General features: G+C 36.3%; 2 protein-coding genes and 2 long non-coding RNA genes across 4 annotated transcripts in view; all 4 read right to left on the reverse strand.

Moving 5' to 3' along the window:
• Window positions 1-9994: 9994 nt before the first annotated feature.
• LOC307146854 lies at window positions 9995-10466 on the reverse strand. The gene is made up of 3 exons (XR_013819173.1): window positions 10408-10466; window positions 10107-10167; window positions 9995-10021 (listed from the first exon to the last, which is right to left on the reverse strand). It is a non-coding gene; the product is annotated as an uncharacterized lncRNA (long non-coding RNA).
• A 4980-nt stretch (window positions 10467-15446) lies between these two features.
• Window positions 15447-42358, reverse strand: LOC307146697 (uncharacterized protein; the record flags this gene model as incomplete). The annotated part of the gene is made up of 18 exons (XM_079850907.1): window positions 15447-15515; window positions 15592-15694; window positions 18589-18694; window positions 26456-26531; window positions 27731-27893; window positions 28087-28332; window positions 28501-28661; window positions 29055-29239; window positions 29339-29458; window positions 33014-33394; window positions 34223-34312; window positions 34403-34804; window positions 34931-35323; window positions 35578-35649; window positions 35731-36120; window positions 37394-37801; window positions 41907-41984; window positions 42061-42358. 18 exons carry the CDS (start codon window positions 42356-42358, stop codon window positions 15447-15449), a joined length of 3741 nt encoding a protein of 1246 aa, XP_079707033.1.
• A 2111-nt stretch (window positions 42359-44469) lies between these two features.
• LOC307146853 lies at window positions 44470-45137 on the reverse strand. Its single transcript, XR_013819172.1, has 3 exons — window positions 45049-45137; window positions 44893-44964; window positions 44470-44632 (listed from the first exon to the last, which is right to left on the reverse strand). It is a non-coding gene; the product is annotated as an uncharacterized lncRNA (long non-coding RNA).
• A 21172-nt stretch (window positions 45138-66309) lies between these two features.
• LOC307146698 (pancreatic secretory granule membrane major glycoprotein GP2-like) overlaps window positions 66310-72089 on the reverse strand; it is a gene marked incomplete at its 5' end in the record, with an annotated part of 11531 nt that continues 5751 nt past the window's right edge. The window contains 7 exons of the mRNA XM_079850908.1: window positions 66310-66697; window positions 66832-66934; window positions 67124-67286; window positions 67897-68142; window positions 68506-68666; window positions 69058-69242; window positions 69336-69488. Of these exons, the coding sequence (XP_079707034.1) occupies window positions 66588-66697; window positions 66832-66934; window positions 67124-67286; window positions 67897-68142; window positions 68506-68666; window positions 69058-69242; window positions 69336-69488 (1121 nt within the window). The 3' untranslated portion in view covers window positions 66310-66587. The remainder of the gene's footprint in view (window positions 66698-66831; window positions 66935-67123; window positions 67287-67896; window positions 68143-68505; window positions 68667-69057; window positions 69243-69335; window positions 69489-72089) is intronic.

The raw sequence follows: 72089 nt of genomic DNA on the forward strand, positions 1-72089 counted from the left end.
CCTTCATGTATGGCCCCTTAACGGGTACCTGGGTGTCTCCCGGATAGGGTGCAAAAAAAACATCACTGAAGGAAGAGGTTATTTCACTAGCAGATCTTCCCTCACCAAGGGATGAAAGACACGCAAATTACTCTGTCCCGTCAAGGGCTCTCACAGTTTATCTGGAGTGTTCTGCCTCATTCAGACAGTCAGAACAGCTTTTCGTATGCTTTGGCAACCGCACCAAGCTCGCCATCTCAAAGCAGAGATTATCGCGTTGGATAGTTGATGCTATCACGCTGGCTTATGAGTCTAAGGGCCTTTGTTGCCCCTTAGGCATCAGAGCTCATTCCATGAGAGGCATGGCCTCGTCTTGGGCTTGGTCAAGTAGAATACCCATTGAAGATATCTGTGCGGTGGCTGGCTGGGCCTCGCTGTCCACATTTATGAGGTTGTATAACCTGGAAGTTCCCGCTTTGAAAGTGAGGGTTCTTTCAATACAAAATGTTTAAGCACAAACCCCCTAAACTTTGGGCCCGATACATATCCGGTCCTGGTTAACTCGGAACTACGGTTCTCACATATTATGTATACATTATAACAGTTTGGCCCTCATTAGGCCCATTCCTTGTTTTTCCCTATATGAAGCATGTCACTGACCGGCTTTCTTGGTTCATACTTTACTCTTTTACAACCTCGGGCATTTTGCCTCGGGCTACTGTATGGAGCGAAGTTAAGCACGCACGGCGTTTTGAAGGGGGTTCCCATAGCGTAAGCTAGCCTTACGCAATATGAGAGACCTCTCGAAAGGGAACGTCTTGGTTACTAACGTAACCTCGGTTCCCTGAGATGAGGGAACGAGTATTGCGTAAACCGCTGTGCTCTGTGCTTTGATCAGGGGATAACTTCAGTCGATTAAACCTGAGGTCCTTGGCGGTCCTTATAGCCTTTGGCCACGCCCATTCTGGCGGGCTCTGACGTGCTAGGGCTCGAAGTGTCCTGATTGGTTTGCGCGTCTGAGCTGCCTCGCCATAGGTTCGTGCAGTTGCCGCAGCACAGCCAATGACCGTACTCACCGTTCATCTGTGTAAGCTGTGCAGCTGCACTGCGTTTTAAAGATTTGGCTTCTATATTCTCGAGAAAAGGAGTTTTCCCATAGTGCAAGCCAACCTTACGCAATACTCGTTCCCTCTTCTCAGGGACGACTTTTTTTCAGGAAAAAAGACGTTTTTCTCCCTATATCCTCACGTCTTTTTCATGTTTGTTTTGCACATGATGCTTTAAAATGTAATTGTCTCCCTTTTTCACTTCTAATTCCTATTAGCTGTATTTACTGGAATGTTTCTAAAGCAGGTTAATACATACAATATATATTGTCTTTCAAAATGATGTAAATCACTCATACAGTATATACACACAAATATTATCACTTAATGTTCCAGTTAATGAACATTTTTGATCAAGGCAACATATGTTACATAATCCAGACATATATCACTACAGTGATATTTAACAGATCTGTAATATTGCTGCAGAAATAATCGAGCTTTTGAGGTTATTTATGGTCTGTTAGTCATTTGTTAATGCTTTTACAATTTTAAATGTCCTTTTTAATGTAGAATAGTGTCATCTCATAGTACCCAGTTTTGGAAATGCCTTTTATTGCGTTTATACAGCAAACTTCCTGTTTTCTTCAGTAATTATCAGCCAGAGGAGCATTTCCAGAACAATGACGTAACTCGTGAATAGTATCAACACAGTATCTGAGGAATATGGCAGGCCATCGGGGTCAAAAGTCTTTAAAAGAAACGCGTGATTTTTGACCGCGTCAACACGCACCTTTTGTCCGTGTTAACGCGACAACACGCACAGCAGCCAATGAAATTGCTGTATTTGAGACTATATTTGCATATGTGACGCGATGATACGATGTATACAAACATCAGATGTCATGTTTATTCATGAAGGATGTCGTAATGGTATACGTATGCAAACATCAGACGTTATATTTGTTCATGTGGGATGATGCATTGGTACGTTGTGAGTGATGTCAGTCTTATGTCATGATTTGTCATGCCCTTTTAAGTTGTTCGTTTAACGTTCTTTCTCAAGGTAGAAAAGTCAACAGCTTAAACGATGGCTCTTAGAATGGCTCTTTTATTTTAGCAAACTGTCAAAAAAACTTTTCAGACTGTGTGCAGCTGAACTAAGAAAATCTTAAGATTGCACAGCGCTGATAAGCATGAATGGCAGAAGAAAAGGACTGCAATTAAAAAACAAAACAAGAGAAAATTATTTGAATGTAAGCAATAAAAAACTGCACACATCAGCTGTGGAATAAAAGAAAAGAAATGCACGTTTAACTAGATTAAGGCATACCCGTCTTAATTTAAACCCCGTCCACCACCCCCAAAGGTTTCACAAAGTTATTCTTGCCACTGTAACTTATGGCTTCCTAAAGACAGGTTTATGGGTAAATAAATGAATAATAATAAATATATATATATACCAGGGCTCAACATTAAGCCTTTTCATTTGTCCTTCGGTCGGTCATTCACTTGTCCGAGTAAAAACATTTGTTTGAACAGGAAAAAAATGAGATTTTTTTTGTGTGTGTTGTAAATATAATTATGTAATATAATATTAAGAATCAGTATTCTCATCACTGTTCAGTCAGCTTTAACATATATAAATCAGCATATTTATGATATTTTAATCTTTATAAAGGGCATTTTCCCTAATCGTTTTAAATATAGGCCTATGCTTCATCTTTCATTAGAATAATAAGATGCTAAAGGGCTGTTACCAATCAAATTAAACTGCATTAAATAATGTAATGAGATTATTTAAAATATTTTTTGAATATACAAATAAGAAATATTATTTGTACATAGAAATAATATTTATAAACCGCCAGTCTCCATTCATATTTTGTTTCCATTTATGTTGATTTATGAAAAGTGAACAGCATGAGTAAGATAGGATGCGCAATATATCGAGAGACATGGAGTGGTTGATACATGATTTTGACCACTTCTTGTTTTGTAGAAAGCCTTTCTTTAAAGTGAATTTCGTTTTGTATAAACTGTATCTTAATTTTAATCATTTTTTCATCAACCAATTGCCTGGATTTAAGGAAGCAAATATTATATAACAGACAATATAATCATGGAGGCACCCGCGCGGTCACTTGCATTGCACTTGAACTGCAGCGCATCTCATCCTAACTTAACGAAACTCAGCGTATGCCTCACACAGACATGAGAAATACATCAAATACACAAAGCTTGAAATGTCTTTAAACGAAATAATTCAAAACGAACAGAAAAAGGCTAGGCTACTCTCTGATTATGTAATCCATTATGTGCATTTCTCTCTAGGCGCGTTCACTACGAATGGAGATCGTCAACTTCATCTTTGCAGTCGACACTGACAGAAAACACTAGTTTATTAATAAAAATCAATACACGCGTCACCGGATTTACAAATGCACATCTTGCTTGTTGCACCACGCCCCTATGGCAAACCGTTTTAACATTTAATCCTTAAAACCTACTAGTAGGCCTATCTATTTTCATGCTACTAGTACTTATTTTTTAGATACTAGTATCTTTTCCATTAAGTACTATTACTTATTCATTAGCTACTAGTGCTTATTCTTTAGGTACTAGTGCCTGTTTGTTAGATACTAGTGCTTATTCTTTTGGCACTAGTACCTTTTTAAAGATACTAGTACTTATTCATTAGATACTAGTTCTTATTTATTAGATACTAGTACTTATTCCAATAGTGACTAGTTATTATTTATTAGATAGTACTTATTCATTAGTTACTAGTTCTTATTTATTAGATACTACTACTTATTCATTAGTTACTAGTACTTATTATTAGATACTAGTGCTTATTCATTAGATACTAGTACTTATTTCGAGAGTGACTAGTAACTATTATTTAGTTACTAGTAACAAATTAAAAAAAATTTGCCATTGACTTCTATGGGGATCTGTCATTCAGATATCAACTGTTCAGTTCTGACTAGTATGTATTCCAATTGTGACTAGTACGTATTTATTAGATACTAGTAGTTATTCATTAGGCACTATTACTTATTTCTTAGATACTAGTACATATTACTAGATACTAGTATTTATTCAATAGATACTAGTACTAAGTCATTAGATACTAGTACCTATTAAATAGATACTAGTACTTATTCATTAGCTACTAGTACTTATTCAATAGATACTAGTACTTATTAATTAGCTACTAGTACTTATTCATTAGATACTAGTACTTATTCATTAGATACTAGTACCTATTAATTAGATACTAGTACTTATTAATTAGCTACTAGTACTTATTCAAAAGATACTAGTACTTATTCATTAGATACTAGTATCTTTTGTAATTGTTACTAGTAACTATTCTTATGTTACTAGTCACAACTGCTTTTTGACTAGTCAGAACGGCAACTGGAGAGTTCAATTAAAAATCTTACTAGTAAAATAAAAAATCTTACTAGTAACATTTGGAATAAATACTAGTATCTAATAAATAGGTGCTAGTATCTATTGAATAAGTACTAGTAGCTAATTAATAAGTACTAGTATCTAATTAATAGGTACTAGTATCTAATGAATAAGTACTAGTATCTAATGAATAAGTACTAGTAGCTAATTAATAAGTACTAGTATCTAATTAATAGGTACTAGTATCTAATGAATAAGTACTAGTAGCTAATGAATAAGTACTAGTATCTAATGAATAAGTACTAGTATCTAATAAATAAGAACTAGTACCTAATGAATAAGTACTAGTATCTAATAAATAAGAACTAGTACCTAATGAATAAGTACTAGTATCTAATTAATAAGTACTAGTATCTAATTAATAGGTACTAGTATCTAATGAATAAGTACTAGTATCTAATGAATAAGTACTAGTATCTATTGAATAAGTACTAGTATCTATTGAATAAGTACTAGTATGATATCTTTAAAAAGGTACTAGTACCTAAAGAATAAGCACTAGTATCTAAAGAATAGGCACTAGTACTTAAAGAATAAGAACTAGTAGCTAATGAATAAGTACTAGTACTTAATGGAATAGATACTAGTGTCTAAAAAATAAGTACTAGTAGCATGAAAATAGATACTAGTCGGTTGAAATGATATATATATATATATATAGCTCCCCTGTCAATGATCTCAGCACATGCGTTAAAAATTCTCTGGCGCCGCCCCTGTCTCAATTTTTATAGACTTATAGACTTTAGACGATTTATAGACTTTAAAAACATTTATCACCACTTGTGATTCACAAAGTGAAAATTAATTTTAAGAAGTTTGTTTCTATCCAGTTGGTTATTGGCTTTTATCGATAAAACAGACACTTTAGACTACTCTTGTTCTGAGGACATAGTTTAACCTACTGTCTTATTTGATTTTTATTTTAATTTGTTTACACAACAGCTCTGAAAAAAATATGATAATAAAAGGTTTTGCCAAATTACAAAAACATTATTATGTTAAAGTGAATAAAGTTTTCTCTCTCTCTCTGTGTGTTCAGTTATAAATATAGCCTATGCTGTGTAAGTTATATACTTTTGAAAATGATAAGCCAATAACTTAAACATTTAATAAGCCATATAAATAAATTATATTGTATAATATGGAATATATAGCATTTACTTAATTTACAATGTTACATTAATTAATTTACTCTAGCAGTTAAGATATCAGTAAAAAAAAAAAAAAAAAAAAAAAGGCCACAATAAAATAAATGATTAAAATGTGGGTAAATCTAAAAGTAAGTCTGCTTTAAAAACATATTACAAGTTCGAACATGGCTATAATGTGCGCGTTGAGAAACACGTTCAAACTGGTCATCTTAACGTGGTAAAAATGTGCGTCTTTACACGTACTAAAGTAACGCGACCATAACTGTTGCCTTAACACGACCAGAATGGGCGTGTCTACACGTACAAAAGAAACACGTAAAAATTTGCCGCGATAACGCGGACAAACAGTGCGTGTTGACGCGGTCAAAAATCACGCGTTTCGTTTAAAGACTTTGGCCCCATTCGCCTTCCATAGAGGAATACCTGTTATTTTGCTTAATTATTTCTAGATGTTTGACTCAATCATGGGATCTCTCTTACGTTATACTCTGGGGTTCCCCGGGTTACTAGAGCACATGATCACTCTTCAAACATGGCGCTTTCATTCTCTTGGTAATATTTTGGTACCAACAATAAAGAAAAAAGAGAGAGAGAGAGAGAGAGAGAGAGAGAGAGAGAGAGAGAGGGAGAGAGAGAGAGAGAGAGAGAGAGAGAAACTGCAACAAATGCTAGCCATGGAACTTGATTTAGGAAGACCGCAAAGAATACATAAAATTAGGCTATCAGACAAATGTTGGTCCTTCCCTAAAGCAAGAAAATGTTGCATATGTTGCATATGTCATACATGTAGGTCTATATGTTTTATATATTGCTTACATTGACAATACCGTTCATAAGACATGCAACTCTGAAGAGTTTAAGGAAGTGAACATTATATTCACGAGTTTACTGTTACACTCTTCAGAATTGTTCCAAATTCCTCACCTGCACATTGCACAAGAAGCTCATTATCATTCAAAGAAGCCTATGTGACGCACTTTAATGTGTCCTGATAAGCGGATATATGTTCATGTGTATATGTGTGTACATAAATAAGCATTAATATTTAAACTAGATGTCTCACTATGCAATTTGTATTATTTTTTATTATTATTAAAAAAAAAAAATTCCCCCAGGAATGGCTTCCCCTCGGCTGCAAACTACTGTACCTTCAGTATATTCCTACATTACATTAATAAGAGCAAATCATGTAAGGAATAATTGACGACAGGCCGTTGAATTATAAGAAAAATAATGCACACCCGAGGTGGTAATGCGGTCACGACGCGAAGCGGAGTGGCCGTTCACCTCGGGTGTGCATTATTTTTCTAATAATTCAACGGCCTGAAGTCAATTATTCCGCTTATACTACAGTTACCACACCTCGAAACATTGTTCAGATTATGTATTTCAAGACGTTTTTGTCATTAAAACGCTCTTGTATGTAGGACTAATTTCTTACGCATCTAAACCAATGCCTCCGTTGCTAATTCCAAAACGTCATTTTAGAGTTGGTAACGGAGGTTTGAGCCACTGATAGCAGACTAATGCTGGGACACACGACTAGCTGACACATTCTCTGACTGTTTTCAAAGACAGATTTTAAACACCGACTTTGAACACAGACTGAACGCGCTGAACGCGCGTTTGGGCATTATCAGTCATAAGTATCAAATTACATTCATAACCGGCCTTAAAGTGTGTCCCCGGCTTTATGCAGTTATTAATGCAGTTATTAGAGAGATGTTGCAATAATGAGACAGAAAAGCATGTGCGTCAGTATTATTAGCCTATTTATTTATTAATTTAATTCGTTTTAATTAATTCGTTCATTCTTTTTTTTTTTTTTTTTTTTTTCATTGACAGATGACAGTAGACTATAGCCAAATAAATGAAACACAAAGCCCTTTTAACAAGTGGGCCTATAAATAATTATTTATTTATTATTATCTGCAATAAAAATCCGTACTGCAGGACTATCCATTTATTTAGCCTATATTCAGTTTAATTTTCTATTGATTATAATATAGACAGGACTATATACTTTATTTATTAAAATTAAACTGCATGTTTCTATTGATTGTGAAGCTAGACATTGAAAACTGCAGATCAAGCGCATGGGGCTAAATGCTTTTTCTTGTTATGAATTGTATCCTATTTTCCGTTATTACCGTTAACTACGCGAAGTGATATGGAACTGTAATGCGGTCAAGACCTGCCTGGAACTACTTTAGCCGTGCGTTTCCCTGAAAATAATGCACACCTTAGAACGTTCGTCAACCAATCAGATTCAAGCATTCAACGGCCCTGTAGTATAAATATATTTATACTCTCTTCTACTGATTGGTTGACGAACGTTCTAAGGTGTGCATTATTTTCAGGGAAACGCACGGCTAAAGTAGTTCCAGGCAGGTCTTGACCGCATTACAGTTCCATATCACTTCGCGTAGTCAACAGTAATAACGGAAAATAGGATACAATTCATAACAAGAAAAAGCATTTAGCCCCATGCGCTCGATCTGCAATTTTCAATATCTAGCTTCACAATCAATGGAAACATGCAGTTTAATTTGAATAAATAAAGTATATAGTCCTATCTATAATCAATAGAAAATTAAACTGAATATAGGCTAAATAAATGGATAGTCCTGCAGTACGGATTTTTATTGCAGATAATATAACAAATAAATAATCATTGATAGGCCCACTTGTTAAAAGGGCTTTGTGTTTCATTTATTTGGCTATAGTCTACTGTCATCTGTCAATGAAAAAAAAAAAAAAAAAAGAATTAATTAAAACGAATTAAATTAATAAATAAATAATAATATTGACGCACATGCTTTTCTGTCTCATTATTGCAACATCTCTCTCTAATAACTGCATTAATAACTGCATAACGCCGGGGACACACTTTAAGGCCGGTTATGAATGTAATTTGATACTTATGACTGATCATGTCCAAACGCATGTTCAGCGCGTTCAGTCTGTGTTCAGAGTCGGTGTTTAAAATCTGCTGTGATGAAAACAGTCAGAGAATGTGTCAGCTAGTCGTGTGTCCCAGCATTAGTCTGCTATCAGCGGCTCAAACCTCCATTACTAACTCTAAAATGACGTTTTGGAATTAGCAACGGAGGCAAGGGATTAGATGCGTAAGAAATTAGTCCTACATACAAGAGCGTTTTAATGACAAAAACTTTACAAACGTCTTGAAATACATAATCTGAACAATGTTTCGAGGTGTGGTAACTGTAGTATAAGCGGAATAATTGACTTCAGGCCGTTGAATTATTAGAAAAATAATGCACACCGAGGTGTAACGGCCACTCCGCTTCGCGCCGTGACCGCATTACCACCTCGCGTGTGCATTATTTTTCTAATAATTCAACGGCCTGTCGTCAATTATTCCTTACATATATATATATATATATATATAAAGGAGAATGTGTGTGTGTGAGAGAGTAGAAATGTATGTGAAAGGAGAATGTATGTGTGTGAGAGTAGAAGAATGGATTTTGGCTTGTACGGCCCCTCATATATATATATATCAAAATGTAGTATTGGAATATGTTACAAATGCAAAATAAAATGCAACTGTAACACATGGCATTTCGTATTTAATTTCCTACCATAGGTATTATATCACATATTAAGCCTGTTAAATAAATACATAATCTTCCAGACTAATATAGCACATTTTATTACCAGTCGTAATGTCCGTGGTTGTAGTTGCTGTGGTTTCGATTGTGGCGGTCTCTGGTATAACAGTAGTACTATCAACTAAAAAAAACAGAATAGAATATTACATATACAGATGACACATGTAAATATATTTACCTGCACAGTGGGTGAGATAATACATATTAAACACAATTGTGAGATATAAAGATTGTCAGATGTTTTTGTTTTTTTTTTATTTAATGCATTTGGATGGAAATGACATGAGTGTGTTGCGAGGGCCTTGTTTCGCTATAATGACTGAACGCAAAACAAGCAAGTGTTTGAGGTTTGTGCAGTTCATAAATGTCACAAATTCCAAACACAATGTGCCTAGCTTGGGGATTTTGTCTCAAAACTTGTATGTGTTACAATAGAACTGTATAAAATATAAATTTAAATATAAATTTAAAATTAAATATAAATTTATATTTAAAAAAAAAAGAGTAATAATCTCCTGTGACTCCAAATAAACTTTTTTACTTCCTGTGAAAATCAATGTGTAAGAAAGTTATAAAACATGAAAAGGTTTTATATCAATGGGAAAACTCTTATCATATGAATTATTTCTACATTTATTTCATTTTTAATGAAAAACAAAGGATGAATTGAAGATTGGATGAAGTGAAATAATTATTGTACCTGTTGTTTGTCCATTGGTTATTTCACCTGTTGAATACACAATATAAGAATAATTATATATTATTGAGAAAATAATTCAGTAATTTTATATGACAGATTATAAAACACTCACCATTAATCAGCAGCAGTGACACACACAGTGAGATCAGAAACCTCATTGTGAAGAACAGCACCTGCACACACACACACACACACACACACACACACACATACATACAAGATACACACATGAAATATGGTTCTTACATGTTGTATTTTATTCTTTCTTTGTTGTGTACATTTGTAAAAGAACTATAACATTATCTTTAATATTGAAATAACACACTAATTTTACATATATAATTATATTTTACAAATATAAGAAACAGCCAAACTCATTAGAGCCTAAAGGGATGAAACAGAAGTAACTTTACCTGAGGTCAGATGCTGCTGCAGAGCAAACTCAGATTGATGTCTATGAGATTCTCTCTTCAGTAGTTCAACACAGTGATGCTGAACTGCAGCGCTCACAGTCTTATCAATGACTTTATTAATAACTGTGGGTGGACCTTTACTGGAACTAGATAACAACAGCTTAAACCAGTTTTAAATTTTTCATTTGACATCAAGAGATTTGTTATTTTAACTGATTGTTTCCTTGTGTACACTGTAAAAAAAATCCCATTGTTTTTACGGAAAAAAACTGGCAGCTGTGGTTACCAGAACAATACTGTAAAAAACACATCAAACCGTAAATATACTTACGGAGTTACATGTAAATTTAACATTTTAAACATGTATATTTAACATTGGATTTCAGTAATATGATATAATGTTATACGACCTATTGAAGTATTAATATCTGTTTTGTACCATAGTATTACACTTACAAACCAACAATCTCAGCAGTAATGAGAGTTACATGATTAATCAAAGCTCATCACAAGTAGTACTTCCACAAGAAAGTTAATATTAATATACAGAAGGTGCACAGTGTCATTCACACAAACATTAAACACCATAATGGTAACACACATGAAATTTTAAAAATACAATAAACATTAATTTTAATTTAAACATTATAAAAAAACTAAGAAAACTATGATGAAATATAGTTATTTCAACAAAAATACTTCAAATGTGAAGTGTCACGCAGGGAATTGTGGGAATGTCAATTTACGATTTTTCACTGTCAATTATACAATGACTTGTTCGTTTTTACTTCCAAAAACTGTAAATTTAACGGTATTTTACAGTAAAATGACATTAAATGTACCATTAGATCCATCACAGTTATTTACCGTATATAGTACAGAAACTTTCTGTTAACCAATTAACAGTTTTTCACTGTAGCATTTTTACAGTCTTTTATCATTTTTTACAGTGTACACCTGCATTCAGAAAGACATCCTTTCACTCTTTGTTCACATAGATGTGAATCTAGATGGAATAACGATGGGTCAGTTTGATTAGTTCAGTACTTTAGTAAATGTACAAAAATAGTACCTTAAAACACACAGTGAGTGATACAAGTGTCACAGAAAAAAAAAAAAAATCATTAATTATTTTAATAATGATGATTAATTATTAGTTTAAATAATTAATTATCACATTAAAAGCTTTAGAGTTCATCCCTGAGACATATTGGATGCAGGCAGTGGTCAAGTAAGGCAAGGTGTGTAAGAAGTACAAACTAGCAAGATCATAACAGGAATGCAGAAATACATATCAAATGTGTTTTGAATGCAACTCACACCTCAAACCTAAACCTTAAAGTAAACTGTAATGCCTTTTAAAATGGCTGGGAAACGGCATGTTTGCAAATCAATTAGGCAAATCGATATCTAATATTTGGGTATTGACGATGAAGAGAAAAACAATGAGAAACAGCAACAAATCCTAATCTAATTTACAAAGACCGCAGATAATACATAAAATAAGGCCAAATGCTGCCCTTCCCTAAATGAGAACGTCATATACGTAGGTCTATATGTTTTATATATTTTTTTTGCATTGACAACACCCTTCATAAGACGTGCAACTCTGGCCTTTGTTCATAAAGAATTTATAGAAGTTAACATTATGTTCACCGTTTACCAGAGGAGCAACAATTACACTCTTCAGAATTGTTCTAAATTCCTCACATGCACAAACACTTCATCATCATTCAAAGAAGCCTGTGACACACTTTAATGTGTCCTGACAGTGTATCCCCTCTGAAAATGTACATATGTACAAACATGTGTATTTGTATACACACACATATACATTTACACATATAGTTAAATAAGCAGTAATATTTAAACTAGATGTCTCACCATGTTGATTTGGCTCTCTGTTCTTACCAGTTATCAAATGTGCAATGCTTTGTATAAGAGTTTTTGGTAAAGAATTGAATAGTAAGGTTTGATTAATTAGTCATGACATTACTATGTAATTTGCATACTCCCTTGTCAAAATGGGGATCATGAGATGCTTGAGAGCATGATAATTTAACAAGCTGAATAAATGAAGATTAGTTGATGTATTGTGAGTTTAAATTCACACAGTAAATCTGGCACTAATATAAAGAACATTTAATCTTCTGAACTATACAGTAAAGTATGAGAATCTCATGAGAAGTACTGTGTATGTCCTTACCTGATATTCAGGTTTACTCTCATTTTTACACATTTCAGAGCTTTTAGGCTCTGAACCAACAGAACGGATTCCAGACAATGAATGATCGTTATCAAGTCTCAAAAGTGGATTTTTCCAGTAATTGTTGCAAATGCAGTTGATCGAGAATCCCTCAAACCACTTACAGTACATGACTGTCACCACTCCATTAACAGTCTTTTTATTTTATTTTACTTTGCATTATCACACGACGACAAATATGATGATTGCAGTTTCTGCATGTTATTACAAATGGGCAAAATAATCATGTTAAAATCTGTCATAAGAATGCAGTAGATCATGTGATAAAAAGTAAAAGGGTTAAAAATTATGACGAGATTATCCAATCAATAAAGACAAACAGAATGAAATGTATGAATGTACAGCATGAAACCTGAACATTATTAGCTGATCGTTTACTGGCTCTCAGTGAAGCTCAAACCTCATGTATAAAAGTGTTATAGAAACACGCTTAAGAGGATTAATATTGTTTAATTATTCCTAAACAATCTCTGATTAGCCTCTCATTGAATTAAAATGGATACTAATTTGACCCAAATGTTCATCATAAGTTTTTGTATGCCTAAGGTAAATGGATGTGCAATGAAAGATAAGCAAATGTATATCTGACACATTTAAAAACCTGTTATACTGAATATACCGGCTAAACTACAAGTTGTTCTGTGGTAAAACTAGCCGAAACAAGATCAAACAGCTCCATGTAAACTGAAGTGTTGAGGTCAACTGTACACAACATAATTACAAGCTTTTCAATACACACAGAAATTACCATGCAGCTACTAAAGGTGTAGAAGTATGACATTATGTTATTTATTGTTAATATTAACATTATTAGCTTTACATTAAATATTGGGTAATATTAGGGCAAACAAGTCACTTTTATAGAGGTTGTTTTATAGCGTTAGTTTATTATTAGTATTGTTGTTGTCGCTATAGAAACATGGTATGCGGAGCTTGGTTTTTAGCTGTGTCTTGAACTTACATTTAAACTCCGGATTCTATGCAGTAACTATGGCAACTTTACATTAGGACAAGTACAAAGGAGAATTTAAGAGCTTTAAGGTGGTGATACACGGGGCAACTTTTTGAGCAATGTTGCTGGGCAATCTTGCAGAGCGATTGTTGCTTGGGCACTTTCCCATTGAAAATAGGCAATACATTTCTATCTGGATCATTTTTATCGGTCGTGGGCCTTGTGTCTCATCTGGTTGCCCGTTGAGGCAACATTGCCCTGCAACATTGCTAAAAAAGTTGCCCTGTGTATCATCACCTTTATAGCCTGGACAAAGCTATGCTGTTTTCTTCTGTGTAAATATGTTCAGTTCTAATAAACTTTAACTTTAAAATATTATTGAACATATATTTACATATGTAATATATATGTAACAACTAAGAGCCTTGCAATATAATGCAATATTACAGTTTTTACCAATTGCTTACACACGTTTTCAAAACTAAGTCTCCTTTTTTCAAAACTCTACACACAATTCTCAAAACTGCACACACAAAATGCAAAATGCCTCATATCTCCTTCAAAATGCAACACTGCATTCAAAATGCCATAAACACATGTCAGAATGAAGCATTTGCATCAAATGGCAAACACTTCTTTCATAATAGTACATTTTTGGATATACCATGTAAACACTGCTGTTCTAAATCTAAAGCTCTTTGGTCTTTCATAGGCTTATATCTACATTTCAATACAATGTTCTACAGTGAAAGTAATCTGATGTAACAAGTACACTGTAAACACCAATGCAATGTAGAAACAGAAAATATTTACAGTTTTTCTCAATTGTTTACACACAAATCCTGGTACTTGAGACACAATGACCACAACATGTAACTCATTCACCAACCCCCTGAACCAATTCTGCTAAACTACAAGCACAATTCCTGCTTTACACTCAAATTGTACTTCTAAAACACACTTTTTTCAAAACACTACACACAATTCTCTGCTTTTGGCACAATTTTCATGCAGAAAATCTCTTGTTTTCACAAGGAACACACTGCCATTCAAATATGCACACTGACTCATCACATGGGCAAACACCCGTCACACAGTTTTACAATTAGCAATCAGAGCTTTAGCATAAAAGGGCAACAGGTGAGCTCTGCAATGGGGCAATGGATGCCAACATTGGATTTTTTTTTTTTTTTTTTTTTTACTGTAACTGTATACAGTCAATTCTTCTGTTGTTTTGTATGTAGACCACTGTATGTACAACTTTGTGTTGGTTGGGATGTACACTGTGTACATTGTTTTTGTGGGGAAAATACAGTTTTTGCCCGTTGCTTGAACACATTTTGCAAAACTTCGCTCATTGTGCCAAAACTCTACACACAAGTAAACATGACACAACACTGGGAAATATACCATTCACATCTGTGTCAAATTGAAACTCTACTATCAAAACCTAACATTCATTTGTCAAAATGTAACTCTGATGACAAAATGACACATACTTGCATCATATGCATACACTTTCAGATCAGGGGGAACACACTAGTCTACTTTATATAAAACACTGCAGTCTTTGATTTTCACTGTTTATTCAGAAGGCATATTTTCAGAAGGCACATTTTCAAACAACCAAAAATTGTGCAAAAAAAAAAAATGTGTCCACAATTGCCCTTTGGCCAATTACATTACGACCCCGTCGTCTTGTTTTGCTCAGGTCGAATTCAGCTTTATCAATGAAAATGAATTCATGAGGCTGTGCAGCTCCATCCATGGCCAAGATTCTCTGTAACAAAAAAAAAAAAAACATATTACTGTACTACAGTGCTACACATAAAGAACCCTCACCCCATCACACAGGTACCTGTGTAGCTCTCCGAATGGATCCATGTAGTACTGATATGGTACATATTCAGCTGCTACTGGATTTCACCAATACTGTATTGTAAATGTAAAGGACAGTTACACTTACCCGTACATATTCAGCTCGAAGTCCTTTGACCCTGACACTGTTCCTCTCAAATGGGACCCTGTAGAGCTGCTTCATGGTGATGTTGTGTTTTCCCAAGATGCGTCTGATGGTGGTGATGCTCACATGGTTTATGTTGTTGAACACTTGCCTGTCTGCAAGTATTTTCTGTAGTAGCTGGTGGAGACGGATGGCATTGTCTGCCCTCACTACACTCTTAGAAGAAAAGGTTCTATATAGAACCCCAATGAACCCTTTTTTCTAAGAGTGTAGGTCCACAACGGCAAGTTCCTGCTGTTGTGTGTACAGGCGTTGGCGTCCTCCCCCAGAAGGTCTTCTAGTCATTCTAGAGAAATACAACCACAAATTGTCCTCGGTTTGCTTCTTTTTCTAACAGTACTTTACTATATATACTGTATCATCCACTGTACTGAAACATGTCAATATAAGTAATCATGGTATGTTTCACAAAAACTACCACTTTGGCTGCAAAAGGAGCATTAGCACCCTGCAATACCCTGTTGTTTTACATGATGTGGTAATGTGATATACTGTAGTACAGTGCTGTAAATACCATCTGAGTAGAGTAGAAGGCAGAGAGGTGAAGACATACCTGTTTTCTAGTCAGAATGTTCTTACAGATGCCACTGTGAAGCGGCTTAGATGTGGGTGGACTCTCTGCCCAGCCTCATAGTCAGGCCATGGTTGATGACATGGTCCACCAAAGTTGCTCTTATATCATCAGAAATAGGGGTGGGTGCATGGCCTCTTCGACCTTGACCTTGTCCTCTTTGTCCTCCACGTCCTCCTCGTCCTTCTCATCCTCCTCATCATCCTCGTCCTCCTCATCCTCCACATCTTCCTCTTCCTCTTGCTCTCCCTCCATCCATGCTTGTAAAGTTCTTGAAATGGCTAAACTGAGGGCTTTTTGTAGCTGGCTGATTGGTGTTCAGTTTTGCAAGTAAGTGTCTTCATGTGTGTATTTGAGTGGTTGCAATTACCCGATGTGTTTTGTATTTTGGATACATGTGTTTTCCAAATGGCACCCTGAGATTTCATTTTTGAACGAAGTGTCTTATGTATGAAATAGAGTGTAGTATGCAGGACCAAGTGTGTTGCATAAAGGAGCAAGTGTGTTGCAGAATTGCAACTAGAGTGCAAAGCAGCGCTTTTGTTTAAGGTATGGGTACATGTGTTTGAGGTATGGTAACAAAAGCTTCAAGTTGTGTTACTTTAGTCTAAGCATGGGTCTATAGTGTTCAAGCAACGGGCAAAAACTGTAAAATCTGTTACCGTGTTTTTGTGTGTTCTGAGTATAAAAACAATATTCTCAAATATTTTACAACACACTTATGTATGTAATGTCTGTAGTAAGTGTAACACCGAACAAAAAAAAAGGCCTAAGTCATTATGATGAATGGAGAAGAAGTGTTTTCCATTCATCATAGTGTTTTACATTGAGCACATCAGTGTTCAACTGGTTCTTCATATGATGGTTTGTATGTGTCATTTGAAAACAAAATAGTCCCGGGGGGTCCCAGGAATCCATTGTTCAAAACAGATCATCTGACCTTTGACCTATTTAGGCCTATACTACAGTAAAGCAGTGATTGGTTAGTGATCAGTTTAGCAATTAGTGTTTGCACATGTGAGGAGTGTGTCTGTGTGACCTGGTGAATAAGTGTAGCATTTTGATTGGTTGTGTTTGGAAAAGGAAAGCAAGTCACTTCCTGATAGATCTTTGTGTTTTAGGTAGAGAATTGTGTGTAGTGTTTTGCAAAAAGTGGTTTTATGCAAACTGAGTCAAAGGCTGAGAAATAGCTTATGGTTTTGAAGATTTGGCATGTAGTTTTGCACTTTGAGTGAGAGGTTTCAAAAATCGTGTGACATGAAAAGATTTTGTGTGTAAGCAGTTGGTAAAAACTGTAATATTGTTAAACACATTTGCAGTATACTCAAAAATATTTATTATTATTTGTTTCTGTCCTTTATTTATTCATTAATTAATTTATTTATTTATTCCAATTTAAAGGACTTAACCCAGCAAAACATTAATGAGGAAACGTATGGAGCCAGAAAGAAGACATTCTAATGTTACAGTTTTTTACAATCGCTATGACAGATTTTTCAATACATTTAACAAGTTTCCTAAACTCTTAACGCACCAACACACCTAAAACACACAATTGGCAAAACGGTTAATTTCATGCTCAAAATCACACATTATAAACTAAACTGCAAAACTAATTTTCAAAATACAATAATACACTAACACAATACACCATGTCTACCAAAACATTAACACATGTTCTCTTCCACCAGGAACATTTAGTCAATCATAGCACAATGTCATAAAAAACACTAACATCAGATGGAATTACAGAAACTGCATTATTTTATATGTGTCAGGTATGCCCTTATACAACAGACATATTATTCTATAGATATATTATACTATATCTATTATATCTATAGATATTATATTGATCATAGATTGTGTTTTGCACTGCAGTTTATTTTGAAGTCTCTCTACATCTTTGTTTTGTTTGTAATGTAAATGCATTTTGTTGTTGTTTTTTTGCAGCAGAAATTCAATACAACAAAATAAATGACCCTTCTTAGAGTAGCTTTATGGAATGTATGGTTTATGAAAAAATAAGACAGAGACAGAATTGCTGCAGTAACGACTTTATTTGCAACAGGACATTTCTGCAAGATAACAAAAATATGCATATAGCTGCCATTTACAGTATTACTGTATGTGAAAATACAAAATATACAAACAGAAAAGGCCATCTTCTAATCTGCCCAGTCTTCTGCATTTTTCCACGTTCTCATCCACATCACACCTGATATCTTCCCTGGCAAGGCATCTTGGGAAGAATCTTTTACAGTAACATGCCTTATCCACCCCTGGCAGTGTTCAGCTGTGATGTCTTGGTATGCAGCATCTTTTGCATACAGGAGGGACATTTGGTCCTGTGGACTATGGTCAAAAACCTTTCATCTCCAGGCTGAGAAAACTCCTCAATGGGGTTGAGGAAAGGGAAGTAAGGGGCAAGGAAAATGGACATCATCCTCTGATGGGCGTCAAACCAGGCTGTGACTATAGACGGGAATGGTGGAATGGTGGAATGCCACATTGTCCCATATTTGCATAACTTCAATCAGCTGTTTCTCACTAGCAATGGAATAATGTGAAAATACAAAATATACGAACAGAAAAAGCACCAGAATAAAAAAAAGAGTCATCTTCTAATTATTTGCATAATTCAATCAGCTGTTTCTCAGTAAGAATAGAATAAAATACAGGGGATATATTTGTGTTTCAGTTCACAATATAAACAGCTGTTTACCTTGACTTTAGCCTGTAAGGTTAGGTTTAGAACATGGTGTTATCTGTTCTGACATACAGTGTTAAAGCATTGGTAAATTTGGCAGTAAAAATCCATTGTTTTGTTCTTGTTTGAGCTTGTGTGTAAAAGAAGTTCAAGCATTTTAAATTTGTGTTAATTGTATGCATTTTGTGTTAAAGCAACAAGAAATGTGTTAATAGTATAGCTTACACAGGCGGATGTAGTGCTAACTGTGTTAAGAGTTTTGGAAAATTGTTAAATGTATTGAAAAATCTGTCATAGCAATCGTAAAAAACTGTAAACCTATTTACAGTTTTTTACGATTGCTATGACAGATTTTTCAATACATTTAACAATTTTCCAAAACTCTTAACACAGTTAGCACTACATCCGCCTGTGTAAGCTATACTATTAACACATTTCTTGTTGCTTTAACACAAAATGCATACAATTAACACAAATTTAAAATGCTTGAACTTCTTTTACACACAAGATCAAACAAGAACAAAACAATGGATTTTTACTGCCAAATTTACCAATGATTTAACACTGTATGTCAGAACAGATAACACCATGTTCTAAACCTAACCTTACAGGATAAAGTCAAGGTGAACCACTGTTTATATTGTGAACTGAAACACAAATATATCCCCTGTATTTTATTCTATTCTTACTGAGAAACAGCTGATTGAATTATGCAAATAATTAGAAGATGACTCTTTTTTTTATTCTGGTGCTTTTTCTGTTCGTATATTTTGTATTTTCACATTATTCCATTGCTAGTGAGAAACAGCTGATTGAAGTTATGCAAATATGGGACAATGTGGCATTCCACCATTCCCGTCTATAGTCACAGCCTGGTTTGATGCCCATCAGAGGATGATGTCCATTTTCCTTGCCCCTTACTTCCTTTCCTCAACCCCATTGAGGAGTTTTCTCAGCCTGGAGATGAAAGATTTTTGACCATAGTCCACAGGACCAAATGTCCCTCCTGTATGCAAAAGATGCTGCATACCAAGATATCACAGCTGAACACTGCCAGGGGTGGATAAGGCATGTTACTGTAAAAGATTCTTCCCAAGATGCCTTGCCAGGGAAGATATCAGGTGTGATGTGGATGAGAACATGTGGACAAATGCAGAAGACTGGGCAGATTAGAAGATGACCTTTTCTGTTTGTATATTTTGTATTTTCACATACAGTAATACTGTAAATGGCAGCTATATGCATATTTTTGTTATCTTGCAGAAATGTCCTGTTGCAAATAAAGCCGTTATTGCAGCAATTCTGTCTCTGTCTTCTTTTTTCATAAACCATACATTCTATAAAGCTACTCTAAGAAGGGTCATTTATTTTGTTGTATTGAATTTCTGCTGCAAAAAAAAACAACAACAAAAAGGCATTTACATTACAAACAAAACAAAAATGTAGAGAGACTTCAAAAGAAACTGCAGTGCAAAACACAATCTATGATCAATACATTATCTATAGATATAATAGATATAGTATAATATACCTATAGAATAATATGTCTGTTGTATAAGGGCAGACCTGACACATATAAAATAATGCAGTTTCTGTAATTCCATCTGATGTTAGTGTTTTTTATGTCATTGTGCTGTGATTGACTAAATGTTCCTGTTGGAAGAGAACATGTGTTAATGTTTTGGTAGACATAGTGTATTGTGTTAGTGTATTATTGTATTTTGAAAATTAGTTTTGCAGTTTAGTTTATAATGTGTGATTTTGAGCATGAAATTAACCGTTTTGCCAATTGTGTGTTTTAGGTGTGTTGGTGCGTTAAGAGTTTAGGAAACTTGTTAAATGTATTGAAAAATCTGTCATAGCGATTGTAAAAAACTGTAAAGTAAACTGAGTCATATTTGCACAAAAGTTGTTGCTCTTTCTGGAAACCTGTTTGCTTTGACCTCATATTTGGTGTTAATGCATTTGTAAGCTGGACAAACTGGAAGAACTGGCAGAGGAACGGCCACTCCTCGAGAAGACAAAAGACCTTTCTGGAAATTAACATTTGAACTCCCCCTTGTGCTCGACCGAGACGAGAGTCTCACCTCAGAGTCATCCTAATCTACATTTCTTCCCCTCATCCCCCACTCTTTCTCCCTCATGTTGAGATCACCAAAACTCAAACAAGAATATATATGGTTTAATGTGAATGATTATCACCGAGTATTAGACATGTTTAGTATCATTTGAAATGTCTCCGGGCGACTGGTACAAATGTCTCATTTCCAAATAGGTGAAACAAAAGGTAATAAGGTTTTTAAGAGTTTAGAGATAACTGGCACACAAGGAAGGTGGTCTCTAGGCAAATGGTCTCCTACACCCAAAAGATGTAAACTCTGAATATAAATTCCCATTGTTAGCAGATGTGAAAAAGGTTCTGGCTATATAATGAAATTCAGCAAAGGGCTCTGGGCCTTCTGTACCTCAGATCAGCCCATGATGTTGAAGGACCTCAAAGACTTCAGCATGTCGGGTTTGCATCTCTTCTCTTTATCCCAGAGCATTTGATGTTTTGTATTGATTATCTTTGAATTGATTATGTAATTGGCATGATACATTTACCTGACATAATAAATTGTTGAATTTGATTATTCTAACTGACTTTGACATTATTTTCATTAAAAGGAATAGTCGAACATTCGCTCACATTTAATGATACACGGATATCATTAAAACCTTTTCATTTATGGAGTCAGATGAAATAACGAGAGAATACATGTGAGAAAATGTATTGCATTTAAATCAAAATTACTTTGCCATGCGGAAAGACAGTAACACGCAGAGACCTTCCCCACTGGTCGGATGCCGGACTTTGGGGCAATCGAGTACGGGCTTACACATTTATGCTTTTAATATGTTGTAACCTGGAATATTTTCATATTTTATATACAGTAGAGATCCAATACATTATATCTCTGTGTTAAAGATATAGCTTTCTTAAATGTTCTTAATGTGGGCCTGACTACAACATGACATACAGGCCAAAGAGTCTTTCACATGTTCAGCATTTTAACCCTTAGAGACCAACTGGAACACAATCAATGCCTTTCATAGGTTAAAACTACATATAAAAGCAGTTAATACATTATCTTACTTTCTACTTTATCATACATATAGGATAGCTCATATATTTATCTTAAAACGTTTGATTTTGTGATTTGCAATCTGAATCACACAATATTGTCATTGACTACTGACATTATTGTTTATGATCAAATGTAGATATCTTCTAAGTATTTGATCTGTAATATTTTGTTGTCAAATCCAAACATATTTAGTAATAGAAACACGTTCACAATATGGTAATAATAATAAAAATAATAATAACATAAACAGTTATTAATATTACACTCTCAGTCGAGGACAGTGTCAGAGGACTGCCTGAAAGTGAACTTGCTCTCTCTCCTACTGGCTCTTTAACTTAATTTTCTCTTCCCCTTCTATAACTAAAAAGCTAGTACAATAAAATGACATTTTTTGGTAATCTGACCACTGACTGAATTTCACCCAATCTTGCTTTCTGGAAAGAACAATTCAACTGAACACTTCTTCAAAGCCTTTAGAATTAAAAGTAAAATAGCAAGACTCTTCTCATGCATATTCTCTAGAACAGTGGTTCCCAAACCTGTCCTGGAGGACCACCAACATTGCACGTTTTCTTTGTCTCCCTAATCAAACATACCTGGTTCAACTCATCAGCTCATTATCACATGGGTTAATGAGCTGATGAGTTGAATCAGGTGTGTTTGAGTAGGGAGACAAAGAAAACGTGCAGTGTTGGTGGTCCTCCAGGACAGGTTTGGGAACCACTGCTCTAGAATATTGTCATAACTTCACAATAGAAAAAAAAGTAAAACGATTGCAAAGATAGCAGTAAAAAGATAGCACCATGATCATTAAACATTCTCATACTGAAAGAAAAAATATTACATTAAACATTCTCATACTGAAAGAAAAAAATATTACAAAAGGAAAAGGCCAACCATCAATTTTTTTTTTTTTTTTTTTTTTTCATTTACCTTTTGGATCATTAAGACCCTTTTCATACATGCCTTTACAATAATTGCCTGAATAAAATATTAAACAACTTTTTTAAATAAAATAAATGAGAATTACTCTCTAAAATCAAGGACCACAATGGAAATAAATGAATGCAGCTTTATTGTATTATCCTTGACCAATAATGCGCAGAGGCGGACAGAGTACACAGCTACATTACTTGAGTAAAAGTACAGATACCCCTTGCTAAATTTTACTCAAGTACAAGTAAAAGTACTACAGTCAGATGTCTACTTAAGTAAAAGTACTAAAGTACTTGTTTTTAAAAGTACTTGAGTATCAAGAGTACAAGAGTACATTTTCTAAATATTGCATTACTACTGCCACAGTGCTTACATTGGTAAACACAGCAAACACTTGAAGCGAAAACTATCATTAACTTGTTCAGAAAATTGAAATAGTCTGGCGAGGTGGGGCCACGGCTTGGCACGTTCCCGGGATGCGATATTTTTTTTCCCAGGATGGTAGGGGAAGACTCATGAATATTCATTAGGGAAGTCATCCCTGATTAGTCTGATGACCTACCCCTAACCCCACCCCTAAACCTACCCGTCACTGGGGGTCTTATGACCTCCATAACCCCGCCCCTAAACCTACCCGTCACTGGGGTTAAGACCAATCAGGGATGACTTCCCTAATGAATATTCATGAGTCTTCCCCTACCATCCTGGGAAAAAAAATATCGCTCCCGGGATGGACCTGCTGCGTCTTCATCCATTGTTTCATCCATGGTTTTGTCTCTTATCTAAATCTGACCATGGAGTTGACTTTGGCGGAAAGCTGAAGGTGATTGCTGATAGGCTGTCCCAATCAGTGTCGCCTGCACAATCCAATCACATTTGAGAGGGTTTCCGAGATGTTTCTTTTTTCCTTTTTTAAAATTTTTTTTTTAGAAGAAGTAACGGGTACTCACAGTTATGGATAGAAATGTAGTGGAGTAAAGAGTACAATATTTGCCTCTCAAATGTACTTGAGTAAAGTCATGAGTACTCCCCAAAAATGATACTCGAGTAAAGTACAGATCCCTCAAAATTGTACTTAAGTACTGTACTCAAGTAAATGTACTCAATTACTGTCCGGCTCTGATAATGCGTAACGCAGTTGTATTGCTACTTTTTATGGCAAATAAACTCAAACAAAGAATATTTTGTTGCATGAATGTCTGAACATGCAATATATCAAAGGAAAGAACATACCCTCTGCTTGAAGAAGAAGAAGAAGAAGAAGAAGAAGAAGAAGAAGAAGAAGAAGAAGAAACTTTGCATTTTAAACAAAAAGCTGAGAAAATCACGTTTTTGTCAAAGACAAAATCTGGATCGGAATCAAAACGTAGAGGGAATAGATTGAGTCCATCAACACCCCCAAAGCTTCAGAGTCCTCTATCTCGTCCTGGGTCGACATTTCATTCAGTAACATATGGCAGTTTTGATCTATGTATTACAGTTTTTCTCGATTGCTTAAACACTATAACCAGGCTTTTGAACTAAAATTTCAAAACCATAACGCCATTTATCAAAAAGCACACCCATTTCACTAAACTATAAACACTATTCCCTGTTTTGACACATGAGTCAGATTTGTTGAACTGTCACTGCAAAACTCTACACACAAATCCCTTCATTTCTCATTGCCTACACCATGTTGTCATTTAGAAAGCACTAGCATTCAAAATTGTTCACTCAAGTCAGCACATCTTCAGCTCAGTTAGCACACAATTACCCAGGTGGAAACACTAAGAGTCAAAATTTAACACACATCAATCAGAACCTTCAATAGAGAGATAAAAGGGCCCAAATCAGTTTATTGCGTTTTGGAACAATGGATCCAGAAAGACATGAAGGAACAAATCGAGGAGGGATAAGAATGAGGAGGAGGAAGGGCAAGGACAAGAAGACAAGCAGTCTCAGATGAAATTCAAGCCACTCTAGTTGCCCATGTCTTTATCAATGGTATGACTATGAGGGAGGCTGGGCTACGAGTAAGGCCAAATTTGAGTCACTTTACCGTCGCCTCGAGAACCTTCAGGGAGGAGTGGTGGCAAACAGAATTCTATCACTGAATAAAAGACAGACATTTCCAATAGTCTTTGATGAGGTGTATTTTCTTGCAAGAAAAGTAAAACAGGAAAAAAAATATGTTTTTGTGTGTGTGTGTGTGTTTTCTGTGTATGAATAAAAATGTGCCAATCCACTGGTTGTGTCTTTTGTGTTCATCATGTGAAAAGGTTTGTGAGGGGGGAACCACAAGCAACATAACTTACCAGTTTTGGAAATGTTGTTTTGAATTTATTGCACCAGTGTGTTTGACTATGTTGTAGTGTGTGTGATTGTGAGGGCTTGTGTGTCCTGTCTGAGGGCAAAGTTTGGTTTTTCAGCAAGAGTGAATGGTTTTGAGTGTAGAGCTTCATTTTGACCTGAAAATAGGATGTTTGGGGAACTGGGTGAGGCGTTATGGATTTGTGTTTATAGTTTTGAGAATACGAGGCATAGTTTCAAGAAATGTGTTTAAGCAATCGAGAAAAACTGTAATGTAGTAACAGTTATGAAATAAAGAAACATTTAGAAACCCAAAACCAGTGTGACCAATTAAAATGGCATTAAACAATATGCATATAAAATGTTGTGCTACTAAACTAAAAGTGTGTCAGGACACTCATCAGAGGAACAAGTATCAGCATCAGAGAACCACACAGACAAGAAGCCTCAGATACCTTCACTTGTTCTGGGACCCACTTATCTGTGAACAGGGGATATAATGAAATGCAGTGAAATGTAATGTATTCATAATAGAAACAAACAGAAACCTTTATTTACAAATGATTAAAATAAATGAAATGTTCACCTGTGTTCCCTTCAGACAACACCAGAGGGCCCACACTGTAAAAAAATATTTTCATGATTTGTTATCTTAACTTTTAATCTTTTGTCAAAACAACTTAGATAATTAATGTGGTTCAGATAACATATATTTTGAAGTTCTATTTATTAAACCATAATCTTTTGTCAAATCAACTTAGATAATGTTGTTCAGATAACATATATTTTGAGTTTCTATTTATTAAACCAATCTCTTTGTTGCATTAACTCAATTTTTTAATTTCAATGAACTCAAAATTTTAAGGCAACCAGGTAACTTACATTTTTAAGTTAAAGGTTTAACTTAAAAATGTAAGTTACCTGGTTGCCTTAAATTTTTGAGTTCATTGAAATTAAAAAATTGAGTTGATGCAACAAAGAGATTGGTTTAATAAATAGAAACTCAAAATATATGTTATCTGAACAACATTATCTAAGTTGATTTGACAAAAGATTATGGTTTAATAAATAGAACTTCAAAATATATGTTATCTGAACCACATTAATTATCTAAGTTGATTTGACAAAAGATTAAAAGTTGTGATAACAAATCATGAAAATATTTTTTACAGTGCAGGGATATGGAAGCACTGTCATGGAAGTCCAGAGACCTGCCCTCTCTCCGGTGGTGTCCAGAGGCACAGTCCTAATAGAGAAAAGAGCAAAATCCAGCTGTGTGAATCCCTGTTAAATATCACTGAACAAGATAAAAGAGAGCACAATGTCTCCAGAAGAGGGCAGCCTTGAACATTAAGGGCCAGATTTACTAACAGATAGAGCCAGCACAAAACCTCCTTTGACATTTGTAATTTATTGTCATTTTGACGTTTCTTTAAGTGACGCTCTGGCCTCCGTAGTTGTACCTATGTCCCCTCCTACTTTGTATGTGCACGGCATCTATCTATTAAGTAAAAAGTATGAGCATGGCTCGGTACTGAAGCTCTGTGTCATCATGGTGTCAGAAGTCTGTCAAGAACAGATAAAAAGGAAAGAATGGCATCATCACAGTTCGATCACCCCAAGATCGCTGGGATCATCCTAGTTCATCCCAAACATCACCTACAGAACTCAGGGCTGCTAAGCAGACTTTAATAACTGGGCAGTGCACTACTAGACGAGCCAGAGTTGTGAAGCCTCCTGACAGGCTCTGCTTGTAGTCAAGGAAAGGTGTAGAAAAGACGCCTTGTGGAAGTGATGTCCTAGTAACCTCTCCTTCCTAGTTACACCAGTTCATTGTTGAGATAGATTGTGTCATTGACTAAGTTGCATACAATATGTGCTAATGTTTCTTTATTATTATTTGGATGTGCAAGTTTTATGCAAATTCCAGAGTTAAAGTAAACAGCAGTGTTTAATGTTTGCAGTATCTGCATATGTATGTAAAGCGATTATGTTTGCAATCTTGTTTCACACTTAGGAGGGAAGATACTCTGAAGATTTCATACTCTGCTTTTTTGCACCCCTACACAAATCTTCACTCCTCTGAATAGATTGCGTTGGTTATTATGTAAATGAACTGACTGCAGCCGTGTTCTTTAGTGTGTCTCACACTTATTTGACCTGTTTAGTAAATCTGGTTCTAAACCTTAAAATATACCAACCTTATTTATATTAGTGTTTGATCAATAAGGGTTTATAAACTGCAGATTCATAAATCTTTACATTTACCCATCAAATTTTACTATAGATACTCCGTATATATATATACATACACAGACAGGGACATTGGCTATTAGATTGATGTTCAGCACATACATTGAAAAATTATTTCACAACTACAGTACTAAAGCTACTCTTGAAAATGTATCACACATTTATAAACTATGAGAGGTTTTGTAAACTCACCGTTGAGCAGCGATTGCTTGACAGAAGGCAAAGGTGAACAGCACAGTGCAGGTAAAGCTTAGTGGAGTTTGCAGTGAAGATAAACATCCTGAAGGAGAAACGGCTGGATGTCGAGACGCCGTTCTGCAGCAGATCCACTGTGTCGTCATTTGGATTGGGACACCTGAGAATATCAATAATGACAAATTCTTTCACTTTTGTATTAACTGTTTCAAATGATCTCATGCTTTAGTTCTGAAATACTGAAAGACAAAGCATGTAAGGCAATGTTAAAAGTTAAATGATTATTATTTATTCTAATGTTACATTGAGTTAAGGCTATAGGCTTAAAAGAATAGAAAGAAGCCCTGCTTTACTCTGAAAGGATGAGATCCCAGCGGAGGCTGTAATCAGGATCATTCACAGGTGTAGCCCAACACGTGTCCATCACCAGGGCAAACTGGCGGCTGTCGACCCCCTCAACACGAACTTCCACATGCATCTCCTGGTCGAGCTCTGCATCCACACGACCAGTGAAGGGCTGGGTAAACTCATCATCCTGATATGGAATCATCCGGACCTGATATCTGCCTTCACCAGCGGGAAGAGTCTTGTGCACAATGCTGATGAAATAATGGATAGATCTGTGTTAAAACCTCTTTGATTTATGGGTAAAATTCTGCTTTAGGAGTAGCATATATTAAACACAAACACACAATATTCAGTTTTGGTGAACTACTCCTTTAATAACAGTAGCGTTGCTGAAACTAGAATTTGTATTTGACTCGCACCTCTCCAGTGGGTTGATTTCCACATTCATGGAAAGTGTTTGTGATTGAGGATAAACACAGCTGAAAGAAAGCTTCAGGATTTTCTCTCTGCTGATGATGAGATCTTCTGACCTCGGTGTCCCCAGAATAAAGTTATTATAGATGAAGTGGGTGCCGTTAGCCTGTGGACAACAAAGAAAACATTTGGAATTTAGTCTAAACTGAATTCAAAGTATATTTATATATATATAAAGCCAAAAGGTTTCATCAGTCAAGTAAAATTATGATGTGTTACGTATTTATGGTGGAGAAGTTCCAGTTTCTTTTGTGGCATGGTGTTGTGTATCCTTCCCCTCTGAATCTCTTTGAGACTTTAAGAAGTCTTTAGGGAGGTTTGTTTGGGCCCTTGCTTTGGATGTTACAGATTGATCATACAGTATCCATCCTTACAGACCTCCCTACAGACTTCTCAAAGTCTCATAGAGATTCCCCAAGAGGACAAACTATTCTGGTTATATCAGGCACTACAAATGTTTAAATTGTGTACTGAATAGATTCTACATATTTAAACCTACCAGAAGATTTGTACCACAGATGTGTTCATCGTCATCAAAATGGAATTCCACTCTGCCATTCCGGACCGTTCCTTTGCAGCTGGGATCATTGAGGTGTAAGACATCAGCTGGAAAACCAGCCTCAAAGAGCTGACAGCGAGACACAGACATGGAGCCAGAGCTGCTTTCACAGGTTTCTAAAAAATCTGAGTTTAAACAAAAGACAAAAGAGGCAAAAGATTGTCAGAATTATTAAAAAAGAAAAAGGTAACAAATGACTGAATTTTCTTTTTAATGATACTAACCAAAAGAGTCAGGTTGTGGTCTGGGTTGGTCATCGTTACATAAACAGCCATAAACACCATTTTTCTTCCCACACCATTCATCCTCAGAGCAGCTGAGTTCAGAACAGCGATCTCTCACATCTAAGAGGAAAAGCACAGATAGATTTAATACAACACAAAGACACTGAGTCATGTTAAGGGACAGAGCTTAACATTCTGGTCGAATGGTCCGCCGAATCGGAATGTTTCTCACTGGATCTCGCAGTGATGATGTTATTAATTCTGAGGCGAATTAAATGGATTTCTTCACTGGATCTCCAGAGTCTTGATTTCCTAGTAGCAGTGTCATGTGATCAAGTTCGGGGCGCTGCTCCATAGACATAATATAGAGATAGACGCCCCATTGGCCACTGGGCTCTGAGAAATGCGGCCGCCATCTTAAACCGGTCATACTCATAGTTTTGTTGCGTGGCAGCAGTTAAGATGCCGAGCACTGTACAGCATATTCCTGCTCAAAATGGCGGACCATCGCAAATAGGGCTCGGGGGATTACTTCTCACAAGTAAGATTTAACATTACCGTACTATTGGTTGTATTTTGTGAATAGAATATTACCAGAGAGTTGAGAAGGAGCAAGGATATTTGATATTACTCTGAAATCGGTTTACTGCACCGGCCGGTGTTCACCCAGCTATGAACTGAGACTTGATTGAAGTCATATTCCATAACACTGACTTAGATAAGCCTACAACTGACACAAGAATGCTATTGTACAAATAAAACAAATATTACTGGTATAACATTGGCCAGCGAAATTTACACAAGTGGCACAGACTGTATTATCAGTGTTGGGCAGTCACTATTTAGTAGTAGTAACTTAGTATTTTGGTGGTAGCTTCACTATTTCCTGTGTGTGTGTGTGTGTGTGTGTGTGTGTGTGTGTGTGTGTGTGTGTGTGTGTGTGTGTGTGTGTGTGTGTGTTGGGACTCGGGAGGGGGGCTGCTATGTCAAGGGCTGGGAGGAGATGGATGCAGAAGTACGTGGTAGTACAGTGTGTGTGTGTGTGTGTGTGTGTGTGTGTGACAGAGAGAGACACAAAAAGTTTCAAGTAGACTCTAATATAATATAATAATAGTATATTGTTTCTTCAACTTATTAAACTATCTGACTTTACTGACACTATCTGTTTCTGCTTCTCTATCATATTTATAGTGTGTGATTTGCAAAATACCTATCATAGCCTACATCACATATCATATGGTGACCAGACGCCCCCGGTTTTAGGGAACAGTCCCCGCTTTTAGTTGCGTGTCCCTGGCTAAATACAGAAAAAAACTACATCTGTCTCCGTTTTATTTTTAAAGACACAACAGTAGGTTTTTCAATCAGATTGATAGTCAAAATGTCCCCGTTTTCCCCCTTTTCGGTGATTATGTTCCCAGCATCTCAGAAGTCTGATCACTTTATATATCAGAATTATATTACTGTTGAGCCCACTGTGAATATTAAAATGAACCGAACCATGTGTCCTGTATCATAGCTACATGTATGACCTTTGCAGAAAAAAAACCTGCATGAAAATCAGTTCGGTATGATTAATTAAATGCGCTGACAGCTCATTGCACCTGCCAAACAGATTACACTGAATAAAACAGAAGAGTAACATTTAGTTTTAAGTGAAAATCGCTCAATGAACAACAGCTCTTGTCTCGCACTATGTACGTCACCAACACGTTGCTCTTATGTGTTCAGTCTGGTACAAAACACTCAGCCATGACGGCGTAACGTTACGATTATAACGTAAGACTATAGAAAAAAAATGACAGACGTTAGCTTCAGTAAAGTTAGCTTCATTCATTGAGAGAAAATGTATGACGTCACATGTGCGCCTTTTGGATTTGTAGTCTCTGTAATTACGAATTTTTACAGTCTTATATCTCAACAGTTTTACATCAAACTGCGACTTTCTTGACTTTAAAATGTATCTTTTAAATTGACAAACATCATATGTGTAATTCAGGGCACAATTCAAACGAGATCAAAATATTTGTTGTCTCTCGCCATTGACTACCATACAATATTTTTCCGAATTAAGGTCCCATGGTGGTCCACCGGAAGGGGAGGGACTTAGGCTCTCTATATACTATGCCAGAGAATGTCTAATATGGCGAGAAGTTTCACTCTCAGTACACTTCCGGCTTCTGAACTGGTAGCAGTTCCACTCTGATTCCATATGAGGGCGCTCACAGGACGAGTGCAGAATGAATGGAGGTCTATGGCGCTATACACATCAAAATCCACTTTTCTCAGGATATAATTTTTTGTCTAGTAATTTGAATGTTGTATTCGAAAGGAGATGCAAAGAAATTATACATTGCTGGGTGTTAGATTTTTTAGTCACTTATTTGCTTTAAAAAGTCTTTTAAAGTGTCAATGACGTCATACACATCGTACGACCAGAGATCCTGCTTTACGGCAATCCTTCAGTCACTCTGGTGCTTTCGCGCTCTGCACTTTCTTTTCTCTCGAGGCATCGACAACACAGCGGACACAGGTAAATACACGTGCTAGAAGAGTTTTTGTTTTGTTTGTTTCTGGTCCCGCTTCGGATGCCACGATGCCATCAAGCGGTATCTCTGGTCGTAATCAGTCCTTCACTGACCAATCAGCATTCATTAGCAGAATGCTAGCGTGTTATGGGCAACAACAACTCAACTTGTAAGAAATCGAAAGGACATAAGTACTCATTCATTCAACTTTCGACCTATAACCCATGTTGAACTTGTAAAACCTACAATCAAATCTGAGATTTCTCAACGGCAATCGGGTGAAAGAGACAAATTTAGCCGTCTAGCCCCATAGACTCCCATTCATTTTGCACTCATGGGCGATCGCCCCCAGTGGAACTCTGGTGGAACTACAACCAAAATTCGGTACAATAGGACTTAATAGGGAGTGGGAAGGCTCTCCGTAGACGGGCTCTGACTATGCGCTGCTCTGTCTATTAATGGTCCGAACTAATAAACGGTCCGTGAAGCATAATAGCAAATATTTGGTTCCCCGGCAGGAAAAATGGTCGCAGTCTGGAGCCCTGTTTATACAGCAAAATTTCCACTTTTTGTTTAATAGAAATAGTTTGCACAAAGCGTCATGGGGCTTAGGAAAAAGGTGGATAGCCTACCTGTTTTCTTCAGTAATTCTACAAATAAAATAAATAAAAACATATAGAAAATGTATTAGTAATGTCATAGACATCTTTCAATTTAATTTACCCCATCATAATATTTGTATTCTATTTAAATACATATGATACAGCATAGCAGCAGTATATCAGCATGGCTATGATTACCTTTGATCTTGTGCCTATGGCTGAATCATCCTTAATATAGCTCATAATTTAATAGCCTATATGGTTTTATAAATTAATTTAAATTATTTACATGCATCACAAACACAACATGGATCTGATTTGCTTATGCCAAACAATAATCCTCCAGAGTGTAACACAATACACAATATATTACCAGTCGTGGTGTCCATGGTTGTAGTTTCTGTTGTAGTTTCATCTGTGGTTGTCTCCGGCGTGACAGTAGTAGTGGTAGTGTTTATGTTGCTTGAATCTGAAATAAATGATAAATATTACATAAATAGCAATTATGTCCTACATAAACGAAGGGCACATGTAAATATATTTACCTGCACAGTATGCCAAATGGCAGGTAGTTGGGCTCACAAACTCATAGACATAATAATCTCCTGGACAGGCTTTGACTTTAATGGGATTGGATTGGAAAAAGCAGCAGTTATTGCTCCAGTGACCGCAGACATCTCGAGTGACCACTCCATCCTCAACTGTTGGATGTCCTCCGTTCAGCCACAGTGGAGCATTAGTGCCACAACTAAACTCATCAACACATGTGTCTGGCATCTGAACGCTCTGACCCTGAATGAAGAGACGGTACCAGCCGTTCCAGCTGACCCAAGCGTCACACATTATTTGAGAGGAATGTTGATTGTTGGTGGCTCTCCATGAATCATTCAGGATATTGTAGTTGTAGCAGGGGTCAACAGGGGGAGCTGTTGTCATGGAAACATTACAAATATACATTTTGCTGAATGAATAAATGGATGATGTGATACATTTTTATTTTTGTAGTAGTTGAGCTATGAAAACGTTGTCTCCAGAAAGATCTTTACTTAAGCTCCCTGTTTCATTTGTGTTTTAAATTCAAAGCTGAAGACTTTTTTTTTGTTTTTTTGTGAGCTTTCAGAAATGAAGATTTATCCTAAAATGAAGATTCTGTCATCATAAACTCGCACTCAAGTTGTTCCCAACCTCTATGAATTTCTTTCTTCTGCTGAACAGAAAAGAAGATATTTTGAAGAATGTTTGTTAACAAACAGTTTTGGGTCACCATTGATTTTCATAGTATGGGGGAATAATACAATGGAAATCAATTGTGCCCCTCAACTGTTTGGTTACAAATATTTCTTCTATTGTGTTCAGCAGATAAACATACAGGATTGGAACAACTTTAGGGTTTTGGGGTTAAAAAATAAGTTTAGTGTTACAAAATGTGTTTGAGAAACTCTGGTGGTTTAGTTTCACTATTTACAACACTTCAGTACTTCACTTTGACTAAAAATGCATTCTTTGTTTCCATTTTAAGAGTTTGAATTGCATACTCATTTGTGAGCTGTATTACTTCTTGTTAATGTGATTCTTGTTAATGTGATTTGTTAATGTGATCTGTAGAAATTGTTATGCATTTGCTTAATGTAATAATCAGGAACATTACAATGTTAAATAATGATTCAACAATTCAATAATTCATGTTTCAGAAAAAATGCATGTCCAAAAAGATGCTCAAGAGAGTTTATTAAGGAAGCAACACAATACTTTACCAGTGGTTGTGATTGGTGGAGTCATGGATTCTATGGATGGGATCGTCTCTGTTGTTGTAGACGCTGATGAGATGGACTGGTTTGAGGCATCTGGTGTTAGGAACATTTTATATCAACATCAATAATTTTCAAACAAAATCCAGGAAAAAAAAAAAAAGGATTGGATAAGTAAATGCTCACCAACACAGTAAGCTCCACAAAATATTGGCTTGACAAACTCATAAACATAGTAATTTCCTGGACAGGCTTTGACTCTTATAGGATGGGATGTGTAAGAACAGCAGCCGCTCCATATGGAGACACAGACCTGACGGGTGACCACTCCATCTTCCAGCTGTGGGTGAGGGCCGCTGAGCGACAGTGGGTTATAAGTGCCACACATGTACAGATTTACACATGATTCTGGCATCTGAGTATTTTCACCATTGTAGAACATCCTGTACCAGCCATTCCACTCCACATTATAATCACACATACGATAGTAGTTATAGTTATTATAGTAAGGGTTGTCTGTGGCTCTCCAAGGCTCATCCAGACTGGTATAGTTGTGGCAGGGGTCGACACTTTGGGTGGAGAAAGGCACTATTAAGGAAAAAGGAGAAAGGGAGCATTATATATTGAAGATTAAATATATTCAAGATGATAATATGAATTCAAACCAATACAATTCATGATAAGCACATCAAATATAAAGATGAATGAATATACCTGCACAATATACAGGAGCTGGGATTGAAAGAGTTGGTCTGGTAAATTTGTAGATATAATAATTTCCAGGACAAGCTTTGACTTGGATCGGGTCGGATCTGTAGCGACTGCACTGATAATCACGGTAACCGTAAATTTCACGAGTAACAACTCCATCTTCTAGCCGAGGATGAGAGTCACCAAGCCACAGAGAACTAAAACTTCCACATGACATGTAAGACATACACCACTCAGGCATCTGAGCACTTGATCCATTAATGAAGAGTCGATACCAGCCATCCCATTCTACACGAGTGTCATCATGATCAGATATGTATCCATAACTAGACCAGTAATTGAGTGTGCTTCTCCAGTAGTTGTCAAGTATGTTGTAGTTATTACACGGGTCATAATCTGTTAGTGAGAAATGATGAGACCAAAACAAACAAGTTATATTTCAATGATGAACTTCACAAGTAAATGAAAAGTGCAAATCTGAACCAGTCAAACACTGTTATAATCATGAGATTCATAAACCATTCATACACAATGTGACTGTGTAATAGTAAAAATGTTTATGCATAAACATTTCCATTTAAACTGAAATGTAAATCTTTCATTAACACTAACACTCATGTATTCATTCATATATATTATTTACAACTTACTCAAGGTGATGCTGGATCCAGTGGTTATATCTGGACTTATAGTGGAAAGCGCCTGTGAAATAGTGTTGACATCTAAAAAGAAGGAAATTCATGTCATTCAGAAATTTTACAAAAAGGTTTGAAATACTTAAATAAATGAGAAAACCACAGTACCTGTACAGTATCCTGAACACCACCATGCTGGATTCACAAGTTCATAGACATAGTAATTGCCTGGACACGCTTTCACTCTGATGGGTTTTGTCTTGTATTCACAGCAGCTTCCCCAATAAGACCCTCCACAGACCTCCCTGGTCACCACTCCATCCTCTATCTGAGGGTGAGGATCATTGAGCCACAGATTGATGTATGTGTTACAGGTGAATGAACTAACACAGGTCTCTGGCATCCGGATGTCCATTCCATAGTAGAAAAGCCGGTACCAGCCATTCCAGGAGAAAGATTCATCACAGATGTAATCTCCACTTTCATTGTTGGCTCTCCAGGGATGATCCAGAGACTCATAGTTGTAGCAGGGATCACTGCTGATGTTTTGAAAAGCAACTGTCATGGAGTTTGCAAAAGTATTAAATATATATATAAATATATATATATATATATATATATATATATATATATATATATATATATATATATATATATATATATATATATATATACACACACACACACACAAGTCTACAATAGCTGACAGCAGCCTGCAGAAGCAACAGGGGCTACATATAAAAAAATATATGAAAATAAGCTTTATTCTGAGACAGAAACTTGACTGCAGATAGGCACAAGAGGACTGTAGAGTAATATTATGATATGTTCATATACAGCAGGGGTCACCAAACTTTTTTCTCTGGGGGCCACATTATTGTTCCTGACTGTGATGGGGGTGCCGGGGCCGATTCAGCTATATAACATAGAAATGTATGACCCAGACCAAAAGTACCACCAGCAGGCCTCATTGTGTAGTAGAGATTACTAGCCTGGCACAGCCATCCCCACTACTATGTCCAGGCACAGCCATCCTCCGAATCCTGTCTTCTCTTGCTTGCCCTCGCAAGCTAGCATACTCTTTGGCGGATTTCGTGGTGATGACGCAGATTATATTCTTTGAAAACCACCACACTTTCTTTACATATAATACAAACTGCACGGTCCTTACACTGAACAAAAAATAATTGTTGGTCCACTGTTCTTTGAAAACTCTGTACTCTCTATCAACTTTTTCATTTAACGCTAGCCATTTTGCTGTCCTGAACACTGACAGTTCTCTGCGCGTGCGTTGTCTGTCACTGTTTGATCTTGAGCATGTCAGGTGACAAAAAAGCGAAAAATTCGAATTTGTAAAAAAATAAACAAAATACCAGATGCAGACATGTTGTTATTTTCCAAAAAGCAATTTAAAAAAATAGGCCATGACGACTTTTGGGGATTGCCTTATAGGGCCGGTTCAAGTAGTGGGGAGCAGAGGGGCTGGGGGGCCAGTCAAAGGGGGGTGGCGGGCCTGAGTCGCCCCGCGGGCCTTAGTTTGGTGACCCATGATATACAGTATATACATATTAATTATTGAACAAATGGCATAACATGTAATTGAGGAATTGCGTAACAAAGAGATCTAGGTGCTATTGATCTGTAACATAACCTGCTATACAGAATAGATAATGGACTGCACACCACTGATTATAACTAGTTAAAACATGATTATTTTCATAAAACAAAAAATGTATGTTAAATTATCTAATATACTGTATAGAGCATTTACTCAATATAGTGAAATAAAAAATCATAACAAAAATCCCAGAGACAAGGGTTAAAATTGTACCTGCACAGTACATAGGCTGGGGGGATGATATGATGGGTTTGACCAATTCATAGACGTAATAATCTCCTGGACAGGCTTTGACTCGGATGGATGTGGAATTGTAGGCACCGCACTGATTGGACCCCCACCACCACCATGCATTAGTTCCCACGACTTCACGGGTCTCCACTCCATCCTCAAGTGTTGGATGAGAACCGCTGAGATACAGTCCAGTGTCACCACCACATCCCACATTACTCACACACCACTCAGACATCTGGGCACTTTCTCCATTCAGATACAGCCGATACCAGCCACTCCATTCAACAAGAGTGTCATCATATCCATAGTACTGATATGGGCTTTGCCGTATGTCTCTCCAATATTCATCAAGAGTGTTATAATCATAGCATGGATCAGTTGTAGGTTCTGAGAGAATAAAGAAAAGACTCATTCACTCATTCACTGAGGTGTCAAACACAAGAGTACAGGTAAACATCTAACATCTGTGTCTGTATGAAAGAGAAGATATTGGGATGGTAAACTGAAAACGGATTATTAGATAAACTGACTAAACCTACAACAAGTGTATCCTTTATACCCCTTTCTCACTAATTAAAAAAGAGCTGCCACCTTGATCTTAATTGAGTGTTAAGGAACTGTATATTTATTTTCACCACTTGAATAACAATGTTAAACTTAGTGTTGGAACTTTGATGACAAATGTGAGATTAAAATATTTAAATACAATTATTTTCCCATTGAAACAAAATATACAAAAGGGGAACAACATTCAAGATCTTCCTCAGATAATTACAGATTGTGATGCTGTTCTGTATGAAAAAATTAAAATAAAACTTAAAATAAACAAATGAATATATAACAGTACAAATGTAAAGGAAAAATAAGGGTTTGCAAAATCATATATTTCACGTTTTATCCCATTCAGACCACAAACTACTGTACATTCAATTAATTTCCTAATTTTTTTTTATTTACAATATATTTGTAATATATGAAATTCCATATTAATTTTTCATTGAAACCCATTTGTTTTATACAACATGTTAAGCTTCCCATTGATATTTTCCAGAAATTGTTCTAGAATATCCCTGAATTGAAAAACACTTGTGTCTACTTGTTTATTCCCACTAGGCTATTACCAAATATTTGATTGAGATTAATTATGCCAACACTGTTTGGTCACACTTTATTTTAAGGTGCCTGTGTTACAGTGTAATTATGCATTTAATTACTGAGTAATAATAATTACCTATATGTACTTACTTTAGGGTTAGGATTAGGATTAGGGTTTGGTTTAGGGTTAGTTGCATGTAATTATGCATAATTTATAGTTATTACTACAGTAACTACAAGTAACGTGTAACAAGGACACTGTAAAAAAAAAGTGTAACCGACTGTTTTTCTACATAAGTCATTTCATTTTTAAAAGTAATACATTTTATTAAAAGTACTATGTGTAAAAGTCAGTCTGGATAAAAAATATCTGCTTTAAGCTTCAAATGCATAATCTTTTTGTAAGTTAAAACAATACGTCCTTTTATCCCTTTGAAACAATGAAATACAGTAGCTTATTAAAAATGGTGTTTTAATATTAGTGCACACTCATGAATAATGTAATTTTCTTTAAAATATTGAATATACGGTATGCTTTCAGGTCTATATAAATAATATCCTGTGTTCCTGTTTAAGTCTGGTGTTACTGTTCTGCTGTCTATCATTGATCATCCCACCTGTTACTCCGCCCATTTCATCTGTTCATCATTACCTCTGATTATCTCATTATCTACACGCATAGCATATATCCACCTTTTTCCTATCGAGTCTACTGCGTTTTAGATTGTGGGAGCCACTTCAGGTTCGGGGAAGTTCAAAAAGACAAACAAATTATAAGGTTGAGCTACGAATAATATTTATCTGTCAATTTGACTGAATGAGCTGTACAATTTTCTTCATGTTCTATTTTCAGACATCAGGAGGATAACGTTACACTTGGTATTTTAATGTGACGTGGTATTGTGACACTGTCACACATGACACATGTTTTAACCACTCTATATATTATGATGATTATATGTACTGTATATTAGAGTTTTAATAGGTTTACATGTTGTCTTAGTCATTTTTGTCCATTTTATTCCTCTTATATATTTTAATGTGTGTAAACCATACTGGGTCTGCCTGTCATGTGACTGATCACATGACAGGAAACAGGAAATAGCCAGCATAAAGGAAGCAGCATGGCAAACAAATGAGGGCTCTGTCAAGACGACCAAAGCAGGATCGAGGAGTTTCTTTTAAGGACTTACCATTCCAGCAAACCACTTCACTTTTCATTGGATTATCACTACAGTTGGATTGTATATACACCGGTGGACACTTACACATTGGGACTTACAGCATGCGAGGACTCTTAAGGACTGCTTTATGGTATGGAACCAATAGACTCTGTGCTTTTAACAGCATAAGGCTTCTAGTTGTATTATGTTGTTTTCCTTGTCGAAGTTGTAAATACACTTAATTTATTCACTTTATTTCTGTTGTCGTCTAATCTTTTAAAACGCTTCCAAAACTCTCACAGTTTAATCTGACCCCAGTTTTAGCTCATGTAACTCATCCGATTAGGCCGATTGTTTCAGTATAACAAGAATATTTATGACAAAAGCTCTTTTCAATCACTGTATTCACTGTATTCTCCTGATTATTTTCTGTTTTGCTTTGAATTCCACTGTAACAGTATGACAAAATACAACATATCCTGCGCATTTGTGGTCTGCTCTCTCCATTTAATTTACGATTTATCACATGAATAATTCACTGGAATGCACCAATAATCTCTTCCCTTCCTCCGTAAATCCTCACGTCTCTTTCCAGGTTTGTTTTCACATGGATGCTTTAAAAATGTAATTGTCTCCCTTTTTCACTTCTAGGGCCCTATTTTAACGATCTGTAAGCGCAAGTAACTTTGTGGGCGGGTCTTGGGCGCTGTTGCTATTATACCGGCGGGATAAATGACTCTTGCGCCCGGCGCAAATCTAAAATGGTTGGTCTGAAGTAGCTTCATTATTCATAGGTGTGGTTTGGGCGTAATGTGAAATAAACCAATCAGAGCGTCATCTCACATTCCCTTTAAGAGCAGGCGCGCTTGTTCTAAAGCGGATTCCTATTATAACGGCGGATTTGCCAGGAGCGGTTCACAGCCGAGGAGACCGACGTTCTCGTCAGGGACGTTGGGGATGGAGAAACACACCCAAATTAACTTCGGTTAAAAAGGCGTATGATAATTTGGGTAAATGTGTAAGCTAGATGTATGCTTTTATAATAAATTGTCTATCTATCTATCTATCTATCTATCATAATAATGTATGATTTGCAAAAATGAAAACTGCTGCTTCTGTGTAGATGAGAGAATCAAAGTCTATGCGCGTTGTGCACACGCTACATTGATTATGGCCAAGCATGCGCCCTTAAAATAGCATATGAATAACATGCGCAACGCGCCACTGACTTTAAACAATTTTTTCCTGGTTAGTGGCGCAATTGTTTTCTAAACCTGCAAAATAGCATGAAGGAACGTTTGCGCCGGAACACGCCTCCTTTTTTGCGCTGAACCGCCCAGGGAGCGCAAGTTCATTCCCTAGTTTAGCGACGTGCTTCTGTGGAGGGAAAAGCGCGCTTTGCGCGGGTGCAAAATAGGAATGATACATGCGTCGGTGTACAAAGTCAATTGCGCTGGGTGCAAGATAGGGCCCCTAATCTCTATTAGTTGTTTACTGGAATGTTTGTAAAGCAGGTTAATAAATACAATTACTGTCTGTCAAAATAATGTAAATCACTTAGAAATATTATCAGTGTTCCAGTTAATGAACATTTTGGATCAAGGCAACACATTACATAATACAGACATATATCACTACAGTGATATTTAACACGTCTGTAATATTGCTGCAGAAATAATTAAGCTTTTGAGGTTATTTATGAACTGTTAGTCATTTGTTAATGCTTTTACACTTTTACATTTCTTTTTTATGCAAAATAGTGTCATCTCATAGTATCCAATTTTGGAAGTGCTTTTTATTGCATTTATACAGCAAACTTGTCACTGATTGTTTACAGTTAAATAGAAATAATTTGCACAAAGCGTCATGGGACTTAGGAAAAATGTAGATACCTGCTTTCTTCAGAAATTCTAAAAAAACAAAACAAAAAAACAGTATTGAAAATGTATTAGTAATGTCATAGACATCTTTCAATTTAATTTACCCCATCATAATATTTGTATTCTGGTTAAATACATATGATACAGCATAGCAGCAGTATATTAGCATGGTTACGATTACCTTTGACCTTGTGCCTATGGCTGAATCATCCTTAATATAGCTCATAATTTAATAGCCTATATGGTTTTATAAATTATTTTAAATTATTTACATGCATCACAAACACAACATGGATCTGATTTGCTTATGCCAAACAATTATCCTCCAGATTGTAACATAATACATTACATTACCAGTCGTAGTGTCCATGGTTGTAGTTTCATCTGTGGTTGTCTCCGGCGTGACAGTAGTAGTGTTTATGTTGCTTGAATCTGAAATAAATGATAAATATTACATAAATAACAATTATGTCTTACATAAACAAAGTGCACATGTAAATATATTTACCTGCACAGTAAGCCAAACTGCAGACAGTTGGGCTCACAAACTCATAGACATAATAATCTCCTGGACAGGCTTTGACTTTAATGGGATTGGATTGGAAATAGCAGCAGTTATTGCTCCAGTGACTGCAGACATCTCGAGTGACCACTCCATCCTCAACTGTTGGATGTCCTCCGTTCAGCCACAGTGGAGCATTAGTGCCACAACTATACTCATCAACACATGTGTCTGGCATCTGAACGCTCTGACCCTGAATGAAGAGACGGTACCAGCCGTTCCAGCTGACCGCAGAGTCACACATTATTTGAGAGGGATATTGATTGTTGGTGGCTCTCCATGAATCATCCAGAACATTTTAGTTGTAGCAGGGGTCAACAGGGGGAGCTGTTGTCACAGAAACATTACAAATATCAATTTTGCTGAATGAATAAATGGATGATGTGATAAAAACATTTTTTTAGTAGTTGAGCTATGAAAACGTTGTCTCCAGAACGATCTTTACTTAAGCTCCCTGTTTCATTTGTGTTTTAAGTTCAAAGCTGAAGACAATTTGTCATGAGCTGACAAAACAAGTGTTAAAAACAGCTGAACTTGAGTCCCTTTGCAAATTGAGCCCAAATGGTGCTTTTCCACTGTATGGTACAGCTCGGTAGGGCTCACTTTTTGGGGGGTTTTCCACTGTGTACAACACCTAGTACCTGGTACATTTTTTTTAGTACCACCTCATTTGAGGTTCTAAGCAAGCCGTACCATACTAAAATGTGACGTGTTAAAAACTGCAGATCACTGATTGGTCAGAGAGAATCGTCACTACCAGCAACATTGGATTTGGTGCAACTATAACGATCAGTCTATAATCCCAACCACTTTATAGCGGTGCTAAACTGCAGTGGAAAAGCAAACCAGCCAAAGTAAAGCGAGCCGAGCCGTAAATAAAGATTTTGTCATCATAAACTCACCTTCAAGTTTTTCCCAACCACTATAAATTTCTTTCTTCTGCTGAATTCAAAATAAGATATTTACTGTTAACAAACAGTTTTGGGTCACCATTTGGGTGCCTCACAACTGTTTGGTTACACATATTTTACTTTTTTATTTACTTTATTGTGTTCAGCAGATAAAATAAATTCATACAGGTTTGGAACAACTTTTGGGGTTTTGGGGTTAAAAAAATAAGTTTAGGGTTACAAAATGTGTTTGAGAAACTCTTCTTTGTTTCCATTTTAAGAGTTTGAATTGCATACTCATTTGTGAGCTGTATTACTTCTTGTTAATGTGATTTTTATTTATTTATTTATTTTTTTTATTATCTTTTTCTGTAGAAATTATAATGCATTTGCTTAATATGATAATCAGGAACATTTAAATATTCATTAATGATTCAAAAATTCAATAATTCATGTTTCAGAGAAAGTGCATGTCCAATAAGATGCTCAAGAGAGTTTATTAAGGAATCAACACAATACTTTACCAGTGGTTGTGATTGGTGGAGTCATGGATTCTATGGATGGGATTGTCTCTGTTGTTGTAGACGCTGATGAGATGGACTGGTTTGAGGCTTCTGGTATTAGGAACATTTTATATCAACATCAATCATTTTCAAACAAAATCCAGGAAAAATTAAAGAATGAGGATTGGATAAGTAAATGCTCACCTGTACAGTAAGCTCCACAAAACATTGGCTTGACAAACTCATACACATAGTACTTTCCTGGACAGGCTTTGACTCTTATAGGGTGGGATGTGTAAGTACAGCAGCCGCTCCATGAGGAGACACAGACCTGACGGGTGACCACTCCATCTTCCAGCTGTGGGTGAGGGCCGCTGAGCGACAGTGGGTTATAAGTGCCACACATGCCTTGATTTACACATGATTCTGACATCTGAGTATTTTCACCATTGTAGAACATCCTGTACCAGCCATTCCACTCCACATTAAAATCACACATGCTATTGTAGTATTGGTTATTATAGTAAGAGTTGTCTGTGGATCTCCAAGGCTCATCCAGACTGGTATAGTTGTAGCAGGGGTCGACACTTGGAGTGGAGAAAGGTACTATTAAGGAAAAAGGAGAAAGAGAGCATTATATATTGAAGATTAAATATATTCAAGATGATCATATGAATTCAAACCAATACAATTCATGATAAGCACATCAAATATAAAGATGAACAAATGTACCTGCACAATATACAGGAGCTGGGATTGAAAGAGTTGGTCTGGTAAATTTGTAGACATAATAATTTCCAGGACAAGCTTTGACTTGGATCGGGTCGGATCTGTAGCGACTGCACTGATCATTACGGGAGCCGTAAACTTCACGAGTAACAACTCCATCTTCTAGCCGAGGATGAGAGCCACCAAGCCACAGAGAAATATAATCTCCACAGGACATGTAATAAAAACACCACTCAGGCATCTGAGCACTTGATCCATTAATAAAGAGTCGATACCAGCCATCCCATTCTACACGAGTGTCATCATGATCAGATATGAATCCATAACTAGACCAGTAATTGTGTGTGCTTCTCCAGTAGTTGTCGAGTATGTTGTAGTTATTACATGGTTCATAATCTGTTAGTGAGAGATGATGAGACCAAAACAAACAAGTTATATATTTCAACAAGGAACTTCACAAGAGCAAATCTGAACCAGTCAAACACTGTTATAATCATGAGTTTCATAAACCATTCATACACAATGCAACTGTGTAATAGTAAAAATGTTCATGCATAAACATTTCCATGTAAACTGTAATGCAAATCTTTCATTGAAAAAATTATAATTTTTTATAACACTCATGTATTTGTTCATATATATTATTTACAACTTACTCAAGGTGATGCTGGATCCAGTGAATATATCTGGACTTATAGTGGAAACCGCCTGTGAAATAGTGTTGACATCTAAAAAGAAGGAAATTCATGTCATGCAGAATTTTTTTTTAAAAAAGGTTTGAAATTCTTAAATAAATGAGGAAACCACAGTACCTGTACAGTATCCTGAACACCACCATGCTGGATTCACAAGTTCATAGACATAGTAATTGCCTGGACACGCTTTCACTCTGATGGGTTTTGTCTTGTGATTACAGCAGATTCCCCAATAACCACCTCCACAGACCTCCCTGGTCACCACTCCATCCTCTATCTGAGGGTGAGGATCAATGAGCCACAGATTGAGGTCTGTGCTACAGCTGTATGAACTAACACAGGTCTCTGACATCCGGATGTCCATTCCATAGTAGAAAAGCCGGTACCAGCCATTCCAGGAGAAATGTTCATCACAAAAGTAATCTCCACTTTCATTGTTGGCTCTCCAGGGACGATCCAGAGACTCATAGTTGTAGCAGGGATCACTGCTGATGCTTTGGAAAGCAACTGTCATGGAGTTAGCAAAAGTATTAAATATATATATATATATATATATATATATATATATATATATATATATATATATATATATATACACTTGCAATTATATTCTAACTATGTTATAGCAATTATATTCTAACAAGTAGTGTACATACTATGGGATGAATATAGTATCAAAATGATTAACACGTGCAAGCACACTTATCACATGTTGCAGAAATGTTTTATCCATGCCTTTCAACTTGCTAGACAGGGTCAACTTTCACAAAATCAGAACTCCGAAGGCATTTTGTGATTATTTATATTATACAACATTTCTAGGGGTATTAAGGGGTGCTGAATCCAAATCTGCTCTACATGAAGCTCAAAAGTGTCCCAAAATGCCTCAAAATTGAGAAATTCAAAATGGCTGCCGCCACCAGGCTGAAATCTATTTTTCAATATATCTTTTTGACTAAACAAGGTACACACATGAAAGAAATATGCTTTTGTAAGTTTTCCTACATGGGCAATTCAATGCCATATTTAGATTTGAGATGTAATGTGAAGAAACTGCTTAGATATTGCAAAAATAGTTGTTTTTAACTATGAACTATTATTAACTAATTAATAATTAAGTTATTATTATTAATATTATCAGGCTACTTTTACTTGTTTGTATTTTGTTTTGAGGTAAAATGTGTCAAATGTGCTAATGCACTCCCCAACCTTTGACAAATTCACAAATGTGCGTCACTACATTTAAACTGATACAATACAATTTGTGTGTGCAAAATCCAAAATCACATGAATGTGCAGCATTTTGTACAAATAGAGACATAGTTGTTAATACAAAACCTCGATTTTGTGTTAATGTAGGCCAGAATTTGTGCATGCAACAACAAGCATGTGTATTTGTGGATGAGGTGACACGCGTGCATTCATTGACTCGTTTCTGAGTCGATCCTATTTGATTAATTTGGATTTTGAAACTTTCATTTTGCAGGTTTCACCTTGCACGATCCACACACAGATGTCTGAAAAAACCTGCTACCACTAGATGGCAGTATTCTGCTAAAACAGACAATGGCAGCGTAATCAAGTGTTCTTCCCCATTTAAGACGCTTAATGTGAGTGATACGGAAGCACCACATTTAGTACACAATATAGGCCTACCTTATTAATAAAGCATACTTATACAGGTAAGTTACTTTTACTTATATAACATATAGACCTTATGCGCCAGAGAAACGAGGGCGCCGCCATCTTTCGAATATTGTCTTTGAACTTTCGTTTTTGCGGTCGCTCTGTAGATTTCAATGACATTCATTGCTGTCCAGGAGTAATTAGCTTTTGAAGTGGATTTACTTATTGTAAAGTTGACGAAAGTTATCATGAGGATTGTAATGTTTAAAGCAACCTTTTGACGCTCTCAACGCTTTCTTTGGTCCGCTGTCAATCCCAAAATGCACAGCGCGAGCGTGAAGCTCGACTTCCATAGGAATTAATTGAAAACGGTTACTCCGCTCCGCTCGCTCTGTGCCAGTGGACCATAGACTGTATAAAAATAGTGGACACGCACCGTAAATCCAGCATACACACTGGCACAATCTGCATTTTTTTAAACTCTCAAGACGTACGTCACAACCCGAACCTCACAGCGATTGGCTGCCAACCGCGTTTTTCACCTGATATTTGCATAAAGTCGGCCCAACCTTTTGACGCTCTCGACCACTCTCACTCATACATACACACAAATATTATCAGTTAATGTACCAGTTAATGAACAATTTTGATCAAGGCAACAAATGTTACAGACAATAATAGTAATTTACTTCCGGGTAAAGATAGGATCAGTCAAATGAAACAGTACAAATAAATATTACAAATTAAAAAACGATCGGTAATGTCGTCCAATTTCCTAATACTATTATTTGATGATATATATATATATATATATATATATATATATATATATATATATATATATATATACATTTAGTAATAATCTCCTGTGACTCCGAATAAACGTTTTTTCTTTTCTTTTGGATTCTCCTGTTAAAATCAATATATAAGAAAGTGCTAAAACATGAGAAGGTTTTATATTAATAGGAAAACTATTTTATCGTATTAATTATTTCTACTACATTTAATTCAACATTTTTAATGAAAAAACAATGGATGAATTGAAGAATGGATAAAATGAAAGAATGATCATGGCCCGGTTCCCCGATAACGCTCACTCTTAGCGCGCTAAGAAGACTAGAAAGATAGGCTATATCTTAGGAAGATTATATTCTTATCCATAGGAAGCTGCTTAAGATATACCTTCCTACTGTAAGAATTGATAAATTAGGAAATTCCAGACTGTCTGTTTTGAGGGTGACCAGGCCCTGAGAGGACAAAAGGACCTCTCTGGAGATTACCATTGAGACGAAAGTCTCACCTCTGAGTCATCTTAATCTATATCTCCTTCCCTCTCCCTTCACCCCCTCTCTCTCATGCTCAGATGATAACCTGATTTCACCCAAGAAAATGTATAGTTTAATGTGAATGATTATCACAGAGTATTTTCATGTTTGGTATCGTTTAAAATGTCACAGTGCGACTGGTACAATTCTCTCATTTCGGAATAAGTAAAACAAAAGGTAATAAGATTTTAAGAGTTTACACACAATGAGAGGTGGTCTCTCAAGCAAATGGTCACCCACCCCCATGAAGGTGCGACCACTGCATTCAAATTAATTTTGTTAGTACATGTTTCCTTGTGAAAGTTTTGTGTATATAAGGAGATGCAGCAGAGAGTTCGGGGCCTTTTCTGTACTTCAGATCGGCCCGTGAGGCTAAGAGAAAGAAATCTCTCAGCCTCACGTATTTCTTAAAGTTGGGTATGGATAACTAGCATACAAGGAGGGGTTGGTCTCTCAAGCAAATGGTCACGCACCCCCAAGAGGTGCTACAGTGTACCTCTGAATGCAAATTTCTATTGTTAGCAAATGGTACCAGGTGAAAAGGTTTGTCTATTTAAGGAAGTGCAGCAGGGAGATCGGGGCCTTTTCTGTACCTCAGATCGGTCCGTTAGGCTGAGAGATATAGATCTCTCAGCCTCACGTATTTCTTAAATGTTGGGTTTGCATCTTCTCTCTATTCCAGAGCATTTGACGTTTTGTATCGATTATCTTTGAATTGATTATGAAATTGGCATGATACATTTACCTGACATAATAAATTGTTACATTTGATTATTCTAACTGACGTTGATATTATTTTCATTGAAGAGTTAAATGGAATAGTCAAACATTCACTCATGATTAATGATCCACAGATATCATTAAAACCTTTTCATTTATGGAGTCAGATGAAATTAACAAGTAAATACATATGATTAATGTATAACAAATTTAACCAACCAATACTTTGCATGAGTGAGGACAGAGCACGTGATGACCTTCCCCGTGTATTGGCGGACCGGCAGATTGGACCAATATATAACGGGCCTTACACTACGTGTGACGTTACCCGGTGCTGATTTGGTTGATATCGATGGCTCGAGAATCAGTTATTCTCTCGTGCTGGACCGGAGTAAAGATAGTTTTGCGGTTTGATATTCTTTATTCTTTTGGCTATGGTACCGCCATGCGGTGTCGTAGACATGCAAATAATATCTCATTTCGTTATTCATGATTTGTGAATTTGTGTGACGCGGTCCTCCGGTCTATTTTTTTTATACTGACTTTTATTTTTAAATTGCGTATAGCTCCAAAAGTCGGTCACTTAGAAGACTGAACCCAGCTTCATCTTGACCTGCTTGATTTGTGAATTTTTTCACAGCAAAGCTCATGTCCATAAGCGGTTTGGTATGTCCACTAGACAGGAAGTTGGAAAATAGCCGTTCTTTCACGTTTAACATCAATTTATAATAAACAAACAGACCGCTGGATTACAAAAACGTTTGTTTTATATTGAGCTTGATTTGTGAAAACCTTTACAGTGCAGTTTGGGCCAGTTAACCCTTCCCTGAGTGTTTAAATGGCCCACTCTGATTTGTGAAAGGTTCCAAAGTGCAGTTTGGATCAGTTAACCCTTCCCTGAGTGTTTAACATAACCATTCTGATTTGTGAAAGGTTCCACAGGTCAGTTTGGGTCAGTTAACCCTTCCCTGAGTGTTTAAATTAACCATTCTGATTTGTGAAAGGTTCCACAGGTCAGTTTGGGTCAGTTAACCCTTCCCTGAGTGTTTAAATTAACCATTCTGATTTGTGAAAACTTTCACAGTTTAGTTTGGGTCAGTTCACCCTTCCCTGAGTGTTTAGATGTCCCATTCTGATTTGTGAAAGGTTCCCCAGTTCAGTTTGGGTCAGTTAACCCTTCCCTGAGTGTTTAAAATAACCATTCTGATTTGTGAAAGGTTCCACAGGTCAGTTTGGGTCAGTTAACCCTTCCCTGAGTGTTTAAAATAACCATTCTGATTTGTGAAAGGTTCCACAGGTCAGTTTGGGTCAGTTAACCCTTCCCTGGGTGTTTAAAATAACCATTCTGGTTTGTGAAAGGTTCCACAGTTCAGTTTGGGTCAGTTAACCCTTCCCTGAGTGTTTAAAATAACCATTCTGATTTGTGAAAGGTTCCACAGGTCAGTTTGGGTCAGTTAACCCTTCCCTGAGTGTTTAAAATAACCATTCTGATTTGTGAAAGGTTCCACAGGTCAGTTTGGGTCAGTTAACCCTTCCCTGGGTGTTTAAAATAACCATTCTGGTTTGTGAAAGGTTCCACAGTTCAGTTTGGGCCAGTTAACCCTTCCCTGAGTGTTTAAATTAACCATTCCGATTTGTGAAAGGTTCCACAGGTCAGTTTGGGTCAGTTAACCCTGCCCTGAGTGTTTAAAATAACCATTCTGATTTGTGAAAGGTTCCACAGGTCAGTTTGGGTCAGTTAACCCTTCCCTGGGTGTTTAAAATAACCATTCTGGTTTGTGAAAGGTTCCACAGTTCAGTTTGGGCCAGTTAACCCTTCCCTGAGTGTTTAAATTAACCATTCTGATTTGTGAAAGGTTCCACAGGTCAGTTTGGGTCAGTTAACCCTTCCCTGAGTGTTTAAAATAACCATTCTGATTTGTGAAAGGTTCCACAGGTCAGTTTGGGTCAGTTAACCCTTCCCTGGGTGTTTAAAATAACAGACCGTTCTCATCCCAAGGCGTCATATACTGACGCTTTTGAAATTTCTTCAATATCCGACGCACAGGGCACCCTTAGGCGTCAATATGAGACGCAGATAAATATGAGCCTGGGAGGCGCCTCCTAGCGGTCTAACCCTAAACCTACCCCAGACCTAAACCTACCCATAACAGGCGTCTCATATTGACGCTAAAGGGTGCCCTTTGCGTCGGATATTGAAGAAATTTCAAAAGCGTCAGTAATATGATGCCCTAGGATGAGAATGCGTTGAAAATAACCATTCTGGTTTGTGAAAGGTTCCACAGGTCAGTTTGGGTCAGTTAACCCTTCCCTGAGTGTTTAAATTAACCATTCTGATTTGTGAAAGGTTTCACAGTTCAGTTTGGGTCAGTTAACCCTTCCCTGAGTGTTTAAAATAACCATTCTGATTTGTGAAAGGTTCCACAGGTCAGTTTGGGTCAGTTAACCCTTCCCTGGGTGTTTAAAATAACCATTCTGATTTGTGAAAGGTTCCACAGGTCAGTTAACCCTTCCCTGAGTGTTTAAATGGCCCACTCTGATTTGTGAAAGGTTCCACAGTGCAGTTTGGACCAGTTAACCCTTCCCTGAGTGTTTAAAATAACCATTCTGGTTTGTGAAAAGTTCCACAGTTCAGTTTGGGTCAGTTAACCCTTCCCTGAGTGTTTAAATTAACCATTCTGATTTGTGAAAACTTTCACAGTTTAGTTTGGGGCAGTTAACCCTTCCCTGAGTGTTTAGATGTCCCATTCTGATTTGTGAAAGGTTCCACAGGTCAGTTTGGGTCAGTTAACCCTTCCCTGAGTGTTTAAATGGCCCACTCTGATTTGTGAAAGGTTCCACAGGTCAGTTTGGGTCAGTTAATCCTTCCCTGTGTGTTTAAAATAACCATTCTGATTTGTGAAAGGTTCCACAGGTCAGTTAACCCTTCCCTGAGTGTTTAAATGGCCCACTCTGATTTGTGAAAGGTTCCACAGTGCAGTTTGGACCAGTTAACCCTTCCCTGAGTGTTTAAAATAACCATTCTGGTTTGTGAAAAGTTCCACAGTTCAGTTTGGGTCAGTTAACCCTTCCCTGAGTGTTTAAATTAACCATTCTGATTTGTGAAAACTTTCACAGTTTAGTTTGGGGCAGTTAACCCTTCCCTGAGTGTTTAGATGTCCCATTCTGATTTGTGAAAGGTTCCACAGGTCAGTTTGGGCCAGTTAACACTTCCCTGAGTGTTTAGATGTCCCATTCTGATTTGTGAAAGGTTCCACGGGTCAGTTTGGGTCAGTTAACGCTTCCCTGAGTGTTTAAATGGCCCACTCTGATTTGTGAAATGTTTCACAGTTCAGTTTGGGTCAGTTAACGCTTCCCTGAGTGTTTAAAATAGCCATTCTGATTTGTGAAAGGTTCCACATGTCAGTTTGGGTCAGTTAACCCTTCCCTGAGTGTTTAAATTAACCATTCTGATTTGTGAAAACTTTCACAGTTTAGTTTGGGTCAGTTAACCCTTCCCTGAGTGTTTAAATGAACCATTCTGATTTGTGAAAGGTTTCACTCAGGGAAGGTTTAACTGACCCAAACCAACTATTTACTCTTCAAATACCGTTTCTCCAAACGTGTTTATTATTTTAGGTATTTATTATCACGATAATCCATATCCATGTCCAAGAGTCCATTTCCTCGGATGAGATGTTTTTTATTCGTTATTTGACACTATAAACCATGCTATAAACACACACTGACCTCCTCGAGCTTTCATTTTGGCACTTCCGGTTACCGGCATTTTGAATTTGCATATTAGTTAAATATTTAGTTTCATCCGAAACATTTAGATTCAATATTTAGATTTAGATTTAACATTTAGATTTAGATTCAACATTTAGATTTCGATTTCGATTTAGCATTTAGATTTAACATTTAGATTTAATATTTAGATTTAAACATTTAGATTTAGCCTAGATTTAACATTTAGATTTAATATTTAGATTTAACATTTAGATTTATATTTAGATTTAACATTTAGATTTAACATTTATATTTATATTTAGATTTAACATTTAGATTTAGATTTAGCATTTAGATTTAACATTTAACATTTAGGTGTAACATTTAATACTTAGATTTAATTATTTAAAATATCTCTAAGTTGACAAATATTGTTGTAAATGTGGTAAAAAGTGTTTGAAGCTAAATGTGACAAAATGTTGCTGTTATTTTCAGCGTGAGCCGCTTTACAAACGGCGCCCCATAATATAGACCATAAATATTGCATAAATATTAATAAATTCAATAAAATGATCTCAAAATACAAAATTAAAAAGAATAAATATTATAGAACAAAAATAAATTGCATTGGTTTTACTGGGATGGAGGAAGTTTCATTTTTAGGCCTCCGGTCACTTCTGACTGGGAAGGCCCAGGATGTGACTCCGAAACGAAGACCGAGGGTTAAACTTTCAAAGCATCTTTTAACTGTTTGACTTAGCTGAAATATTGACATACACTTTGAAAGTGGAAACACGTTGCTCTATATGTGCGTGCAACTATAGCTAAGGAAGTTTGTGGGTCCAAATGGAAAACGTTAATGCCGAATCTGTAAAACTGCTTGTCATTGTATTTAGGGAGCTGCAAATAGCTCAGTTTGAGGCTATCCATATGCATACGGCAGCTGTTACGAACACTTATTTCTCATCTCCATAAATATATGTAGTCGTAAGGGCTAGAAATAAATGAATCCTTCCTCGTCATCATGAGGAGAGCGCAGTTCATGGTTGCATAGCAACGACAGACGCCACGGGAGCGCAAGCGCTTGTAGAAAGGAGAAAGCGGCCGTGCTTTCCACACGTTTTTAGACGCGATATGTGAACAGTCCCTAATCCATAATAAACAGAGAATCTATTTGGTTTAAAATCGTGTTTGTTTTGTTTAAAATGGAGATCAAGATTACATATAGGCCTATCAGACAACTACACAGAATAACATTTAAATTTATCTTATCTTCTTAGGAAAGCCATTTGCTCTACAAGAGATTAAGTGAACTAAAATAAGTAGTAGCCTACAGTTTGCACTTTATTATGCTGCGTGCTTGCTTGTTGCTACTGTGTGCAATAGTGTAATTATTTTTTATTTATGCTTAAATATTTATTTTCAGTATTTTCAGCACTGCACTTTTTTTTTTTTTACTTGTTCTACCTCACATGTTTTTAATTTTTGTCAAATATTGTTTTTTAAAGTTCAATAACTGTTCATTTTTTTAAATTGAGACTTGTAATGTTTGTTATCATCATTGTGTCATTTTTATGATGTGAATTGAGTGAGCAAAAGCAGTATCGGCTCCAAATATCTGCCCAAGAAAATCGGCAGCCTGTATCGGCCATTGACTGAGGCTGATGAAAAAAAAATCGGTATCGGCATCGTCACTAAAAAAATCCATATCGGTCGATCCCTAGTCTAAAGTGCAGGAAAAGAGAGAGTTAAAAGTTCTGTTGCAGTATCAAGTTCTTTTAAGCTATCCGGGATGCTGAGATGATGAAACTGATTAGGAAGATTATTAGGGCTGTAATCAACCAAAGAAAATCTTGGTCCACTGAAGTCCTGAAATTTTCGACTAAAAATGACGTTAGGAAAAAAACAAAAAAAAAAACGTTTAATTAATTAGCTGAGCACTGTGCGCAGTACTTAATGGTAGCCTTTTGTTGTCCACCTAAATGAATTATAAATAATATAAAAAAAAAAACTAGTAGGCTTGCAGTAGGCCTATATGAAATAGTTTTTTACCTAATTATTTTGCACTGAAATGAGTCTGACACACGAGTCTGTCGGCTCTGACAGCTTTGCATCACGTGCACCTGCGCAATATAATTTATAGCCTATGATTTCCGAAAATAATACTATGTTGTCAACTTGTGATAATCACAAGAACTTTTGAGGAAAATGGCACATAATTAAGACAATTGTTTTTGTCATATGTATTATAATAACTGACAGACACGCACAGCGCGAGGCTGAAGACAGGAGCTCAGCTTCGCGGCTGAGACACTATTATACTATATTAACTTAAAGCTTTTACTCTTAAACACAAAAGGCATGTCCACTTTAATAAAAATAATAATATTTATTAAAACGAGATCAAGAGCAGAAACGAAATAAAGTGCATAACTGAAAAATAAAGCATAGGCTCAAAACTAATACAAACAGTGGGCACAGGCTCAGCGCATTGCACATTAGGCTCCAAATAAAAAATAAAATAATAAAGTGCCTAAATCCAATAAATAATACTAGAAATATTATTACACAAAAACATTGAAATATGGCCATTCTGATATGTTCATATAGCCTACTCAAAACAGACGAGCCAACATAATGCAGACAAGTTAGCTTACCATTTTAGGTGATATGACATGTTTGTCGTCGAGCTTTGATATGCAAACTGTTGCTTGCAAAATTTGCATTTGACTTTTTTCACGTTTTCTAATTAAAAAAAAAATGCTGCCACACTGCCGATGTCTTTGTTGACATTGTAGAAGAGAACTGAGTTACTATGAATTAAACGCTCTCACAATTAAATAAATCATATTCAGCAAAGTAGCCTACTTTCTTCAATCCAACTCTCTTCTCCAGTGGGTTGGGCTAATCCAAAAGAAGTGAAAACAAGGGGGGTGTTCTGAAGACAGACTGTTACCTGTGAAACAGGGGTGATCTGAAAACACCCCCATTAGCAATTAGTGCTTTCCACCTGATGAAATGAACACCGCAAAACTGATGAACTGAACGTGGCAAAACTAATGAAAGGAACGCGGCAAAAAATCTACCAATCAGAATTTTGGTCGACCCAGAACGTGTCGACCAATTAATCGACTAATCGACTGGGGGATTACAGCCCTAAAGATTATTGATAAAGCAATCTTTAGTGGCAGAAGTGATAGGTCTAACATATTTATACCACGGAGTCGGCTTTGCAGCCTTGGCTAAATGTAATTTACACGAGACTAGATAATGATCTGAGATGTCATCGCTCTGCTGCAGAATTTCAACGGCATCAACATCTATTCCATGTGATAATATTAGATCTAGAGTATGATTCCGACAATGAGTAGGTCCTGACACATGTTGTCTAACTCCAATTGAGTTTACAATGTCTTTAAATGCCAATCCCAATGCATCTTTTTCATTATCGATGTGTATATTAAAATCACCAACAATTAATACTTTATCTGCAGTCAATATTAATTCTGATAAAAAGTCCGTAAATTCTTTGATAAAATCTTTATGATGCCCTGGTGGCCTGTATACAGTAGCCAGCACAAATCTCAAACGTAATTTATCATTTACACTATACATTTTTACATTAAGCACCAACAGTTCAAAAGAAGTATATTTAAAACTTGATTTCTTAGTGGTTTTAAAAAATATTACTATAAATTACAGCGACACCTCCCCCTTTGCGTTTTAGACGAGGTTCGTGTTTATAACTGTAATCTTGCGGGGTGGACTCATTTAAAGTAATGTAATCGTTTGGTTTTAGCCAGGTTTCTGTTGTTAGGGGTAAACAGTTTTGGACCCAAGGACCAGATGTTTGAAAGAAGACCCGGAGTCTTACTGAAAGTTTTACTGAAGATAGTTTGCAGTTTCATCAGCAGAAGTTCAGCTTCAAGACTCACACAGGAGTTCATAGGCCGCCCCACTTATGCTGGGTACACACCAAAAGATTTTTTACATATTTTAAGATTTTCAAAATGTGATAGACCACAAACATGAGGACAAAAAAATCCTAGATTTAAGCATTTTGCTCCTATAGTGTGTGGTGTGCCATGATGTGACAAAGACAGCACACCACACACCAACAGATTTTCAACCAGATTCTCAACTGTGAACACAGGAAATCTCACAAAAGCTCGCGAGACTTCAGAATAAGCATGTCGGATGATATGCAGGAAGAAATTATGATGATAGTGTTTGGAATGATTTTCACAGAAAATTCACATAAAAAAAAAAAAAAAAAACATTGTACCCACCATTATATATAACCTTTTATACAGAAATATATTAATTCTTTATTGTCTTAATTTATTCTTTATTGTATTTATTTTCTCTTTAGAAAAAGTTAGCCTATTTAATCCCTCACTGAACCCTTATAACACTGAGCTTCCTGCATGTGTGCGTGTGTGTGTGTGTGAGAATGACCGTCTTCCATCATCTCACTTTCTGATTGGATATTGTTTCGTTTCACGTGATAATCTCCAGAACGTGCGCGCGTTTGTCCTCGGGGTTCCCCCCACACATCAGGATTTCTGATCGTAAATATTAAACATGTTTAATATTTACGATTCGCGATCGGGGCGGCTCCGACGTTCTTCCGATCAGGTTCGGACACTCTTAACACACCTCACACCAAGGGAAAATCTGATAAGATAATCTGTTGAACCATCAAGATAATCGGGACATAGCTAGGATTGTCGGAAGGGGGGAAATCGGCCCGAAATCAGCCCGATTATCTTTTGGTGTGTACCCAGCATTACAGATACAAAGATCACAGCAGTTATACCATTTCCAAGGTCTAAGCTATGTCATTGCTTACAGGTTGAATGATTCTCATTGGCTAAGAAATAGATAAACATAGTAATTTTCCACACATAGATGGAAGCATATCTCCATAGATTATGCAGCTGATACTCGGACCCTGAAGTAAGGCATGTCGTGACCTTCCAGGTCGCAGATTTGGGTTGCTGGGTGCCAGCATGTCCAGAACAACAACTCAGTCAATCTCCAATAATGCCAGTGGTTCCTTAACCTGTAAGCAAGAAGACTAACACACACACTGACACATAGCTTTTCCAAGGTTGGATTCGGCCAGGCTCTAACTATAAACAGGAGTCTCGTCTCAAAACATCAAGATAAGTTCTTTCTCTCAAAGAAACTGTTACTGCATTCAGATATCAAATACAGACATTAAAAAGAATACATGAAAAGAACATTTCAGTAATCACACTGGTAACTTCCATAACAAAGTAAAATCTCCAGAGAAGTCATGCAACTCATTTGATATTTAGAAGTAAAAATATTGATCAATACCTTGATTATAATCACTCATTACATATACATTGAAGCAGCAGTGGATTCCAATCCACCCCCTTCACTGTCAAACACAGCACATCTAGGTTATTATCTGAAATCATATCATTAACAATGAGTGCTTTTGGAGTAAGGGATCGAATATTCAGCAACCCAAGCTTTAGCATTTGCTCATCTGTATTATATCTGTTTTTTATTTGTTGAATATCAATTACATTTTTTACCTTAGATGGGTTTGGACGTTTTTTGGATTTCCAGATTCGGGGAACAGACACAGTCTCTATATGATGATATCTAGGTGAAAGAGGCTCTGTGTGATGGGATTTATCTGACCTTGGTGACGCGAGGCCGCTAGCAGACGGTCGGTTAAGCCAGTCTGTCTGCTTCCTGACCTGAGCCCCAGATTGTCATGTTTGAGCTCTAAGACTATGAGCCATATTACTAGAGAGAAGAGCAGCACCATCCCAGGACGGATGAATACCATCTCTTTTTAACAGGTCAGGTTTGCCCCAAAATTTTTTCCAATTGTCTATGAATTCTATATTATTAAGCGTACACCACCTCGACAACCAACCATTGAGTGAACACAATCTACTAACTATCTCATCACTCCTGCGAACAGGAAGGGGGCCAGAGCAAATTACAGTGCCTGACATCGTACTTGCGAGTTCAAACACCTCTTTAATATTAATTTTGGTGATCTCCGACTGGCGGAGTCGAACATCATTTGTGCCGACGTGAATAATGATCTTAGAGAATTTACGATTAGCATTAGCCAGCACTTTTAAATTTGCTTTTATGTCAGGCGCTCTGGCTCACGGCAAACATGTGACTATGGTGGCTGGTGTCTCTATTTTCACGTTCCGTGTGATCGAATCACCAATTACTAAGGCACAATCAACAGAATTCTCAGTGGGTGTTTCACTGAGCGGGGCAAATCTATTTGTTATGGTAATCGGAATGGAAGAGTGGTTTTTTGATCCTCGACTAGAGCGATCCCTCACTGTCACCCATTTGCCCTGCTGCACAGGCACTACTTCAGCCGTAAGTTAACTGATTCATGTAAAGAGTTCACTATGCTAGGCACATCCAAAATAGTATCTAAAGCTCCAGCACTCTTATGATCCTCAATTAAAGTTTGGATGCGTGTCTCTAGTTCTGAAATCTTCTCCGTTAGCCTGAATGTCTCCTTGCATTTATCACATATAAATCCTATATTGCCAACAGAGAAGGCTATGCTAAACATGTGACATGAAGTGCAGGTGACAATAACAGGACAAGACATTACTCACCGTGATTGTTGACTGATTCTTACTCACCTGAGCCTTTTATGAACTCAAAGGCGCGGGCGCGCGAGAGAAAATAAATAACTGAGCGCACGGGTGGTGCGTTGACAGGCTAGCGAATTATAGTAAATTATGTAATAAAATTATTATAATAAATGATGGTTCAAAACAGAGAAAAATACGAGGCTATACGAATCTTACAGCACCGAAGCAATCAAACTCACACAGCGAGGCAAACAGGAGCAATCAGATTCAATGGTTCAGTAATTTCAATGCAGGCTACATATATTTTCCTATATTTTAAACAAAACACACACAGATATGATAGTTAATATATTTTTTTTTTTTCATATTAGACCTTTAATATCCATGTCACTAGAAGCAGTCGAAGGTCAGGACACACTTTAGAAAAACAAGACGGCCTAATACGATCATAAAATTACACAGGGACCGGAACAGTTTCACATAATCAGTCTGGATGAGGATTTCAAAAAATAGGTAACACTTTATTTTGATAGTCCGTTCGTTGAGACTCTACTAGTTATTAGTAACCATTCAGTAGCTTGTCAACAGTGCATCAGTTGACATTCAACAACACTGTTTCAACTGACAAGTAACATACGTTCAACTGACTGCCTATATACTATAAGGTACAATTCAAGTGTTAATCTACAGATTTTTCGAAAAAGTGCCTGTTGACTGTCAATGTTATTTTGCAACAGGTTATTAACCTATTGTCTACTAACTTTCAATTGTCAACTAACTTTCTGTAGATTGAGTACCAACAACTCAAGATCAATCTGTCAGTTAAATGTCAACAGTCATGTCAGCATATGAAGTATATGATACTGTATATCCTACTCAAGGGGTCTCATGTGCATCAAATTAATGATTATTTTAGCTGATTTAAAACTGTTTTTAAAAATGTTTTAACCATTTGTAGATAATCTGTTGATAGTCAACTAAAGATTAGATCTGTTGCTTATTTGTTGCTTGTCAACAAAGAAATTGTTTATGATCAGTAGACTATTAATAGACATTCTCAACTAAGCGTAAGTAGATATATTTTAGGACTATCTAATTAAAGTGAAAAACAGTTATGGGCCAGTGACAAATAAGGTTTTCAACTGATAAAAAATTCAAATAGGTTAAAACTGCACATCAAAGTAGTTATAATCTTTATGGGATGTTTTTTACTTATTACTAAAATCTCAATTTTAAACAATGTTTTTTAAGTGGTTTAACTGAGAATCATGTGACAACACCAGTCAAAATGTCGTACGGGATAACGTTAATGCATTTTCTAAATATTATGATATTAAAACTTTTCAAATCAATAATACTTAATGAATATATAAAGTGATGCAGTAAACAATATTTAGAGCTCAGAAAAAACAAATTGCACAACAATTTTTTTCTCATTATATTGTGATTTCTTTAAACGTGACCCTACTTGTTCAAGTTCTTTACCCACATTTTAACACTGCAATGTGATTTAAAATGCAAAATGTCTGAAATTGTTTTACAGGACTTGGTATCATGTTATTATTGTTTCCTCAACTCCATGAAGTGAAATTATGCATTTCAATGGAAAAAAACAGTGTTATCCCGCCTGACTTAAATTGTTACTCGGTATGACACCATATGAGTTAACACTTGAATTGTCATTTTTACAACACTTACACATAATAATGTTCATAAATAATTAATGTTTATGTTATGCAATGTTTTTCCAAGGAAATTAATTAGGCTCCACTGTAAAGAAATGCAGATGTGGTTTTCAGTGTGTAAACTGTTACACACAAACTCAGTGTGGTTTCTTCCCAGATTTGGCAAGTATACAAATACATTTAAACAATTTTTTTCATGTTTATGAATATCAAAACAGCACAACTTTTCAACATAAGTTTTAATTTAGTACTGAAAAGTACCTTGAACCATTTTATTGATGATCACACTCTACATCAATATTCATAAATAATGTAAAGGGTTAAAGTAGGCGACCTTCACTCATTTCACTGAACATCATTTATTAGAGTGGATGGCCTGTTCTTAAAGGGGCGGATTCCCCAATATGACAGGTTGGACAATAATTAAAGCTCCAATATGTAGGAATTTTGTAATAAAATTTCCAAAAATAACTTGCACAGTGTGATATATTTCCTTCAGTTGTGTACTTACAATATCTCAAAAGTCTCCAAAGATTTTTTATTTCAGAGAAATTCCGATTTTAAATAACTGGCCGTCCCGGAAAAGAAATGTCGCGCCTCAGTGACGCAATGTCCGCTCTATCCTTTTTTCCGGTGTGGACCATGTGATCGGATATTCCACCACACCGGATTTTTTTTTATTTTTTTTTTTTTTTTTTTTACAACAACTTTATTGAGGTTTTTTTCTTATCACAATAAACAATAAAGACGTCTGACAAAGAATAAAAAAAAGAATAAAAGAATAAAATATGACCCACCACACCGGAATATCGCATGGTCAAATGCGGAAGTGGTGGTTAAAGCGTTATAGCCATAGACTGTATGGTTATAGCTGTTATGGATCACAAACTCTTTGGCGAGTATTGAAGTGCCAACAAAACGAAAGCGTCCATATTCGGATACACGCGGAGTTGCGGACTGTGTGACAAACGGAGGAATAAAACCCGGATAAATATCGGCCAGGCGTTTTCGAGATGGAGAGAGCTGCGCGACAAATCTTGGACTTGACAGAGACTCTCTCGCGAGTGTATTGAGACAGGTAAGACATGCAACTGTCAATAATAGCACTTATAAACAAAGTTATATTGCTCTTTGTACTTTGGCAAGGCTTTTTATCACGTGTGGTGACCGAGATTATGGCAGTACAATTAAATACAATCGGATATGATGTTAAAAAAATATATTTAGTCATTAACGTTACTTGCAAATGTTCGTTCAAATGTACTTTTAGATATTGGTTTGAACACGTTAAACAACACGGCATTAACCATAAAAACGTAAAACTGCACAACATTAACCAAACAAATCATTTGACAAATAGCTGGATGTTGTAACGGGATAATATAGCATAACATTTCACGTTCCTTGCAGTTCATTAATTATGATGACATAAAATAATACGATCAGACATACAGGTAATACAAAAACGAATAAATTACTTCATCCGTGATCATGATTCATTAATTCCATGTAGATATATTGCTAGATGGTGAAAACGCATTAAAAACGACATCTCCCATCGTCACCTCCTTCATAGCGTCATCAAGCTTCGCCTTTGTTATTGTTGGAAACTGCGCCCTCTTGTGGTCAAATACCAAAGTCACATACTGGAGCTTTAAATGTAATTGTAATTGAATATTATTATGAATTATATAATTTGCTAATATTCAACTAAACAATGTTAATATCACAATTTGAATGGAAATTATATGGAATTATATTAAATTATATGAAATTATACAAATTAAAGCTGAAAACTGTATAAGAATATATTGTCAAACACATGTCATCCAAGATGACGGACGACATTATGGGTAGTTACAGAAAATAACTGTTATCCTATATGACAAAATTGTTATCCGGTATGACAAAACTCAGTTTAAATCTCAATCAGGCAGTATTTTTGGCTACCTATAGAAATCTGCAACCTTTACCTTCAACTTCCAAATATGTAAATTCATGCTAAATAAACATATTTACATAAAATCCACATTATATATGTTATTTTAGCGTTATCCCATATGACACAGGATTTTACTACATAGTGTGCTAGTGAGGAAAAAGGGTACCGTAAGTTAAACACATTTTATGAAAGACATATTTACCTTTCACCATTGTTTGGGGGTCCTTCAGGGTCTTCCTGATTGTGTAACATGCTGTCTCACAACGTGTCAAAATAAAATTCACAATAAAATTGCTCCAGTTTGCTTGTTATCCCGTATGACATTGGCTGAAGTTTTGGGACAGAATGCTCCAAAGCATAACAATCAACTGGATGTCATATTCTTTGTAATATTTAAATATATTGTTGTCAAGACTCATATAATAATGCCTGTGGCAGAGATGTTAGGGTTTATTAGATTTTTTACAGTTTGTTTGGCTTTTTTGTATGTCACTCTAAGGTCCGGACAGTTATCCGGTATGACATTATGTGACTATAATGTCTAATAATTCTTACACTTTGTAATACCCTCAATATATGGTCATATCATTTGATAAACAGAGATCAATAGATTCAATAAATGTGCTTTTTATTAAACATTTCCTTATTTTGACTTCATAAAGGGTTTTGGACATCAAAATTGCACGTCACGTCATTGGGCCTTATATCAGTAGAAAGTCTATAACCTATCAACAGATTAATATATTGTTTATGATCAGTTGACTATTAATAGACATTACCCACTAAGTGTTAGTAGATATCTTTTAGGACTATCTAATTAAAGTGAAAGACAGTTGATATCAGTAGAAAGTCTATAAAGTATCAACAGATTGCATACCTAACCTGACTGAAGTAGAACAAACACTATGGCCAGCACATCAGAGAAGGGTTAGGTTAGGGTTAAAAAATTCACTTTTATTAAATAAATAAAAAATAATAATAATACAACCCATTATTTACTAGGATATCACGATCACATCTGAACCATCTGATTATGTGAAAACAATTAACGTTATATTGAGCATTCCAAATGAGAAAACTCTCAATAGTCTACATCATTTCAAATGCCCGAGGCCAAGATCAAAAGTTATAAACAACAAATAACAATAATTATTAATTAATACATTTAGCCTTTCATGACAGTAAGTTTTACAGAAAATCGCATTTATTAAATGCAGTTTAACGTTATAACAGTTACTAATTTAAGAAATAATCTCTGTTCCTGCTGCAAACTCGCTTCGGAGGATTAACAGACAAGACTATAGTTTAAACCCTTAACAATACCTTCTTTAATCGTTTAACCATTTTGTAACATTTAGTTTATTTAACGTTACGGTGAGACACAAAAGGCGTTTTCTCCTATAGAACCATAATACACCAAAACACAATAAATTAACAAAATACATAATTTTTATTAGCTAACGTAACGTTAGATGTAATCCAAATCTTTATAATCCATACGCAAGCAAGAAACAGATCCAAATTCAGCCCTTCATCCACATCCAGCGATCTCCATCTCCATTCTCAGCAGCGACCGTAAATGTCAAATCCCGCGCTCGTGATGAATTTAAATTCAAAAATTGCGCCCTAGAAGCGTCTATGGTTATGACATGTTTTACGGCAGTAATATCAAACGCTCATTGGCTCTCGCCTGCTTCGTCACAGATTGCAGCATGCCGTGTTTCAGTTGAAACAACATTGAAATGCAGAAGCGCGCGCGCCGTCTTCATGCAGAGGGAAGCTGGGTTAACATTTTCATGGATTACTAACTTAAATTCTGCTGTGTCCCTTATACAAAACTATTATAATACTGCCAGAGAGGACTGCAACACATCGTCATTTGTTGTTTTTCTTCATAACGGTTATGGGTAGGTTTAGGGGCAGGAGTAGGATTAATGTTAGTGGCTCAAAATATATTTTAAAGCTATTAATAAAACTGGCATTTCCCTACACATCTCTGTCCATAAAGTGTTTTATTCTTTTTATATTCTGTATAAAATGAGTAATTTATATTTAGGTTTGGGAGTAGGGTTAAGGGAACTTACATTTATCTATAAAACGGTATATGGGAAATTATACAGATATCTTTATGATTCGTAAACGTTTTGTAGCTGTGAATTCGTAATAATTCTACGTTGCAGACATGTCTGTATCATACGTTTCAGCATCTATCCAAATGTACAAAAAAAGTATGTTTTCAATCTGTTGATAGGTTATAGACTTTCTACTGATATAAACGGTTTTTCACTTTTGTACGAAAGCCCAACAATGCCCCCTGGAGGTATCTTTATGTAAGTTACTTTGTTGGTGCTTGCACGGCATGGACAAGTCTGGGCATGTCTGAACTAGTGACAGAGGGCAGTCCATATACATAGGTGGAGAGACTGACTTGCTTTCTTACACAAAGCGGACTTTTGCATGTTTGTTGTTCCCGTGAGTGATTGATTAAGAAGTAAGTTATCTGATTTACATTCTATGCTGTTCGAACTTTAATATTCTGTATATTCAGTTACTGTCATCTGCACAATGTACTAGTTCAACTATAGTTATATTTCTGTGTGAATTGCATACTATCTAAATTCATGTAAAGTCATATTGAAACTAGTTTGATACTGTTCAGTGGTTTATGTTCTGCAGTATAATTCAGATATGTAAGCAAATCATTTATGCTATATATTTAGATTCTAAATAACTGAATACACTTTACCAGAGTAATGATAACCTGATTTACTATTACTTCTGTTTTTGTATAGTGACTATTCTTTATGCTATCGGTAATACTGTTTATACTAGCAAACTTATATTGTATTTTGTTTTCTCTGTTCATTGTAGACCACACATATACCTATGGGCAAATGCCTGTAATACTTCATACATGCTGAAATAATCCAAAATAAAACCCTTCTGCTGGGACAATCTCTCTCTTGCTCCAGTTTCTCTAACCGGAAACTCCCACCACCATTTCTACTAGTGCTTAACGAACCCTTTGAGCGTCCCATACGCTCGTATAACTTTAATTAGATAGTCCTAAAATATATCTACTAACACTTAGTGGATAATGTCTATTAATAGTCTACTGATCATAAACAATTTATTTGTTGACAAGCAACAGATCTAATCTTTAGTTGACTATCAACAGATTATCTACAAATGGTTAAAACATTTTTAAAAACCGTTTTAAATCAGCTAAAATAATAATTAATTTGATGCACATGAGACCCCTTGAGTAGGATACACAGTATCATATACTTCATATGCTGACATGACTGTTGACATTTAACTGACAGATTGATCTTGAGTTGTTGGTACTCAATCTACAGAAAGTTAGTTGACAATTGAAAGTTAGTAGACAATTGGTTAATAACCTGTTGCAAAATAACATTGACAGTCAACAGGCACTTTTTTGTAAAATCTGTAGATTAACACTTGAATTGTACCTTATGGGCAGTCAGTTGAACGTATGTTACTTGTCTGTTGAAACAGTGTTGTTGAATGTCAACTGATGCACTGTTGACAAGCTACTGAATGGCTACTAATAACTAGTAAAGTCTCAACAAACGGACTATCAAAATAAAGTGTTACCAAAAAATATTTTTATTTAGGAAGCAAGCATATCCCCCCCCCTCCCCTCCCCTCCCCTCCCTCCCTCCCTCCCTCCCTCCCTCCCTTATAATACAGTTATTAGCTGAAAGCATTTGTCTCAGTAAATATAGAGTATTTAAAATATATTTTAAGTATTTTAAGTACAATTGAAAATAAAGAAAGCAATAAAATTAAATTCTTATTTTACCATACTAGACAGAGAAAGTTATCATCATAAATGTAAGGGTCCTCATTATTATTAGGTGCAAATACAAGTCAAAGCAGAACAATTTATAAGTTCAATGCCAGTTGTTGCTAATCCAATGTACAGTGTACAAATCAGATATGACAAACAACATTTTTAAAATAGAGAAACAAAGAATCAAAGAATTCAAAGGTAATTGTATGTCTAAACATTCAACAAAGTGTAGGCACTAAGGAGTGAAACCATCAAAATGATCAAATAACCACAGAGGCCTGGTGCCCTGGACACTTGCACTTTTTCTGGGATCGGTATGTCTGTGAAGGGGGACAAGACATGATTCAGTGCATTGTAAAGTTGCAAAAAATAAATAAATATGGATTAAATCTTACTGAAATTTGAATAAGTAAAAAAAAGAAAATGAAGCATTAAGGTTAAGTTTAATGTTTACCTGAGCTCCGTTCAGACCAAACCAGAGGACCCAGGGATATGGAAGCACTGCCATGGAAGTCGAGAGACCTGCCCTCTCTCCGCTGGTGTCCAGAAGAACAGTTCTAAAGATTGAAAATGGATGTGATGAGTTTTTTACAGTCTTCAACAGTGTCTTACTGCATACGCACAGATTACTTCACTCTAAATGGCGATATAATGCCAAAAACAGATTTTGGCATTACGACTCAGAGCCAGTGTCTTCTGAAGGAACCAGAACAATCTGACACACATTTAGTGCACACTAAACTCACTGTTGAGCAGCGATTGCTTGACAGAAGGCAAAGGTGAACAGCACAGTGCAGGTAAAGCTTAGTGGAGTTTGCAGTGAAGATAAACATCCTGAAGGAGAAACGGCTGGATGTCGAGACGCCGTTCTGCAGCAGATCCACTGTGTCGTCATTTGGATTGGGACACCTGAGAATATCAATAATGACAAATTCTTTCTTTTGGAAACAGTCAATACAGAGTGATCTCCTGTAAAACATCACATCTTTGCATTCCATGTTCAAAAATTTAATATTTTCCTTTAGTCCTGAAAAACTGAAAGACATGTAACACGTAATGTAATTATCACAGTGTTGGTTTATGTTCCCTGGTGTCCACTAGAGGTCCTCTTCCCCCACGGTGTCTTTCACATTAGGTAATCCGTGAATCGTAATCCAGTCCAGGCAGGGGTCAAAATCCATAAAAGCAGTCCATAAACAAGAAACAAACAAGCAAGAAACAGCTCTCAGAAGTGGTGTGGCAATAACAAGTACTCTATAACAAACACTAAACAGGCAGGGTATTTATACACACAGAAACTAACAATCATGATGGGGAACAGCTGGGTGCAATGAACAGTGATGAGTGCAGACAAGGATTGTAGGGAATGCAGTTCCTAATGTGAAAGACACCGTGGGGAAAGAGGACCTCTAGTGGACACCAGGGAACATAAACCAACACTGAGAGTAATGTTAGGTGATATGATTATTCAGTAAAAAAGTTACATTCTTAAAAGAATAGAAACAAATCTCTGCTTTACTCTGAAAGGATGAGATCCCAGCGGAGGCTGTAATCAGGATCATTCACAGGTGTAGCCCAACACGTGTCCATCACCAGGGCAAACTGTCGGCTGTCGACCCCCTCAACACGAACTTCCACATGCATCTCCTGGTCGAGCTCTGCATCCACACGACCAGTGAAGGGCCGGGTAAACTCATCATCCTGATATGGAATCATCCGGACCTGATATCTGCCTTCACCAGCGGGAAGAGTCTTGTGCACAATACTGTCGAAATAATGGATAGATCTCTGTTAAAACTATTAAGTTTATGGATAAAATTATGTTTAAAATAGATATTCTTGGTTTCGAGAATATAACCATATATTTACTTTTTAAATATATTTATTTTTCTGCTTAAAGAATTAGTTCACATAAAAAGATTTGTAATATAGTTCAGGAGTTATATGGACCTTTTTTTTTTTTTTTTTTTTTTACCTTTCTTAAGCTTGAAATTCCCCATGGGGGTTAACTGCATTGAAAGATATGACCAGAACAATGTGTGTGTTCCTTGTAACAAATATTAACAAACAAAATGTCTGTTTTTGGTGAACTACCCCTTTCAAAAAAATAGTGCTGTTTCACTCCCACCTCTCCAGGGGGTTGATTTCCGTATTCATGGAAAGTGTTTGTGATTGAGGATAAACACAGCTGAAAGAAAGCTTCAGGATTTTCTTTCTGCTGATGATTAGACCTTCTGACCTCGGTGTCCCCAGAATAAAGTTATTATAGATGAAGTGGGTGCCGTTAGCCTGTGGACAACATATATAGCATTTGTAATTTAGTCTAAACTGAATTCAAAGTATATATATATATACATATATATAAAGCCAAAAGGTTTCATCAGTCAAGTAAAATTATGATGGGTTACGTATTAATGGAGAAGTTCCAGTTTCTTTTGTGGCATTGTGTTGTGTATCCTTCGCCACTTAATCTCTTTGTGACTTTAAGAAGTCTATAGGGAGGTCTGTTTGGGACCTTCCTTTGGTTGTTACAGATTGATTATTCAGTATCCTTACAGACCTCCCTACATACTTCTCAAAGTCTCATAGAGATTCCCCAAGAGGACAAACTATTCTGGTCATATCAGGCACTACAAATGTTTGATTGTGTATTGAATAGATTATACATAGTTAAACCTACCACAAGATTTGTACCACAGATGTGTTTATCATCATCAAAATGGAATTCCACTCTGCCATTCCGGACCGTTCCTTTACAGCTGGGATCATTGAGGTGTAAGACATCAGCTGGAAAACCAGCCTCAAAGAGCTGACAGCGAGACACAGACATGGAGCTAGAGCTGCCTTCACAGGTTTCTGAGAAATCTGAGTTTAAAACAAAAGAGCCAAAAGATTGTCAGAATTATTAAAAAAGAAAAGGGTAACAAATTACTGAATTTGTTTTTTAATGATACTAACCAAAAGAGTCAGGTTGTGGTCTGGGATGGTCTTTATCACATAAACAGCCATAAACACCATTTTTCTTCCCACATTTTTCATCCTCAGAGCAGTTGAGTTTAGAACAGGGATCTATCACATTTAAGAGGAAAAGCACAGATAGATTTAATACAACTCAAAGACACTGAGTCATGTTAAGGGACAGAGCTTAACATTCTGGTCGAATGGTCCGCCGAATCGGAATGTTTCTCACTGGATCTCGCAGTGATGATGTTATTAATTCTGAGGCGAATTAAATGGATTTCTTCACTGGATCTAAAGAGTCTTGATTTCCTAGTAGCAGTGTCACGTGATCAAGTTTGGGGCGCTGCTCCATAGACATAATATAGAGATATACGCCTCATTGGCCACTGGGTGCTGAGAAATGCGGCCGCCATCTAAAACCGGTCATACTCATAGTTTTGTTGCGTGACAGAAGTTAAGATGCCGAGCACTGTACAGCATATTCCTGCTCAAAATGGCGGACCATCGCAAATAGGGTTCAGGGGATTACTTTTCACAAGTAAGATTTAACATTACCGGACTATTGGTTGTATTTTGTGAATAGAATATTACCAGAGTTGAGAGGGAGCATGGAAATTTGATATTACTCTACTGAAATCGGTTTACCTCACCGGCTGGTGTTCACTGGGCTATGAACTGAGACATGATAAGTCATATTCCATAACACTGACTTAGATAAGCCTACAACTGACACAACTACAACTGTGTGTGTGTGTGACAGAGAGAGACACAAAAAGTTTCAAGTAGACTCTAATATAATATAATAATAGTATATTGTTTCTTCAACTTATTAAACTATCTGACTTTACTGACACTATCTCTTTCTGCTTCTCTATCATTTATAGTGTGTGATTTGCAAAATACCTATCATAGCCTACATCACATATCATATGGTGCTCCCTGCTTTTTTTTTTGCTCTTCCCTGGCTAAATAAATAAAAAAACTACCTCTGTCCCCGTTTTATTTTTGAAGAAACAACATTAGGTTTTTCCATCCGATTGATAGTCAAAATGTCCATGTTTTCCCCCTTTTCGGTGATTATGTTACCAGTTTTGAGCTCGGACATCTGGTCACTTTATATATCAGTATATTATATTACTGTTAAGCCCATTACTGTGATTAATTAAATGAGCTGACAGCTCATTGCACCTGCCAAACAGATTACACTGAATGAAGCGGGTGACCAGTCTAAGATGGCGGCACCAAGGCACGTCCGCGCAAGTAGGCAGTAGCCGTCGATAGGGCGTCTATCTCTATATTATGTCTATGCGCTGCTCTGTCTATTAGTGGTCCGAACTAATAAACAGTCTGTGAAGCATAAATGAGTAGCTCATTCACGTTCTGCTTTCATTTTGTAAATAAACATTTGGTTCACCAGCAGGAAATATGGTCGCAGTCTGGAGCCCTGTTTATACAGTACCACTGATTGTTTAATAGAAATAATTTGCACAAAGCTTCATGGGGCTTAGGAAAAAGGTGGATAGCCTACCTGCTTTCTTCAGTAATTCTCCAAAAAAATTTATTGAAAATTTATTGAAAATTGAAAATTTATTAGTAATGTCATAGACCGCTTTCAATTTAATTTACCCCATCATAATATTTGTATTACAGCATAGCAGCAGTGTATCAGCAGGGCTATGATTAAATTTGATCTTGTGCCTATGACTGAATCATCCTTACTATAGCTCATAATTTAATAGCCTATATGGTTTTATACATTATTTTAAATTATTTACATCACAAACACAACATGGATCTGATTTGCTTATTGTAACACAATACACAATATATTACCAGTTGTAGTTTCAGGTGTTGTAGTTTCTGCTGTTGTAGTTTCAGGTGTTGTAGTTTCAGTTGTTGTAGTTTCTGCTGTTGTAGTTTCAGTTGTTGTAGTTTCAGGTGTTGTAGTTTCTGCTGTTGTAGTTTCAGTTGTGGTTGTCTCTGCTGTTGTAGTTTCTGCTGTTGTAGTTTCAGGTGTTGTAGTTTCAGTTGTTGTAGTTTCAGGTGTTGTAGTTTCAGTTGTTGTAGTTTCAGGTGTTGTAGTTTCAGTTGTTGTAGTTTCAGTTGTTGTAGTTTCTGCTGTTGTAGTTTCAGGTGTTGTAGTTTCAGTTGTTGTAGTTTCAGGTGTTGTAGTTTCAGTTGTTGTAGTTTCAGGTGTTGTAGTTTCAGGTGTTGTAGTTTCAGTTGTTGTAGTTTCTGCTGTTGTAGTTTCAGTTGTGGTTGTCTCTGCTGTTGTAGTTTCTGCTGTTGTAGTTTCAGTTGTGGTTGTCTCTGCTGTTGTAGTTTCTGCTGTTGTAGTTTCAGGTGTTGTACTTTCAGTTGTTGTAGTTTCAGTTGTTGTAGTTTCTGCTGTTGTAGTTTCAGTTGTGGTTGTCTCTGCTGTTGTAGTTTCTGCTGTTGTAGTTTCAGGTGTTGTAGTTTCAGTTGTTGTAGTTTCTGCTGTTGTAGTTTCAGTTGTGGCTGTCTCTGCTGTTGTAGTTTCTGCTGTTGTAGTTTCTGCTGTTGTAGTTTCTGCTGTTGTAGTTTCAGGTGTTGTAGTTTCAGGTGTTGTAGTTTCAGTTGTTGTAGTTTCAGTTGTTGTAGTTTCAGTTGTTGTAGTTTCAGGTGTTGTAGTTTCAGTTGTGGTTGTCTCTGCTGTTGTAGTTTCAGGTGTTGTAGTTTCAGGTGTTGTAGTTTCAGTTGTTGTAGTTTCAGTTGTTGTAGTTTCAGGTG

This window comes from Squalius cephalus, assembly GCF_949319135.1.
Source record: "Squalius cephalus genome assembly, chromosome: 19".
NCBI lineage: Eukaryota > Metazoa > Chordata > Actinopteri > Cypriniformes > Leuciscidae > Squalius > Squalius cephalus.